Source organism: Macaca mulatta, chromosome 3 (genome assembly GCF_049350105.2).
Source record: "Macaca mulatta isolate MMU2019108-1 chromosome 3, T2T-MMU8v2.0, whole genome shotgun sequence".
NCBI lineage: Eukaryota > Metazoa > Chordata > Mammalia > Primates > Cercopithecidae > Macaca > Macaca mulatta.
The window spans coordinates 92,607,830-92,679,918 of record NC_133408.1 but is presented as its reverse complement, the minus strand read 5'-3'; the positions used below and the strand labels follow the sequence as shown (position 1 = coordinate 92,679,918).

Genomic DNA, 72,089 nt, shown 5'->3' with positions numbered 1-72,089 from the left:
TCCAAAGAGAAGCAGTCGTCAGGCAATTAAAGACCTTTGAGAAGTGGTAAAGTCTTCCTGCTTTAAAACATGGCAGCGTCACTGGACAGGAAACAATGAACAGTGAACGCTTGAACTGACCATGGTGGTTTGGTCTTTCAGTGGGAAAGAGGAGGATCTAGGGACGATAGGCTTACCTGTCCTCTTAGAAACTTCTACATCCATTGGTCTTCCGTCTCATAAGAAAGCCTTGAAGACCAGAAAGTCCTGGGAAGAAAGGAACATTGCACCAACCCAACCTCTTGTGGTTTCTTTTCAGATGCTGAAATGCAAGATCATAGACACAATGGAGAAACTTTAGAGGCCATTTACTGCTCATTGGACAAATAGCTGGACACTGCCATGAGTTACAGGTCTAGCCACTGTGCTTTTATGAACTTCATCCCCATCCCCTTCCCAATCCCTCCTTTTCATTCTTCCCTCCTCCATCCTCACATACAAATGTGTTCAATTGTTCCAACTGTATTGCTGAACCAAGTTAGATTTATTAAATCTGTGTTTGAATTTAAAAACCTAATCTGGAAGAAGAAAAGAATCTCAAACACGTTTGAATTTTTCCTCCTAAAGTATATCGACTGGATTATGCCTAAATTACTGTATTTTAAAGTAATGATTCAAAGAACAGTTAGGCATAGGATAGGCTTTGCAGATGTCAGGCACAGAGTTCTTTGTTTCATACATTTTTTACATAGCTATAATCACCCAAGAGACACAATCTTGTATCCTGTTCTTGTTCATCTGTCATGTGCATTTCTGAGGTTACAACATTGTTTCTATAAACATCATTTAGAAATATCGCATGGCACTCCATCCAGTCAATATACTCTATTTTAATAAACCATGGCCTTTTCTTTCCGTTTTTTAACTATTAATAATGGTGCAATAAGCATCCTTCTGTAAAAGCTTTTCCAATATTTAGGACTATTTCCTTAGTTCAGTTCTTCAAAGTGGAACTGCTGGATAAAGGAGAGTATTTAGGTTTTTGAGATATACTGTGAAACAGCTTTTCCAAAACACTGTTCTACTTTACGTTCCCACATATACTGTCAGCTGGACCAAAGTGAAAAAGATCAATAAACTTGCAATTTTAGGTGGTCACAATGTACATAAGAGACTGACTTTAAATATTTATTATGAAATGTACAGTACATACAGAAAAGTATATAAAAATTTTGTGGTTTAAAGAATAATAATGGCCAGGCACAGTGGTTCATGCCTGCAATCCCAGCACTTTGGGAGGCCCAGGGTGGGCGGATCACCTGAGGTCAGGCATTCAAGACCAGCCTGGCCAACTTGGAGAAACGCCGTCTCTACTAAAAACACAAAAATAAGCCAGGTGTGGTGACACGTGCCTATAATCTCAGCTACTCAGGAGCTGAGGCAGGAGAATCGCTTGAACCCAGAAGGCAGAGGTTGCAGTGAGCCAAGATCATGCCACTGCACTCCAGTCTGGGCGACAGAGCGAGAATTTATCTCAATAATAATAATAATAATAATAATAATAAAATTAACAGCCATGTACCCACTATCCCGTTTAAGAAATAGGCTATTATGACCACATTAGCGGCCCCTCATGTGCCTGCATTAGTGTATCACAGCAGCGACAGACAGATCTCAAAATGCCATTGATGTAAAACACACGTACACATACACTGATGTCCCTCTCACATCACAGTCCATGCAGGCTCAGGAGCTGTCTTTGCCACCTCCAACAGAAATTTAAGACCCTGGCTCTGGCCCCATTGAAACACAAGCTCTGGAACAAATTTAAGACTGTTAAGAGTCTTAACAGTAATTTAAGACTCATCATTTCACCATCTTGGAATTTTTGCTTTTAGTTAAGTAGAATAAATAAGAGAGGACACAGAGAACTTACATCTGCTTTTAACTGCCTTTCTCAAGGAGTGACACATCTCTGCCTTCTTCGGTAAGAGCTGCCACACGGCCTCGACTTAACTCTAAAGGGGGTTGGAAATGTGGCCTTCCTTTATGTCTGAACAACACTGCCCATCACATATTGCCTCTGCCACAGTCAGATACCTTATCCCCGACAGATAAACCCTTCCTGCCTTCTGTGTTAGTCACTCCCTTGCTTTTCTTTAAATAGTGTTGTAAAAATTGCCTAGGAAGCACAAATCTGTGTAAGAGAAGGAAAATATCAACGCTATTCTACAAGGGTTCCCAACAGAAGAGAAGGTGGCAAAATGGGCGTCACAGGCTGGCTTCTGCTTCCCTGAGAATCTATGAGAGCACTTTCTAGGCATGTCTGCAGGCAAGGTCATAGCTGAGTCATGGAAACCACAAATTAACACAACTGGGGCATCAGACAGAACTGTAATTTGAACCACCTACTAGACACCTGTCAGAAAGAGCTTCGGAGGGAGGAGGCTGCTCTGTATTTTCTTCTAACTTCACAGCGCTCCTCTGTCAGCCCTCAAGAGAAGTTCAGAGCTAACCCAAGCATCAAGGGGAGAGCAGCAGCTTTAATAGCACTGAGCCAAGAGAAGAATCAGGACCAGCCTCCCCCAGACATTCTTCCTCGGGTCTCACAGACGGCACTAAGATAGCAGGGATCTTGCGATGATGGCCCTCAACTCACAGAGGCTGCCTTCCAGCTCCGCTGTTGGCCACCAGCCTGGGAGCTCCCTTCATCATCAGCCTGTGGGTTTCCTTCACCTCTCCCCTGCTTTGAATCTCCAGATTCCAGTGCCCCCAGCTCTTTCTTCCTTGGTTTACTCTTTATCAGTTGTTATTCTTTGAACATAGGGAGCTTTTGTTATTTTAAAGTTGTAACTCATAACTCCAATGTCTGGAGTCCTGAGGGCCTTTTCCATTGTCTGTTCTTTCTGCCGGAAACATACCGTCCAGCAGCTTCTTAAGACATGGTGTATGAGAGATACGTTTTTTGAGAAAATATATATGCATTTTTGAGTTTGCAACACATTTTTTACAACCATCATAGAATGGCAGCATGACATTCCATCGAGTGTACTATGGTTTGGCTGTTTCCGCACCCAAATCTCATCTTGGATTGTAATCCCTGTAATCCCCATGTGTTGTAGCAGGGACCCAGTGGGAAGTAAATGAATCATGGGGGTGGTTTCCCCCGTGCTCTTCTCATGATAGTGAGTTCTCACGAGATCTGATGGTTTTATAAGTGTCTGGCATTTCTCCTGCTGGCTCTCACTGTCTCTCCTGCTGTCCTGTGAAGAGGTGCCTTCCACCATGATTGTAAGTCTCCTGAGGCTTCCCCAGGCATGCAGAACTGTGAGTCAATTAAATCTCTTTTCTTTATAAATTACCCAGTCTCAGGTATTTCCTTATAGCAATCTGAAAATGGACTAACACAGAGTGAATACATCCTATTTTACCATACCATGCCCTTTTTAAAGATATTTTATATTGTTTTCCACTTTTCACTACTATTAGTAATGTTGCAATGAGCATCCTTCCACATATGGATGCCCTCCACGGACAAGGTAACCTGGTGGGCACTATGGAGAAAGAGTGAGGACACAGTCTAGTGGGCACAAAACAAGAAAATGACAGCAAAGGGAAGCAAGTATATGTCCACACACACACACACACACACACACACACACACACGCATGCATGCATGCCTAACAGAGAAACATGTGATTATGTTTTCCAAAGAGTCTGGGGTACAAAATGGTCTCCCGCTAAAACTAAAGTTCTCTGAGGTCTTTGTGTGTGACTTAATTACACACGCTAATTTTCCATTTTAATCTATAATTATCTATGATGGTTTTGACATTGAATAATAATATTTTAAGTTACTTACCAGTTATCTCATCTGTGGCACCAATTTTAGTTGCTACTTCTCTGAAACCTCCACATCCATGCATTATACAATCCATCTCTCTGGTTCCAGTCTGGCATCCAAACCTGGACCCCTCCTCCTGGAAGTATGTCTTCCACCATTCCTCCCTTTTGCCTCCAACTCATAATATTCAGAACTGAACACAGCGTCCCTGATCCACCTCAAACCTGTCTTTAACCCTTATTCCAGCCTAGGATATGAAGATTCTATTTCCATTATAAATCTACCAGATATTAGCCAATTTAATGAGGTGGAAGACTTTTATTCTCTGGAGGTTTCTCACAAAAAAATCAGTGAAGACGGCTAAAATATTACCAAGGGACTGCTACCCACTGCCCTTTGACAGGAGTGAGCGAAGACTCTTAGTCATTCTAGAGGGGCTCAGAGCACCCAGAGGGCCCCGAAGCCCCAGCAGTGACTGGCATGGGAAAGAAAAATGGAGGGAAGTACAGGATGACGGGAAAAAAGAGTCAAACGCTTCTCTCTGAATGCAACTTTGTAAAAGGACTGGGCTACAAGGAACCCAGTCTTTTATTCAAATTACTTTGCATTACTTAACTGAACCTCAGTTTCCTCAGTTGTAAAACAGTAATAACAGCTGTCCACCTTGAAGACATGCTATTGTTTAATTCTTACATCTAATAAATATTTCTAGAATATTATCTGTAGAGTTGGTGCTAAGGATATCACAATAACAGGACATAGTTCCTACCTGCAGGGTCCCTGTGGTCTGCTTGTAAGAGAGACCCAAGGAAAGAGCAATCACAGTATAGGAGAATAAGTGTTTCCCAGGTATGCACAAAATGAGATAATGACTTTATAGTGCTTAGCAAATGCTAGAGTGTTGTACAAATTTTGGCTTTATTAGTACTGGGTACTCCTGATCCTATTCAGGGGTCTCTAACTACTCTTGCTGTGTTCCTCCCCACCAAGCCATGAAGCAGAAGGCCAGCCTTGGTACCCACAGCCTCTTCTAATGCTAAAGCCTCTGCTGAAGGGGCAGGACCAAATGAGCCCTGCAACTGATCCCACCTCACTCTCAGGCAGCAGGTGATGGAACTGCGTTGACACTAAGCCCAGGCAACCAGTCGATACGCTGACTTTTGACACATGATATTGTCTAGCAAGAAACTTTGTGTTGAGCCAGTCAGGTTCCTTCTTTTGAGAATTTTAACTGGGAAACACAGTAGGAATCTAGCAGTCAACAACAGGGCTGAAACTGGAAAAATGCAGAGAACCAAGACACGAGGCAGAAATGGGAGGATGAAGGGTCATAGCAGGCAGCTCTTACTAAGAAACTATGAGTGGAGAAAAGTATACCAAGCAGAAGGAAAAACTGAAAACATCTGCAGTGAGAGGGCTGTGGAAAAGATGCACAAAGAAAACTGAGGCTGGCTGGGCGCGGTGGCTCACGCCTGCAATCCCAGCACTTTGGGAGGCTGAGGCAGGTGGATTACCTGAGGTCAGGAGTTCGAGACCAGCCTGGCCAACATGGTGAAACCCCGTTTCTACTAAAAATACAAAAATTCCCTGGGCGTCGTGGTGTATACCTGTAATCCCAGCTACTCAGGAGCCCAAGGCAGGAGACTTACTTGAACCCAGGAGGTGGAGGTTGCAGTGAGCCGAGATCATGCCACTGCACTCCAGCCTGGGCAACACAGAAAGACACCATCTAAAAACAAAAGGGAAAAGAAAGAGAAAACTGATGCTATTATAGACAGCTTAGGCCTTGAGGGCAGCCACAGGGGGTATAGCTGGTCCCGCAGGTGACTCTCCACTTTCCCTGCTCCTTCCTTTTATTTATATTTTCCTATCAAAAAAAAGAATGAAACCTTACAAAGCCAAACTGAAAAGATGCCTTTGAGCACACAAAAATCATATTCACTCTAAAGTCTATTGACTGAATTCTCAGATACATTTCTTCTTTCACTGTTTTTACAATTACCATCTTCTATATGCAAAATCTAGAAGGAAAGATGCAATTAATTTTCATGACATCACGTAGTATTTTACTATTTGTTTGCAGGCCATCAACAAACTTCCCTCATGAGAAAATCCTAACTGTAATCAAGAAAGCAAATATCTTCCAAAAGCTCTTTGGAAAAATGGCTGATTCTAGCACCGGAGCAGAAAATATACAAGATGAGCTTGGAACATCTTATTATGCCAGGAAATAAGCAAGTGCTCAAAAGAAAAGTCTCAATGATGGGGATATATCAAAGGAACACAACATCACTAATTCACATGGAAATGCAAATCAAAACCACAATGAGCTATCATCTCACCCCAGTTAGAATGGCTATGATCAAAAAGACAGAAAATAACATGCTTGAGGCCTTGGAGAAAGGGCAAGCTTGCACAAACAGGTGAAAATGTAAATTAGTATAGCCACTATGGAAAACAGTGTGGAGGTTCCTCAGAAAGCTAAAAATAGAGCCACCATATGATCCAGGAATCTTGCTACTGGCTATCTATCCAAAAGAAAGGAAACCAGTATACCAGAGATATCTGCACTCCCATATTTATTATAGCACTATTCACAATAGCAAAAATGTAGAATCAACCTAAGTATCCATCAACAGATGAATGGATTTAAAAATGTGGCATATAGACACAATAAAGTACTACTCAGCCATGAAAAGGAACGAAATCTTGTCATTTGCAGCAACACGAATGAAACAGGAAGACATTATGTTAAATGAAATAAGTCAGGCACAGAAACACAAATATCACATGTTCTCACTCTGATGGGAGAGCTAAAAAGTGGATCTCAAGAAGACAGTAGACTGGTGGTTACCAGAGTCCAGGAAATGGTGAGGTGGAGGCAGGAAGAGAAGTTGGTTAATGGATACAAAAATACAGTTAGATAAAAGAAATAAGTTCTAGTGTTTGATAGCACAGTAGAATGACTATAATTAACAAGAACTTACTGTATATTTCAAAATAGCAAGAAAGGAAGATTTGGAATGTTCCCAACACAAAGAAATGATAAATTTGAGGTGATGGATATCCCAGTTACCCTGATTTTAGTACACATTGTATGTTCGTATCAAAATGACACATGTACCCTATTAATATGTACAATTATTATGTAGCAATTAAATAGGAACACAAGAGCCACCTGAAAGAGCTCCCAGTGGCCAAAGCTTAAACAATTTTAGCAATAAAACAAAGTCATATTGGATTAAAACCCAATGTATAAAATAAATATCCATGAGTCCACACTAACACAAATAAATAGATTGAATAAATAAATAATTGGGAGGCAAGAGATAAATCTCGCCATAGAGAAGAATTCCAAATAACTTACGTAGATACTCCGTCCTCGAATCAGTGAGGCATAACGCCCTGCTCCTTCTTGGCTGCACACAGTGACTTTCTTCCAAAGAGCTCAGTGTGGAAGGCAGGTGGGAATTACTTTACAGTGGGAAAGCCTGACAAACACTACCAGGTGGCCAGGTGACCTTCACCAGGTGGTGAAGGTCAATATCATGTATTTCTTTTTTGAGATGGAGTCTCACTGTGTCACCCAGGCTGGAGTGAGTGGCACAATCTTGTTCCACTGCAGCCTCCGCCTCCTGGGTTCAAGGAATTCTCCTGAGCAGCCTGCCACCATGCCCAGCTAATTTTAACGGCCTGCCACCATGCCCAGAGACGGAGTCTTTTTTTTTGAGACGGAGTCTCGCTGTGTCCCCCAGGCTGGAATACAGTGGCGCGATCTCGGCTCACTGCAAGCTTCGCCTCCCAGGTTCACGCCATTCTCCTGCCTCAGCCTCCTGAGTAGCTGGGACTACAGGCGCCCACTACCGCGCCCAGCTAATTTTTTGTATTTTTTTAGTAGAGACGGGGTTTCACCGTGGTCTCGATCTCCTGACCTTGTGATCCGCCTGCCTCGGCCTCCCAAAGTGCTGGGATTACAGGCGTGAGCCACCGCGCCCGGCCATACTATGTATTCTTGATATGATGTGATGAAAATATTTGGCACATTACCCCCGGTGTCTTCCTCCTAAAAATACATAACCCCAGTTTAATCATGAGAAAAATATCAGACAAATCCCAAGTCAAGAGACATCCTATAAAAATACTCCACCCATACTACTCAAAAATATTAAGGCCATCAAAAACAAAGAAGTCTGAGAAATTGTCACACCCTAGAGTAGCATAAATAGACATAACATCTAAATTTAATGTGATATCTTGGAATCTTGGAGGGGATTCTGGAACAGAAAAGAGACATTAGATAGACTAAGGAAATCTAAATAAAGTATGGACTTTAGTTAATCATAATGTATCAATATTGGTTCATTAATTGCAACAAATGTACCCTACTAAGGTAACCTGATAATACAGGGGGAACTGGGTGCAGAGAATATGGTAACTCTGTATCATCTTTGCAATTTTTCTGAAACTCTAAAACTGTTCTAAAATTAAAAGTTCATTTTTGAAAGTTAAAGAAGTTAAAGAAAAATTTCAAAAGCATCATTAAGCAATTGGGGCCATCTTTATATGTTTTTGTTTTCGACAGTAATGATTTAGATCCCTGTAATAAAAGACAAGGTCTGGAAAAAAAAATGTCTCCCAAGAGAATTACTAAGTAGGGCATGGGAATAAGGTGCTATCTCACTAAGCAAATACTATGGCCATAGAGGTGGATTGTCTGCTGATTTGTTCTAAAGTGGAGGCTGTCAAAAATTTAAATAGCTCTTGCCCAAAATATAATGGTCTAATTCAACTACCAGGAGCCACCTCTGGACACAGAGAGCGAGACAACAGTGCTCAATGCTTAACTCCTACAGGAACTTCATTCGTCTGTCTGGTGCCAACAGCACCCTTGAGTCACCTGTAAAAGTGGCCAGGTTTATTCTCTATATTTTTCTATATGTTTGAAATATTCCATAATAATGTTAAGAACATTTTTATAATTTTTATTAGCTTTCAATTTTGAAATAATTTCAAACTTGATGAGAAAAGTTGCAAAAATAGCACAAAGAATTCCCACATACCCTTTACACAGCTTCCCCAAATGTTAACTTTCTGTATAGTTATAGTACAGTGATCAAAACCAAGAAATTAACATCGAAGCAATAGTATTAGCTCACCTACAGATTGTATCCAAAAGCTACCAATCGTCCCACTGAGCTCCTTTTTCTGGTTCAGGACCCACGGTGCATGCACAGCTGCCATGTCGCCCTTCTCCTCCAGTCTGGAGCATTTCCTTGGCCTTTCTTTGTTTTTCATGACCTTGACACTTTTGAAGAGTCAGTGTAAAATCATTTAAACCCATTGAGTTTATGACAATCTCCCTAAAACTGTTTTGAACTGAAGGCAGCTCTTCAGCGAGCTGCCAGGCCGTCAGGGAGCAACCTTGATGCAGTTTCTCAAGCTGGACGACTCTGCAGCCTCTGCAACCCTCAGGGTGGCAGGAGGCGCATGGGAAAGTGGCACAACAAAGGCGGGACTGCACTTCACTGGGATTCCGGACAGACAACCAGTATCCTGAGCACCTAACACGGCGCCAAGCTCCTACGTGCCTAGATACCTCCCCCACTCGTAGGAGCATCTGAGGAGGTGGGTGGGTGTGTGCTCCAATCCACTCGCTAGGGCTTGGGGGGACCAGGAGTTCACCGTTGTGTGAGCAAAACCCAGATGCCAGTACTGCACATCCTGGAGTCACCTGGAGGCTACAGTCTCCAGCTTTCCCAAAGTTCGCCATCAGGAACCAGAATATCAGGGCCCGAGAGTGTCCTGTCTTCCATGTTTTTTTCGTGTGTGGTAGTGTAGCATCCTTCCCTCCAGCGTCTCCAAGCCCTGAAGTAACCTTCCTCCAAGGACCACCGCAGTAGAGATGTGCAGTGTTACAGCACCATCTAGTGCTAAAAATAGTACAGTGCAGCCATAGCATCCCTGCCGCTCCAGTCACAGCTCCTGGGGGTGTAATTAACAATTTAGCAACGTGCCAAGATTTAACAAGTTGACTCTAATTTCACGGTGTGACAAGCCAGTGTGGTTTAGCAGGGAAGAGGCATTGGAGTCAGATGAATCCCTTGTCTGCCCTTACCAATGTGCCTTGCTCTGTCTCTGCCGGTCCAAACCTTATTTTCCTCATAGTTAAAATGGGACTAAACACTGTATTCAATATTGTTATAATGTACGTGGATAAGTCCTGGGGTGATAGAAAGTCCCAATAAACATGTATTGCTTCTCATCCTCCTCCCTACCCTCTGTATACAGAGGATTTCCATGACAACCTGGAGCCGTTAAAATGGAAGGGACTCTTCTCCATGAGGTGTGATGTTCATCCAAAGAGCCGGACAATCTGTAAAACCCTGAGGCCCCTCCATGGTTAGGAGCCGGGACTCGGAATCTGAATTGGCTTATTTTGAATACCAGCTCTGACGGTTGCTGGTTTTTCCATCTGTAAAATAGCGATGGTAGTGATGATGCCTATCTCCTAAGGCTGTCGTGAGGATTAAATTAATACCTGCAAAGCACTTAGAAGGTAAGAATTTCGTAAGCGTGAACTATCATTAATAACATTTCTTAGCAATCTGGACCCAAAAAAGGCAGGAGGCGGGGGAAGGCTCGGAGCCACCATTTATTTAATTTATAAAAGAAAATGTTCCACTTTTTGTCCTTTTGAATAGTACTCTACCTCTCATGTTTTCCCCTAAACACATACACACACACACACACACACACACACACACACACTCTTCAAATACTTATTTTGAGTCTGGCTTCTCTTCAACCAAGTCTCAGTTAGCTTCCTGGGCCATCACCAAGGTGAGGCTGGGCCACGAGCAGCCCATCTGAGCTTCACAGACAGCCCAAATACCTCAGCCATTGGTATAGTCCTGGTAAAGTGAGCCCTTTATCATTATGAAATATCCTTCATACTCTAGTAATGCCTGAAAGTTTACTTCGTGTACTAAATACACCAGCTTCCTTTTGGTTAATACTTGCATGATAGTTCTTTTTCCATCCTTTTAATTTCAGTCTTTCTGTATCCTTGTTTAAGGTATGCTGTTTTGAAGTCTCAGATAATTATATTTGTTCTTTATCCAGGGGTGGTAATATTGCCTTTGAAATGGAATATTTAGTCCACATATGCTTGATGTAGAGATTGATGCATGTGGGCGTTTGTTTTCTATTGGTTCCCATCTGTTCTGTGTTGGTTTTTTTTTTTTTTTTTGCTTCCTTGGGATTATTTTATTTCATATTCTCCTTCTGTTATCTTGTTAGTTTTACATTCTCTTATTCTTTTAGAAAATACTGTAGAAACTGAAACATGTACCCCTGATTTATTCATTTCTAATATAAATCAGTGCCTCCACCATCTTCACTTTCAAGACAATTCAAGGACTTCAGAATACTTTAATTCCATTTACTCAGGGGTCCCCAGTCCCCAGGCTGTGAACAAGTACTGGTCAGTAGCCTGTTAGGAACTGGGCCACACAGCAGGAGGTGAGTGGCAAGCCGGCAAGCATTACCACCTGAGCTCCACCTCCTCTCAGATTAACAGTGGTACTAGATTCTCATAGGAGTGCTAATCCTACTGTGAACTGTGCATGTGAGGGATCTAGGTTGTGTGCTTGGGAAAGGTTTTCCACTTACTAAGAATTCTAGACAGTAAAGGGGCCCTAGAGGCCTTGACACAGGAACCCTGAGTAATTATTCTCTGCTCTCTGTAAGAAAAACATTTCTTTCGAATATTCCATAATTTTTAATAAAAGACTTGCATTGTTCACAACACATTCAAGAAGCATTATCATTGATTTTCCTTTGTGAAATGTTTAAATATTGAAACATCCAAAATATTAATGTGTATAAAATACAACAAACTTACTTTGTACCTATCATGCAGTCGGTTTCTATCACTTTCCCAAGTTGCAGTTCCAATGTGCAGTGCTAGCAATACCACCCGCAGAAGTGAACCCAAGGAATGATCTGGTAGATGAGAACACCACATGCCAGAGCCTGGCAGTTTTGCACATCCAGCAACACCATTCCGGATACTGCACGCCTTAGGGTCTGACGTACACCGGACTTCGAAAAACCTGGTATATCACATCACATTATAGTCTTTTAACAGTGAGGCAAGGCCAGACGCAGTGGCTCACAACTGTAATCCCAGCACTTTGGGAAGCCAAGGCAGGTGGATCATGAGGTCAGGAGTTCAGGACCAGCCTGGCCAAAATGGTGAAACCCCATCTGTACTAAAAATACAAAAATTAGCTGGGCGTGTTGGCAGGTGCCTGTAATCCCAGCTACTTGGGAGTATGAGGCAGAGAATTGCTTGAACCCAGGAGGCAGAGGGTGCAGTGAGCCGAAATAGTGCCACTGCACTCCAGCCTGGGTGATAGAGTGAGACTCCGTCTCAAAACAAACAAGCAAACAACAACAACAACAAAACAGTGAGGCAAAAACTTCCACTGGGACTGTATATTTGAAACTCCAAATATGGTCTTTCCTCCCACAAATTTGAAAAGCCTAATTTCAATAGCGATGGTAGAAAGAGCCAGAGAAACCAGTTACAATACTGGTGAGCTGTGGCATCTAATTATGTTAACAAAATATGATGCGAATGTCTCCAATTCTCCAGCCCTACAGATCACTCTTTTCTTTTACCCACCTAACATAATCTGACCCTCTCACTGTAGAAGGTCTAGTCTTTATGGTAATGTATAATAATGTAATAAGTCCTAGCAAGTGTTTATATTCCAGAAACAGGTTGTTACTAGTCACAATCTAGCCTTAAGACCAGTGTTTGGATTACCCCAGCCACCTAGGTACCATCTGGCCCCAGAATGGACACAGTTCCTCCCTGAATCATCCAAAACACAGCTGACATTGGGCTGTAGTTTTTGACAAAGACTTAATGAATGTGAGGCTAACACAAGGGAATTAACAATGTAGAGAAAATAACAGTGGGTCACAAATTCCGTGTTCTTAGAACCTGTGACAACATCCCTTCACAGGAGTTTATAACCAGGATCATTCTCCTTAGGCCCCAGCCTGCTGCTAGGAGGCAGGGACTTGCTCATTTCCTCCAGAGGGGTGTCCCCACAATGCTGCCCACCCTCAATGAGTTCTACAGCTCCAATTCTCTTCTCTCCAGCACCCAAGAGAAATGAAACTGATCAGTCTCATAATTAACTCAGAATTCTCTCCCCACCCTGTACCCGCTTTAGGCTCTGACCCATGGAGCATTTCTGCCAGCTTTGGTAGTTTATCTACTTAGCTTCCAGGTTAAAATCCAGCCCTTTCTTCTGGATGCAATAATTACATCAGTCTTGAAATAAGCCATCCCTAATTATGGACCCAAACAGTGTTCAAATGTGGCCATAGCTCACTCTGCTGAACATCTGCTAATTCTGATTTTTTTCTAATTACCAACAATGCAATGAATATCTGGAAAGCTAAATCTCACACATGCATGACATCCTTTCAAACTTCTGCTGGCACTCATCCAGGACTGAACTAAATACCAGATTCTCCCCAACTTCATCCCTTCTATATGGTGAGAGAAATAAGGAAATAAATGTAAACTGCAACAGTGTTAACGGCAAAGTAATAAACTGTGCTTCCAGGGAAAAGCCTCCCAAAGAACTGGCAATTATGCTGAGATCTGATGAGTCATTAGTGCTAGTGAGGCAGAGAAGGAAGAAACTGTGTGTTTGCAGCAAAAAGAACAGCAATTTAAAAAGTCCGGGGCTGGAAGGTGCTGGAGTTAGAGCAGCCTAGCTCAAACAGGAATTAAGGGGCAGCTCAAACTTACAGGAAGCGAGGGCACAACCTTTCAGGATTTTGTAAGCCATGTTCATTATTAGTCTGATTTGTATTCTAGGAATAACAGGATGACACTGAATGATTCTGTGCACATTTTAAAAATCTGATACTTGCTGGAATGGCTATATTCTATTTTAAATTCCCCTACAGTTTCACCAACACTGAATATCATCTTATGAATTTGGTAGTTTTAACTACTAGATACTTTTTTTCATCTTTATTACCCATTTCCTATTGGAGTGCTTTTTTTTCTTCTTTTACTGGATACAAATTTTTTTTTACTGGACTGAATTTAAGACTTCATTTATTACCTTTTCTATCTTTTTCGCTCTAATTATTTGCCTTTAAATTACTTATGTCAAAACATTATATTCTTAGCAATCTTTAAAGATTCTGCTATAAAAGTGTCCTCTGACTCCAATGTTATATATTCACCTATATATTCTTAGTATTCTCATGATTTGGTTGTTCATATTCAATCATGATGTCTTGACATTTATAAATAGAAATCTAACTTTACTTTTCAAATGGTTAACTAACTAGTCATCCCTGATAATTCACTTTTATCATTATAAGTAAACAAATCAGAAAATAATTTATTGATGTTTTCTTAATCTTCTCTGTTATCTAATCATATACATAATTTTTTTTCCTGGGCCAGTACCACACTCATAATTTTATAATGCATTTCATGTGAGATAAAGTTCTCCTGCCCGTATTTCTTTTATTTAGCTATCCCGTAAGAAACTCACTGCCTTCTCATGATACATTAACTTGGCTTTCACAGGGATTTTTAAACAAACTAATGAGGTTTCAGACAATCTAACTAGGAGATATCCATCTGGGATGGAAACAGGTGTAAATGAATTTTAAGACTTCAGCAACCCTTCCAAACAACTACTAAAATTTATATAATTTTTGCATGTAATAGGTGAAGAGTTTGAACAAATACCCCTTAAAACTGTTTACCATAATTGACTTTTTATTTAAAAAATTACACTGAGCAATTTCCAGCATATCTTTTTTTTATAAAAGTACTGCCTATATCAAACATTTTATATCACGTTAATTCCATTGAAGAGCTGCCTTTTTCTGTTAAGGTACTGATTCCAATTGATGGGATATATGCCCTTAAAATAGAAAGTTTCCATTATTTATTCAAATGTCAAAATTAAGATTATTGAGAAGTTTATTGCTTTATGGCTGGGCAAGATGCTACTAGTACATTTTAGGTAAATAATATTCTTTATTAAAAACTATGAGGTCATTCTGTTTAAAACTTTCAAGATAATTCACAGAAAATAGATATATTTATTCAAATTAAACATTAGAGGGCCAGGCTACTAGCTATAGACATTTACATGTGAAGCAGCTCTTTTTTTTTTTTCTTTTTTTTTTGAGACTGAGTCTCACTCTGTCACCCAGGCTGGAGTGCAGTGACCCAATCTCAGCTCACTGCACCCTCCGCCTCCTGAGTTCAAGCAATCCTCCTGCCTCAGCCTCCCGAGTAGCTGGGATTACAGGCACGTGCCACAACACTCGGCTAATTTTTTTGTATTTTTAGTAGAGACGGGGTTTCGCCATGTTTGCCAGGCTGGTCTCGAACTCCTGACCTCAAGTAATCCACCCGCCTCGGCCTCCCAAAGTGCTGGGATTACAGACGTGAGCCATGGCGCCCGGCCAATGAAGCAGCTCTTTAAAGAAATAAGACATGAAAATAGGTCTGTCCTGGTATATTACACATAATTGAAATGAATAACACCTGGAAGACCAATATTGTTACGCTATGTTCTGTTAGGATCTTAAAAAAAAAATTCAGACATTTAGTAGTCCATTTGTGCTTAAAATATTCATATGCATGAGAAGCCTAAAGAAAAAAAAACACCTCTGTACATGATGATCAAAAGAAAGTTATAAATTTTTTTGAAATTGCACTGTTATTTAAACCACTTTCCTAAAGTCAGACCCTCCTTGTAGCTGGCACAGTTTTTCAGGTCAATTGGCAACCTGGGGAGGCCCCTCTGGTATTAGTGAAGTAAAGAAGGTGGTGATGAAAGACCAAGCTGAAGCCATTAATCCAGGCCTTTGAACTGCACTGGCATCTTCACCTGCATCTTCTCCACTCTCATCTTCAAGCCCATCATCCATAAGACGCTCCTTTCAAGCAAAACAAGAAACATACTCCTGAGTGATGTGAACGAGCATTAGCTCATAATAGAAGACAGTTAAATTCTTTGTAGAACAAAGGAATATGAAGTGGTACATATGTGGTCATTAGAAATCTTTAAGGCCAAAATTGGTAAATTCCTCAGTGTTCTAGTTTAAAGGGGACAACTGCCAATGCAATACAATAAATTCTTACCATGTGTATAATTTTATTTATTGACTATTTTCAAGAAAAAAAAGTTACTTCTTCCCATTTAGTTATAATATATGACTGATTTGGTATTATATTCTAAGCTCTCCCAAATGAAACCATCACAATTTATATGTTAGCTTTCTTTCACGTACCATTTCACAAATACTTATGGAACATCCAATCTTCTTTCATCACACTGGTCCCGTACAGTGCTGGGAAAATCTCAATAACTTAAGTATACAAAAGCTTCAATCACATACCATTTCTTCAAGTTCCAAGTTGTTTGCATTTTGCCCATCATTGTTAACTTCAGCATTATTGTTGGGAGCCTGTTGATGACCTCCTTCTTGCCTAAAAGGAAACCATCCAGCTTGGTGTCTGTTCAGTAAAATAAAGAGAAAATAAAATAAGTCACAGTTGTTTTTATTTGTAACACTATAAAATGTTATTAGTGTCCTATAAGAGAAAAATGATTAGAACTACAATAAATAAAAAGACCAAATCTCCCACTTCAGGACAGGGAACCACCCTTCTCAAAGCAATGACAGCAAAACAAAACCAACTCAAATCTCTAAGTCTATCATGGACTTCACTGGCTCTATGTTAGTTATTAAAACATATCAGGAATCATAAATCTCTTTTGGTATTTTTCAAAATGAAATACAACTTAGATATCTGTTTGCCCCTTGGAGAGAAGGGAGCAGGGGAAAAACAGTCTACTTATGAAAAAAATCTGGCTTATACCTATAGGACTTACTATTGGTAAGTCTAATGAAAGAGGACAACCTTATGCAGGAGTGCATCATACACTTCTTAAGTTCTAAATAACGGATAGAGTATATCTCACTGAATGAACAATTTTTATAAAATACAGTAAACAAAAAATCTGCTTCTAAATAATTCTGATAAACATTCTCACTCAACAAAACCTGCCCTTGCTTTTGGCATCAAAAACATGCCAGATATCTAAAGTCCAGCATTCAAATTCCTTCACTCAACATTCACAACAGACTACCCTACACCAGATTCTGTGCTGAATAGTTTCAGACATTAAACCACAAAAAGTTAATGAACATCACTCACAAATAAACCAGCAGCATGGCTCCCATTACCATGATAAACCGACTAAAAGAAGAATAGAAGTATACAATGCTAAGGAGAATCGCAGCTCGTGAGAACGTGTACATCCAGTCTAGCCAGTCTCGATTGAAGTCTTCTTCATTTAGTACTGGACCTCCCTGTGCATTCATTTGAACATTCTCATTCATGGGTCGATTTTCTTGGGCCACTAGGTTTGGAGCTGGTGGGGGTTCTTCTCCAGGAACATGTGCCAAATTTAGAGGCTGTGAAGTAGTAGGCTGGGTTGGGTTGACATTTGATGTGGCCTGAGCTGAAACTGCAGCTTGACTGAAATAGTCACCAAAATAAATATTAAAAAGAAAAAAAAAAACTTTACCATACCATATTTTTTTAAACTTCTTGGGGAGCTATATGTATTTTTCATAAACCTAATATGGAATATCCCAACTCCTGTACCACATTTCTTAGGTAAGCACAAATTCCAATGGAAAAGTGGAGCCAAGGTTGATGGTAGATGTCACACAGGAAAGGATGTTCTCTTAGCCTGGTAGTGTAAGATGACAGGGGAAAGGCAAAAGATGTGAGAGCAGCCATGTTAACCACTACTCTCTCTTTCAATCAATTACCTTATAAGCTAATGAGATGTCCAAACCTTTTCATGAATGCCCCCTTTTATTATTCTACATGGGATGAATACTCCCAAGCTCACCACCTACCTCTCCCTCAGACCCATGTTTTGAAAGGCTTGTCTAAAAATACATGCTATTATTACATTGTGTGTCTACTGCCAGTGATAAATGATTTGTACTAGTATCCTAAAATCCTAAATACATCTCAGGTAACAACCCTTTCACCTCAATACTGATTTGGAAGAACTCCAACTGGGGACCACTGGTCCTTGTCAAGTTAGAAAGAATTGTGATTCTGAGGTTTGCTTGTAATTTGATTGCTTAAAATTTCCCAGTAAAGAATAAATTTCCCAGAAAAGTGATAATATATCTTGGATTTGCTTTAAATTATCCAACAGAAGGAAGAAAGTTGTAAAATAAGACTAACATGAATTGATAAATGTCAAAGCTGGGTGATAGGTACACACAGATTCCTTTTACTACTCTACCTTGTTATGTTTTTAAATTTTTCTACAATAAGAAGTTAACAATCAAGGGAGCACAGGAAAGTTAAATAAATGGTTTCCAGGCTACAAAATCCTATTTAAGCCAGTATGCTAATATCTTGTATCTGTATAGGGCTTTTTAGTTTAGAAAACACTTCCTACTTCATGAATATTCTGATACACAGGTGAGTTACTTTATTTTAAAGGGGAGAAACTAAGGCTCTGAAGTTAAATGATGTGTATAAGAGTATATGATTTAGCAGCAAGCATAATAAGCTCCCCTTATCTCACATAGTTCTCGTAAGGTTCACAAACGAGAAAAGGTGGGGTACAGCATCCAGCAAAGTACTGAGCACAAAGCAGTCACTCAAATGATAACCATTACCATGGCAACATGTAAGGTACGAGTATCCTGCCTGGAGCCAAGGGCTTATGAAAGAGAGCCTTAGGATACAAGGTTCATAAAGCAGCTTAGCTTTACGGGGAAAAGTCTGAGGATGTAGACTTCACAGTGGGCAAGAGAATCAGAGGATATCTGGGTGGCTGCGGGAATGACTGACTTAATTATGTGTTAAGAAATGTAACCTGGCAAACCGGGCATGGTGGCTCATGCCTGTAATCCTGGCACTTTGGGTGGTCGAGGCGGGCGGATGGATCACTTGAGGCCAGGAGTTCAAGATCAGCCTGGCCAGTGTGGCAAACCCCTGTCTCTACTAAAAATACAAAAGTTACCCAGGTGTGGTGGCATATATCTGTAATCTCAGCTCCTGGGAGGCTGAGGCATGAGAATCGCTTGAACCCGGGAGGCGGAGGTTGCAGTGAGCCAAGATTATGCTACTGCACTCCAGCCTAGGCAACAGAGTGAGACTCTGTCAAAAAAAAAAAAAGGGGGGGTGGGGGGGAGGGAGGAAGGAAGGAAGGAAAGAAGGAAGGAAGGAAGGAAGGAAGGAAGGAAGGAAGGAAGGAAGGAAGGAAGGAAGGAAGGAAGGAAGGAAAAAAAAAAAAAAAAAAAAAAAAGTAACCCAGCAGTAGTATAAGGAAATATAGTGAAAAGACTAAAAGGAGAAACCTATTGAAGTCAAGTGGACTTAGAATGAGAAAAGACCTGGTGAAACATTGGAGGTAGCATATGGGGAAGGACAAAAGCTCTATTAACTCATCTTCATAAAATACTGCTTTCAGGAGTAACAGAAGCCAGAATCAAAGCTGTTTACGGTTAAGAGCTTGGGTAATAAGAAGAGAGCTAGTATCACTGACAAAGAAGTGAGAAAGGAGAAGGCACTTAAAGAACAGAGGAATCGAATTTTAGATGCACTGAATTTGAGGTAAAGGCTCATTCCCCTATGGAAATCTTCCAACAATAAAGCAGAGACACAGGATGAAGCACAGGAGATGAAGAACCAGGATTCATTCACAGAGAGCTAACAACTAACGCCATACAAAAAAGAAATCCAAGAGAACTACCCCACAACTAAATCCCATCCTCTCTACCGACTATGAGTGCTGAGAAGCACGTAGTAACAAACACATGATGAACTGAGAAAGATATGTTAATAAAATGAGCTATTAAAGGACACAGAAAGATAAAAAGATACGGAAGACAAAAGAATCACAGAAACAAGGAGAGGAGAACGGTAAAGAGAAGCTAATCAATGTTAAATGAATGCAGAATGAGTTGGGGAGAATGAAGGCTGAGAAACTGTCCTCAATGCTAGGACTGTTCCATGCTGACCAGAATCAAAACGGACTAAATACTGAGAGTCCAGTAAGCATATTAGCCACATTTGAGCCCTACATAAGCGATGGCCTCCTGACATGATTCTATCTCTTTTTTTATTTGACTAACTCTTCATGTACATTTGCTGCCTTCCAGTGAAACATTCCTAAGTTTTCTCCTCTTGAATTTATAAAATGTTGTATTAAAGAATCTGAATACTGCTAAATGTAATTAGGGAAGATAGGGAGGAGCCAAGGGCAGGGTTAGCTCATGGGAACTGGAGGTGAACCCTTTTTCCTTTAGTCAAAACAACATTAAATACATAAAAAAATGAAATCCCAAATCAACTTACTTAGGATAAAAAGAAAATAAAGCAAGTAACACAGTGAGTAACTTAAAAAATGAACTCAGATTAACTTACTACTGCATATAATACTGATGAGCATACATCTGTTGCCACCACAGCATCTGCAGTGGGCTAAACGCGGGATACACTGGGAATCCAGGTGGAGCAACTTGCCCAGGAAACTGGTTGTCTACATTTCTGCAAGAAATAAATAATGAGCTCTTTTAATGCTCTAGCAGTTAAAAGTATTATTCTAAATTTTCATTCCTGAACCCCAAGTCAACCATTGACAGAATATATTTAAATCTCACTGAAAAGAAAAATACTTATTTTCAACTATTCTTCAAATAAGATAATATGTCTTACATAGGTTGACCCAGGGCCCAACTATAGAGAATAACTAACATTTTAGCCCAGTTTTAAAGGGAAAACAAAGAGAAACACCACAAAATATAGAGCCAATCTGAACATTTATTATCTTTTCACTTCATCACATGAAGCCAAAAATACCTTCATTTTAAGTACATTTTCCTTAAGAAACAAAGCCCTAAGATAAATTTCATGACAAAATATTTTGGGGAATGGTGAAATAGACAAATGATATTTTATATTAGTAATAAAATGTTATTAAAATACAGCAGTTATGAGCTGTAAAATAAAAAATGAACATTACAAAAACCTGTAAAATATTCTGTAAAGAGACAAGATTAGCAGAACATATTTACATATACATTCTTAAAGTAGGCTAAAATTTTCTTTTTTCTTTTTTTTTTTTTTTTTTGAGACAGAATCTTGCTCTTTCACCCAGGCTGGAGTGTAGTGGCATTATCTTAGCTCACTGAAATCTCTGCCTCCTGGATTCAAGCAATTCTCCTGCCTCAGTCTCCCAAGTAGCTGGGACTACAGGAATGCGCCACCACGCCCGGCTAATTTTTTTTGTATTTTTAGTAGAGACAGGGTTTCACTGTGTTGGCCAGGCTGGTCTCGAACTCCTGACCTCAGGTGATCCTCCCGCCTTGGCCTCCCAGAGTGGTAAGATTACAGACATGAGCCACTGCACCTGGCCAAATTCTATTAATTCAGTAAAATTGTAGAAGGTCACATTTAACTTCTCTACAGTTTCCTCACTTCTAAAATGGATCTAATAATAGACTCTTCCTCACAGGATTCTCACCCTGTATTCATGAAATGTTAGCTAGCTTTATTTTTATTCTTTCCCATTCCAACACCGAACACGATGCCAAAGTGTATAATGTGAGGTTTGTAGAAAATCACATATATCAAAACAACTACAGAGATAAACAGGTAAGTAAATGCAGAATTCTTTATGAATTTGCTAAGTCTTCTTCACATTACTTGATTTTTATCTTTAGCTAATACTAGTTTGGTCTATCTGGAGTGAGACAAGAATAATTAAATTCATTAGCTGTAATTTTATATTCTAAAGACTGTTTACACATACAATTGGTAATAATTGATTATAGAAACCTAACTTTAGAAGAGCTTGGGGAGCTAAGCCTGAATAGGCTATACTTAAGGAAACCTGGTGCTAGGTAAGGCATCACCTTCCCCACATATTACCTGAACTTTCCTTATTCTTGATGGAGCTGTGGCAGCCACAGAGGGTCCCATCCTCAAAAGACCCTTCAATCTCCTAATATTATATATATATTATATATACCTTCATATAGGGTCCTGTATAAGGGGGAAAAAACTTCAGCTCTCTTGGACACAGGACAACAGACGACACAGCACCTCCCCACCTAAAAAAAAGCAAATCTCAACCCAGCTATTCCTTTAAAAAGATGTCAGTTAGTGATCAACTCTGGAGAGAAAGCCATACCACTGAGGCAGAGAAGTATTATAAAAACATTCGTTTTATACAATTCAGCATTTACACCAGGGAGCTGATGCATCTCTGTGCAAATCTATAAAACTACCCAAATAATGTATTACAGCAATATGCTGTATCTAGGTGTATATTTTAAATTTTATTAGTATTCCCCATTACGAAAAAATCCATCCCCTTGAAAGTAAATCTCCACCAATCACTATCATTAGTAAGAATGTCAAACAAGTCTGTTACTTCAACTGTAAAATGGGAAGGCCGGACTTTGTCACTGTTTTTAAAGCTCAAGGAAGAAAAAGAAGACACTAACAATTACTTTTTTAAAAAGTCATAGTTTCCCACCTCACCCTCCTGCATGCTGCCCAAAACATATGGAGAATATAAGGTGATTACTGAAAATATGTTGCCAAAATAAACAACCTGCCCAAAGTATTCTTCCCATTTTCCCTAATAAGTTAGAAAACCACCGGACAATATAATTGCCAAATACATCCCAGACCCAAGATGACACATTATAATTTTCAGTTGTGTTCATTACCCTCAGACAAGATGGTATGCTCCAGAAACAAGGAATAAAAGATCTGATGCTAAATTATAAAGTTCTTAATAAAATATATAGGAATAGATACAATGAAACACATTACTTAAGAATTTAATATATTTTAGAGGATGCATCATTAAACAACCAGTTAAAGAGAATTGTTATTTAGTGCTAGGAAAAAAGATTACCAAATTTGTGGGAGAAGGGAGTTTAAAAAGCTTCATCTCATTCTATATATTCAAATAAGAGAGATGAAATAAATTATTAAGAGTATAACCATAGATAGCCTAGAAGAAACTAGAATTATTTACCAACCCTTTGGAGGAAGGATTTTCCTAACTTAAGTAATAGAAGAAAGCAGAAAAAAAAAATCAACCTATTTGACAACAAAATTTAGAGAGAAATGGCTAAGAAATGTAGTTTTACATTTCTTAGAGAGAGAAATGGCTAAGAAATGTAGTTTTACATTTCTTAGAGAGAAAAAAAATCAACCTATTTGACAACAAAATTTAGAGAGAAATGGCTAAGAAATGGCCAATAAATTGTAGTTAATATCTTTTCTATATAAAGAACTGATAGAAACAGAATAATCATTAGGATATCAAATACTAATTAAAGCAAAGATAGCATTTTTAAGTTTATTTGCCAAGGTAGAAAAGATTAAATAAAAATATCCATTATTGGCAAGAGGTACAAGTAAAACCTAACTCTTTGATTGCTAGTGGCAGTATAAATTGGAATAAGCCTTTAAAACACAATTACAAAATTAAAGACCTTTAAAAATCTTTTGCTCTATGGAAAAAAAAAAATCTAGCTCATGGATAAGAAGAATCAATATCATTAAAACGGCCATACTATCCAAAGTAATTTGTAGATTCAATGCAATCCCAATGAAACTACCATTGACATTTTTCACAGAACTAGGAAAAACTATTTTAAAATCCATGTGGAACCAAAAAAGAGCCTGAAGAGCCAAGGCAATCCCAGACAAAAGGAACAAAGATGGAGGCATGATGTTACCCGACTTCCAACTACTGCACGGCTACCAAACCAGCACTGTAACTGGTACAAAAACAGACACACAGACCAATGGAACAAAATAGAGAGCCCAGAAATAAGGCTGCACACCTACAACTGTTTGATCTTTTATAAAGCTGACAAAAATAAGCAATGGGAAAACTATTCAATAAATGGTGCTAGGATAACTGGCTAGCCATATGCAGAAGACTGAAACTGGACCCACCTTCCTTACATCATAGACAAAAATCAACTCAAGGTGGTTTAAAGACTTACATGTAAAACTGAAAACTATAAAAATCCTGTAAGACAACCTAGGCAATGGGCAAAGATTTCATGACAAAGATGCCAAAAGCAATTGCAACAAAAGCAAAAACTGACAAGTGGGATCTAATTAAACTTAAGAGCTTCTGCATTTAAACAAACACCCTACAGAATGGAAGAAAATATTTGCAAACTATACATCACACAAAGGTCTAATATCTAGCATCTATAAAGAACTTAAACAATTTTAAAAGACAAGAAAAACATTTAAAAAGTGGACAAAGGACACAAACACACACTTTTCAAAAGAAGATATACATGTGGCCAACAAGTAAATGGAAAAAAGCTCAACAACACTGATCATTACAGAAATGCAAATCAAAACCATAATGAGATACCATATCACACCAGTCAGAATGACTACGATAAAAAAGTTAAAAAATAACAGATGCTGGCAAGGTTGCAGAGAAAAGGGAACACTTCTACACTGTTGGCGGGAGTGTAAATTAGTTCAACCATTGTGGAAAGCAGAGTGGTGATTCCTCAAAGAGCTAAAAACAGAACTACCATATGACCCAGCAATTCCATTACTGGGTATACACCCAAAGACATATAAATCATTCTACCATAAAGACATATGCACGTGAATGTTCATGCAGCACGATTCACAATAGCAAAGACATAGAATCAACCTAAATGCTCATCAATGACAGACTGGATAAAGAAAAAGTACATATGCACCATGGAACACTACACCACCATAAAAGAGAATGAGATCATGTCTTCTGCGGGAACATGGGTGGAGCTGGAGGCCATTATCCTCAAGAAACTAACACACGAACAGAAAACCAAATACCGCATGTTCTCACTTATTAGTGGGAGCTAAACGATGAGAACACATGGACACAAAAAGGAGAACAACAGACACTTGGGCCTACTGAGAGTGGCGGGTGGGAAGAGGGAGAGAATCAAAAAAAATTACTGGGTACCAGGCTTAGTACCTGGGTGACAAAATAATCTGTAAAACAAACCTCCATGACACAAGTTTACCTATGTAACAAACCTGAACATGTACCCATGAACCTAAAAGTTTTTTAAAAAGCTTTGCTCTTATGCCCAACTGCCCAAATAATTCTGCTTTTGAAAATTAGCTTATATAGAACTATGAAATAAGGAAAAAAACTTCACATCTCTGCCCTTTAATAAAACCTTTATACATACTCCCACTTCCAGCCCGCTGTCCTCTAGTAATAGAGAGAAACTGGAGACAGGGACAATAGTTCATTAATTTTTTTAAAAATAGAGAATGTTATAGCACTTACCACCACATTGAAGTTGCCTTTTTAACTGCACATCTATGTAGGCATTTACTCTCTGACCTATCCACTTTGGCCCATTCCTACTTTAAGACAGAAATCTACCCTAAATACAGCAAGGCCAAAACATAACAAAAACATGAAGGGATATTTCCACAAAACTATTCATCACAACACTATTTATAACAGCAAAGATTGTAAATAACTCAAATATTTGTCAATATGAGGTTGGATGTCACAGTTTACGCACTGAATGAATTAGTATGCAGCTATAAAAAGGAATGACGATCTCTCTCTACTCCTATGGAGTGACTTCTTAGACATTTACATAAAATTTTGTTGAAAAACAATGTTAAGAAGAATATGTATAATATTTGTATAAGAATGAGGATATATTTTTATGTGTGTGTATATATACATGTGTGTGTACACACACAAACACACACACACATTTTCATGAATTTTCCACAAAGAAACCAATGGAAAAAATATATATAATAAAAATAAAATAATTATTATGGAAAGGAAGAGAAAAAGAGGAGTGAAGAAAATGAAAATAAGTCTCTCTGAATGTATCTTGTTTTGACACTGGAACATTAATAATGTTTTATGCAATTAAAAAAAACTAAACTAAAAAGAAAAAAATAGAAAGCTGGAAAAAAAAAACTAAAGAAGTTTCAAGTTTAATAGTACAACCATACAGATAATTATTCTACTGACTTCAAAATAATATTTTAACTATCCCTAGTAGGGTAAATACTAAATACAAAAAGAACAATAAAAGTTTTAAATCACACTCAGTGATCTTACAAAAATGGAAATAGTATTGCTATTTTAAAACTATTTGAAAAACATACGCATATATACATACAGATAAAGCAAATAAGTAATTATGCTAATTCATTAGGGACTAGGATGTTTTAGCACAGAAGATATATAAATACACATACCCAAGATGATTTGTGAAAACTCTTTAACTTTCGGCCGGGGGCGGTGGCTCAAGCCTGTAATCCCAGCACTTTGGGAGGCCGAGATGGGCGGATCACGAGGTCAGGAGATCCAGACCATCCTGGCTAACACAGTGAAACCCCGTCTCTACTAAAAAATACAAAAAACTAGCCGGGCGAGGTGGCGGGCGCCTGTAGTCCCAGCTACTCGGGAGGCTGAGGCAGGAGAATGGCGTAAACCCGGGAGGCGGAGCTTGCAGTGAGCCGAGATCAGGCCACTGCACTCCAGCCTGGGCGACAGAGCGAGACTCCGTCTCCAAAAAAAAAAAAAAAAGAAAAAAGAAAACTCTTTAACTTTTAACCTAAATTTGAAATATCGGTATGAACTCAAGATTTTTTTTTTCCTTTTTTCTAAAACATACATAGCACCACCCACCCATGGGAGAATTCCTTTTTAAAAAAAAAGAACAAAAAAGATGAACCTTAATTGAATTTAATCAGGCCCTAGATCTAACTACCAGTTTACAGGCAATATAGGATAAAGAAAAATGCTAAATGACACCATGAGAACTTAGTCAGCTATATTTAGACCACTGTGGAAAATAACACAGAACAACTACAGAAAGAGTATGAAGTAAGAAAAGGAAGGAAAGGGAATTAGATTAGAAAAGCTTTAAGAAACATCAACCTGCCAGGCGCAGTGGCTCATGCCTGTAATCCCAGAACTTTGGGAGCCTGAGGCAGGTGGATCGCTTGAGGTCAGGAGTTTGAGACCAGCCTGGCCAACATGGTGAAATCCCATTTCTACTAAAAATACAAAAATTAGCCAGCGTGGAGATGTGTGCCTGTAGTCCCAGCTACTCAGGAGGCTGAGATAGGAGAATCACTTGAACCCAGGAGGCAGAGGTTCCAGTGAGCCAAGATCGCACGCCTGCACTCTAACCTGGGGGACACAGCGAGGCTCTGTCTCAACAACAACAACAAAAAGGAAACATCAACCAAATACACCATGCCACTCTCTTCAAATATTGATTCAATCTGAACACAAACTGAATACTAGATGATATTGAAGATTTATTTTGTTGAGTTTTCTAATGGTATTGTGATTAAGATTTTTTTAAAGCCCATAGCTACCATATCTGTTACAAATACACACTGTTTAAAGATATAATTATAAGGTCTAGGTTTTGTTTTAAACTCCAGCCCAAGGATAAAAAAGGAAACAGAAGAGGAACTAGATGAACAATGGTGGTTTGTTGATTGTTGAAGTTAGGTATTAGGTACACTGGGGTTCATTACAGTATCTTCTGTACTTTCTGAATGTTTAAAAAGTATAATAAAGTCTTTAAAAATAAAAAAGCAGTATATAAAAATACTGACTGTTTAACTTAAATATCCATCAGCAAGGACTGGTTCATTAAAGTATAGTAATCTGTATAATAGAATGCTGTGCAATTAATAAAGAATGAGACAGCTGGGCTACCCTGTGGTCACAGCTACTCAGGAGGCTGAGGCAGGAGGACTGCTTGAGCCCGGGAGTTCATGGAAGTCTGGGCAACACAGTGAGACCCCATCTCTAACAAAATTAAAATAAAAACTAAAAAATATATATTATATAAACAAAGAATGGTACAGCTCTTGTGTATTAATGTGGTGCAGTTGTTAATATACTTAGTGAAAAAACAAGATATTGGCTAGTGTGTACAGTAAGTCCTCACTTTCATTGTCAGTAGGTTCTGAGAAACTGTGACTTTAAACAAAACGATGTATAACAGGTCCTTGAATAATGTCATTTTGTTATAACATTAATGAAAAAAAAGTTGGTTTTGCTAATATTGTTTCACTTAAAGTTGCAGTTTCCAAGACCCTATCATGATGTTAAGTGAGGACTTCTTATATAGAAAGTATGCTATTATGTGTTAAAATAAACACACGTACACATGCACGCACATACACATATACTTGTGTAAGCACATTTTATCTCTAGAATAATACAGGGGAAACAGCTAATAATGGTTGCCTCTAAGGAGGGCAAGTGGTATAAGACATAGAAATGAAACTCTTACATACTTTTGTTTCGTTTTGTTTTGAAGATGGTACTACTCATCACATATATTACCTCTTAGAAAATAATTTTAAAAATAAATTACCTACTATTTAAAAAATAATCTACTGTCTCTCTGACCAGTCTCTGTGTTCCTAAGAACAGGGAATGGGCTTTATACATTATTACTATATCTCTAGCATCTACCACAATAAATATGTATTGAACAACTTCATATGAGCATTACGAAAATATTGAAAATAAAATACTGATTATAAGCAACTATTTAATCTAGTAATTTGTAAATTCAACTTAATTATTCAACATTAAATGAAAACATGTAAGGTTACCAACACAGTAAAAATTTCAACTATATTAAATAAAAACATTTACAAAGTAAAGGATACTGAGCTGGGCATAGTGGTTCAAGCCTATAATCCTAGCTACTTGGGAGGCTGAGATGGGAGGACTGCTTGAAGCCAGGAGTTTGAGACCAGCCTAAGCAACATAACAAGACCCTATCTCTAAAAAAAAAAAATTCAATTAGCTGGGCATGGTGGCACATGTCTGTAGTCCCAGCTACTCAGGAAGCTGACGCGGGAGGATCACTTGAGCCCAGAAGCTCAAGGCTGCAGTGAGCTATGATGGCACCACCACACTCCAGCCTAGGTGACAGAGCGAAACCCCATCTATTTAAGAAAAGAAAAAGAAAGAAACAAAGAAAGGATACTGGAAGAAAACACAAAATGTTAAATTAATTGTCTTCTTTTTTTGGCAAAAAGCAAAATAAAATAGCAGAAACATGGGGAAAATAACTATTTGGAATGTGTAATATGCCTGTCCCCATAGAAAATGTCATATTCTTTATGCAAGGAAAAGTAAGATGATAACCTGGTTTCTCCCTCTGCCCCTAGGAAAGTCACAGTGAGGAAATAGCTGAAATAAACAAGCTGGAGGAAATCACGCTGGTGCCAGAAGTTCTGACAGCTTTTTTTTTTTCTTTTCAGATAGGCTATACTAGTTAGCACTGTAGGATAATAACTAAACACAAAAAAAGGAGCAAGGCAAATTCACTGAAACCCATAAAACTGGTGGAGTACTATAGAAATTATAAAGAATAAACAAGAAGTAGAAAGACTGTTATTCGCAATTATATACTCGAAAGCTATACCAAAAGACACTCTTTGTAGGTTTTAAAAAGTTAAAATTACAGAGGAGAGGAGATTAAAGGAACTGGAAACTTCAGGAACAAACTTTCATAGGAAACTCGTCAAATTATCCTTGCTTCCCCCACCACTCCATACAAGCGACCAAGCAGCAACCTCATGGAATCCCACTGTGTTCCCAGAAGCCTCCTTTTCAAGACTCTGCACTTGCTTTGTTCTCCCTATTAACACCCTTAAAGACAGCTCAAACGTTATCACCTCTGAAGCCCTTCCAACTCCTCCAAGCAGAGATAGTCCCTCCCTCCTCCAGGCTCCCCCAGCATTTTTTTCAAGGCCATGACAGCCCATCAGCAGATGGTAATTCATTTGCCTATCTGACCTACTTCCAGTGAGAAAGTACAGAATTCATTTTCCTCTCCTGAGTGCCTAGCACAAAGCAGATTCTAAAGTAAATATTTACTGAATGAAGTCACAGGGTCTTCATGCAAATAGATTTGCTCACACAGTCACTAATACTTAAAATCTGACTGGTAGATCTGACAAGAAAAAAGTTTTGAATTGTGGTTGGAGGTGGGACACCACCATTACGAATAAAGTTAAAATACAAATGATAACCTAGGAAAAAATAGTGAAACAAATGATAGACAAAATTGTCACTTCGGCAATGCTGTTAAGAATATAGGCCTCCAAGTTAAAAATGGATTTGAATTCTAGTTCTGCTACTGTGAACTTAGGCAAGCTGCATAACCTTTAAGTCTCATTCTCCTCATCCATAAGCAGCAGATAACAGTGCTGAGACCAGAGTTTGTATAAAATATGGTGAAGTAAGGCACATATAGGTGCTTAATACAATGCCTAACTTCTGCTAATGCTCAATAAGTATTAGTTATTAATATCCTTTTGGATAAAGTGTGGTAAATGAATTTTTAAAGATACCACCACACCAACAAATAAGAAACTCACAAAACATAAAGAATGCCTCTTTATCATGTCTCAAATTAAAACATGGACATTCCAACTTATCACTTTAGCAAGTACGTATCTGTACAAGTAAAGATACTCAGGATCTTTAACATTACTGAGAAAGTAAACTAGTACAACTTTACTGCAATTTTGCAAAAGTCTTTAAGGGCCTCAAAAAGTCTTAAGAACACTTTGAACACTTAAGAAGACTTAAAGGTTATGCAGCTTGCCTAAGTTCACAGTAGCAGAACACTCAGGAATTCCCCTTCTCACAATTTATCCTAAAATAATAACTGCTAATATGTAAGCACACATATTTAAGAATGCTGATTATGGTAATATTTCGTGGGAAAAAAGACTGACCCAAATGTTTATGGTAAAAGATTGCCCCAATTCTTCAGTCTTCTATAACAGGATTATACATGCATACTATCTGCCACACAGTGGCAAAACTGGTTTACGCTGGCTCATCTAGCTCATAACAGCACACCGCTGAGCCATGATGGGAGTATTTACACCATAGAAATCAGCAAATGCTACAAATCTAGTGCTTTATTTCCCTCACCCCCCAAAGCCAGCTGGTAAGCATTTACCAGCACAGCACCGGATGTAATTTTGCAATACTTCCCCCTCTAAACGCAGCTGAGCTGTTGAGAGTGGTCACGTGATTGCTTTGGCCAATGTAGTATTAGTAAATGTGACAGGCAGAAGACTTCAAATGTGCTCAGACATTAGCTTGCCCTCTTGTTTTCCTGTCATTTGCCATGAGAAGAATGTGTGCTAGGAAATGACTGATCTACAGAGAATGAGAAACTTGAAACAGATCTGAACTCAATCTACAACCCAAGGAAGAGCTGTACCAGTGACTAAAAGATCTGTGAGCAAGAAAAATAAAATGTATTGTAAGCCACTGAGATTCTGAGGTTATCATGCAGCAAAACTAATACATTCTCCATCAATATATGTGTGAACAAATTAGTAAATCTACATAAAGAAAAATCATACAGACTTTAAATGTTGTAGATTTACGGCCAGGTGCAGTGGCTCATGCCTGTAATCCCAGCACTTTGGGAGGCCGAGATGGGCAGATCACGAGGTCAGGAGATCAAGACCATCCTGGCTAACACGGTGAAACCCCATCTCTACTAAAAACACAAAAAATTAATCGGGCGTGGTGGCGGGTGCCTGTAGTCCCAGCTACTCAGGAGGCTGAGGCAGGAGAATGGCATGAACCCGGGAGGCGGAGCTTGCAGTGAGCTGAGATCTTGTCACTGCACTCCAGCCTGGGTGACAGAGCGAGACTCCATCCCAGAAAAAAAAAAAAAAAAAAAAGTTGTGGATTTATATTTGACCTGGAAATATGTCCAAGCTATATTACTTTTTTTTTAAGTTTACAAAACAAAATAAACAGTATGATGTTTCTATTTTAAAAGTATACGTAGAAAAGTGTTTAGAAGGATAGTTACTAAAATGTTAGTAATGGTTGTCAACAAAAAGTGTCAAATGGTGTGAAATATTTGAAGAGATTTATTCTGAGCCAAATAGGAGTGACTGATGGTCTGTGACATAGCCCTCAGGAGATCCTGAGAACACGTGCCCAAGGTGGTCAGGGGATACCCTAGTTTTATACATTTTAGGGTGACATGACACATCAAATACATGTGAAATATACATTGGTTTGGTCCAGAAAGGCAGGATAACTCAAAGCAGGGGCTTCTAGGTTATAGGTAGATTTTTTAAAAATATTATTGGCAATTGGGTGAAAAAATTATTATCAATAGAAAGGAATGTCTGAGTTATGATAAGGGGTTGTAGAGACCAAAGTTTTATCATATAGATGAAGCTCCAGGTAGCAGTCTTCAGAGAGAATCGATTGTAAATGTTTCTTATTAGACTTAAGGTCTGTGTTGATGTTAAATGTTGGTCAGCTTTTCCTGAATTCCAAAAAGGAAGAGGGTATAATGAGGGATGTCCAACCCTCCCTTCCCATCATGGCCTGAACCAGTTTTTCAGGTTCACTCTGGAGTGCCTGGGCTAAGAGGAGAGATCCACTCAGATGGCTGGGGGACTTGAGAATTTTATTTTGGGTCTATACGGTTATTTCTGAGTGTTAGGCTGTAAGAAATTTTTACTTTTAAAATTTCAGACAATAGGGATTCTAAGAGGGGCTTCAAGATGGCTAACTAGAGGCATCTGATACTCACTTCCTCCACAAAAAAGAACAAAAATACTGAGTAGATAATTACACTTCCAGTAGATCACCAGAAAGCTGGAATTCAATAGAGAAGTGACAGGAAACACCTAAGGCAAGGAAGGAGAGAGAAGCAAGGCAGCCTGCTGCACTGGATGGGCTGGGAGGCTGGAAAGGCTCCCCAGGGCAGGGAAAGGTTAAGTGGGGACCCCCAGCAGTCTACATTCCCACTGCAGACTCCTGTAATCCTAGCCACAAGAGAGACCCTTAACACACACGGCCCCGAGACTAACAGGAGACCACGCAAAGGCGCTGCTCAAGAGGAGTTCACAATGGGTCCCACACACCTCCTAAGTCCTAAATAGCTACAGCAAGGTATCATTTTCAGAGTCCAACCCCCATCGGGCTGCATCCTGCCCTGGGGCCCAAGAACCCCTGAATCTCACATCCCTGGAGCCTCACTGAGATCCCCTGTGCACTCCCAGGTGGTGCTGCTAACTGATGTATCTTCGGCCAAAGTGCAAGACATTGTCAGCAACCCCATACCCGTGAATGGTGCTACTGAGCATTTACATGTACCCTGAGGACAGGCTACAAGCTTGCAGCTGCCATCTGAGACCAAAGTGTACCCCCCACCAATTTATGACTGTTGTCACTGAAAGCAAGCCAGCCCTCCCAGTAACAGGCTACAGTACATCTCCTGAGCACTGTGCTGGAAGTCTGGGGATCATGCCATCCTCGCCTACCAGAACCAGCAGCTGCACAAACCAACAGGGGGCCTGAAGTCAAGCCAGCTTGGCCCAGTTCCACCCACCTCCAGTGACTAAGCGTGCCATCCAGGGGCCTGTGGATTACCCCATCCGCAACTGTTGGCACCTGAGTACTCCTCCCAGAGGCCTGAGGACCCAACCTGTCACTATTACCACAGCAGACACCCATGTGCATGCACTATCTGTGGGCTTGGGAACTGGCCCATCCAACCCATTGCAATCATCACCAACACTACTATAGACCGCTTGGGAGCCAGAGGTTTGTCCCACCACTACTACTGCCATAATCCATGGCATATCCACTGCCTAGGGGCCTGACGACATGCCAAACTGCCCAGCTCACCACTGTCACTGATGGCATCCAAACAAACTGGCTGGAGGCCCCCCAAGAATTGGCCCACCTGGACCATCTCACACTGGTGTCAGCGTATGCCACACTGGGGCCTAAGGACAGGCATACTCAGCCTACCACTGCCATCGCTAGGACCTAAAGATTGGCCCACCTGACACCCCTGTCCCCAGCAAAACTTCACCACAGCCTCCACTAAAAACTGCACCCTGAGACACTGAGGAAATCAGACACTACTGACACTGTTCCTGACAAAATTCATACAGAGACTATACTATGGTATATATACAGAATCAAAGCCAAAGTGGCCTACCAAACAACAGCATAGACACATCTTTAGGAAAATGTGCCCCCCCTACAAAAGCAAATTCAAAAAACTGAAGAAGGGACTGTTATACCACATGCACAAATATCAACATAAGGATAGAAGAAACATGAAAAAGCAAGGAGATATGACACTTCCAAAAGAACGTAATTCTCCAGCAATTGATTCCAGTGAAAATAAAATTGTGAAATCCAGAAAATGAATTCAGAATAATGATATTAAAGAAGCACAATACAAGAGAATTCAGATAAACACTTAAAAATCTGAAAAACAATTCAGGATATAAATGAGAAATTTACCAAAGACACTGATATCATTAAAAAGTACCTGAGGAGTGAAAATCACCTGGTGACCACTGAACAGGCCCAGAGATAAAAACTTCTTATCTGAGCAATTTAGAAGGGAGCAAAGACTACCTGGTGACCATTAAACAGGCCATCCAGAGGCAAGACTCCTTATCTGGGGAATTTAGAGGTAATCAAACCTCCCTAGTATCTAAAGTCAGCATCTGATTCCAGGCTTCTTTCAATTTTTATAAGTAACTAAAATTTCTATACATCTCTGGAATGCCATGCTGAAACTAATTTTACAACCCTAAGCTACTGTCTTAAAGTCTATAAATGCTCCTAAGGAAAATCCACCACGGTGCGCTCAGTCCTCTCACTGAGGCACCCCGCTGCACCATTTTGCAGCATCCTTCCTTTCTAATAAAGTTTCCTTTTTCAAACCTGTACTGTTGTCAGTAAATTCTTTTAACCAACCTGTGAGTTGACCACTTCCTGGTGCCAGGGCTCTGACACCTCACCCAACAATCCTCAAATAGATACAATTCAAAAAGGTCTTCTCCACAGCACATTATAGTAAAACTGTCAAAGTCAAAGAGAGAATTCTGAAAATAGCAAGAGAAAAGCATCCAGTCACTTAATGCTTAGAACCCCCAGCAGACTACCAGCAGATTTCTCAGCAGTAACCTTACAGGCCAGGAGAGAATAAGCAGATATATTTGAAGTGAAGAAAGAAAGAGAGAAAAAGAAAGGAAAAAAGGAAAGAAAGGCAGGAAGGAAAGAAAGGAAGGAAAGAAAGAAAAGGAAGCAGAGGGAGGGAGGAAGAGAGGGAAGAGAAGGAGGGAGGGGAAGGGAAAGCAGAGAAGGGAGAAAAGGAAGGAAAAGAAGGAACCTCTCTGCCAAGGATACTATTCCCAGCAAAGTTATCATTCATAAATGAAGGAGAAATAAAGTCTTTCCCAGACAAGTAAAAGCTGAAGGAACCCATCACCACTACGCCGGCCCTCCAAGAAATAATCAAGGGAGCCCTATACCTGGAAGGAAATACATCAAAATATAAAACCCACTGGTAGAGCAAATACACAAATAAAAAAGAGAAACAATTTAAATGTCATCACTACAGAAAACCACCAACTACAATGAAAAACAATATTAGAGAAAGAAAGGAATAAATGCTACACAAAAACCAGAAATCAATTACTAAAATGACAGGAATAAGCCCTGTCATATCAATAATAATTCTGAATATAAATGAATTAAACTTTCCACTTAAAAGATACAGAGGGGCTGAAGAATTTTTTAAAATGATCCAACCATATGCTGCCTACAAGAAATTCATCTCATCTGTAAAGACACAGACTGAAAGTAAGGGATGCAAAAAGATATTCTAAGTGAACAAAAATCAAAAGCAAACAAGAACATCTATCTTTATAACAGATAAAACAGACTTTAATTTAAAAACAGTAACAACAAAGAAGGTCATTATATAATGATAAAGGGATCAATTCAACAAAAAGATGTAACAATTCTAAACATATATGAACCCAACAACAGAGCACTCAGCTCTATCAAGAAAACATGATCAGACCTAAAGGGAGGGACAGAATCCAATACAATAAGTGCTAAGGACATCAACACCTGACTCTCAGCATTACACAGATCATCTAGACAGAAAATTAACAAAGAAACACTGGATTCAAACTGCACTTTAGACCAAATGGGTATAACAGACATTTACAGAACATTTCATCCAACAGGTACAGAATACACTCTTCTCATCAGCCCATGGACCATTCTCTAGAACAGACCGTATGTTAGGCCACAAAACAAGTCTCAACAAATTTTTAAAAATCAAAATCATATCAAGTATCTCTTATGACCACAATGGAATAACACTAGAAATCAGTAACAAGAGAAACTTTGGAAACTGTACGAAATACATTAAAATTAAACAATATGCTCCTAAATGACCATTGGGCCAAGGAAGAAATTAAGGAGGAGATAAAAAATGTTTGTGGTGTGTAGTGGCATGTGCCTGTAATCCCAGCTACTCAGGAAGCTGAGGCAGAAGGATTGTTTCAGCCCAGGAGTTCTGCAGTGAGCTAGGATCACACCACCACACTCCAGCCTGGTCAACAAAGTGAGACCATCTCTAAAACAACAAAAAGTTCTTGAAACAAATGAAAGTCTAAAAACAATATACCAAAACCTATGGAATACGACAAAGAGAGATGTTTATAGTAACAAATGCTCACACCAAAAAAGTAGAAAGATTTCAAATAAACAATCCAACAATACACCTCAAAGAACTAGAAAAGCAAGAACAACCTAACCCAAAATTAGTAGAGGGAAAGAAATAATAAAAATCAGGATAGACTGAAAAAAAATACAAAAGATCAACAAAATAAAAACTTGGTTTTTTTAAAAGATAAAATCAATAAACCACTATCTAGGTAACCAAGAAAACAAAAAGACCCATATAAATAAAGTCAGATACGAAAAATGAAACATTACAATTGATACCACAGAAATACAAAAGAGAAATAATCAAGCTATTATGCACAACTGCACACTAATACACTAGAAAATCTAGAGAAAATGGATAAATTCTTAAGACACACACAGCCTGCCAAGACTGAATCAGGAAGAAACAGAAAAACCTGAACAGACCAATAATGAGTAATGAGATTGAATCAGTAATAATAAAAAGAAAATCTCCCAACAAAGAAAAGCCCAGGATTGGATGGCTTCACTGCCAAATTTGAGCAAAACTATTTTTTTGTTTGTTTGTTTTTTGTTTTAAGACAGAGTCATGCTCTGTTGCCCAGGCTGGAGTGCAGTGGCGCAATCTTGGCTGACTGCAACCTCTACCTCCTGGGTCCAAGTGATTCTCATGCTTCAGCTACCTGAACAGCTGGGATTACAGGCATACACCACCATGCCCAGCTAATTTTTGTGGTTATTATGTATTTATTTATTTATTTATTTGAGACAGAGTCTCATTCTGTTGCCCAGGCTGAAGTGCAGTGACACAATCTCAGCTCACTGCAATCTCCACCTCCTGGGTTCAAACGATTCTCCTGCCTCAGCCTCCCGAGTAGCTGGGATTATAGGCATGCACCATGACGCCCAGCTAATTTTTGCATTAGTAGAGACAGGGTTTCACAATGTTGGCAAGGCTGGTCTCAAAACTTCTGGCCTCAAGCGATCCACCCACCTCAGCCTCCCAATGTGCTGAGATTACAGGCATAAGCCACTGTGCCCAGCCTTGACCAATCTTATAAAGAAGAACACCAATTCTCCTCAAACCATTCCATAACACTGAAGAGGAGGGAATTCTACAAGGCATTACCCTGATACCAAAACCAGAGAAGAACACAACAAAAACAACAAAAAACTACAGGTCAGCCATGAACACAGACACAAAAATTCTCAACAAAATACAGCAAACCAAATCCAACAGCACATCAAAAAGGGAATACATCATAATCAAATGGGATTTACCCCAGGGATGCAAGAATGATTCAATATATGCAAATCAACAAACATGATACATCACATTAACAGAATGAAGGACTAAAACCATATGATCATCTCAACATCCCTTCATAATAAAAGCTCTCAACAAACCTAGGCATAGACAGAACATCTCAACATAAAAAAGGCCATATATAACAAACCCACAGCTAACATCATACTGAATAAGTAAATCTGAAAGCCTTTTCTCTAAGAGCTGGAAAAAGACAAAGATCCCCACTTTCACCAGTCTTTTTCAACACAGTACTGGGAGTCCTAGCCAGAGCCATCAGGCCAGAGAAAGTAAGAAAACGCAGCCCAATTGGAAAAGAGGAAGTCAAACCATCCCTCTTTGTAGATAAAGACTCCACCAATAAACTCTTAGATTTGTAAAGTTACAGGACACAAAATCAAAATACAAAAATCAGTAACATTTCTACACACCAAAAACAAACTAGTTAAGAAAGAAATCGAGCCGGGTGTGGTGGTTCACGCCTGTAAATCCTGGCACTTTGGGAGGCCAAGGCAGGCAGACCACCTGAAGTCAGGAGATCGAGACCAGCCTGGTCATAATGGTGAAACTCCATCTCTACTAAAAATACAAAAAATTAGCCCAGCACGATGGCAGACACCTGTAATCCCACTTACTTGGGAGGCTGAGGCAGAAGAATTGCTTGAACCAGAGAGAGAGAGGTTGCAGTGAGCTGAGATTGTGCCACTGCACTCCAGACTGGGCAACAAGAGCAAAACTTCATCTCGAAAAAATAAAAATAAAAAAAGAAAGAAAGAAAAAAAATCGAAAAGACAATCCCACTTACAATAGCTACAAAAAAAAAATAATAATAATAATAAAATACTTAGGAATAAATTTAACCAAGTAGATTAAAGACATCTATAAGGAAAACTATAAAACACTAATGAAAGAAATTGAAGAGGATATAAGCAAATGGAAAGACACCCTATGCTCATGAATCAGAAGAGCTCCTATCACTAAAATTACCATATTGCTCAAAGCAATCTATAAATTCAATGAAAATACCAATGTCATTTTTCACAGAATTAGAAAAAAAATCCTAAAATTCATAAAGAACAAAAAAGGAGCCTGAACAGTGAAAGTAATCCTGAACAAAAGAACAAAGCTGGAGGCACCACACTATTCGGCTTGAAAATATATTACAAGGCTATAGTAACCAAAATAGCATGGTATTGGTATAAAAATAGACACAGAAGACCAAAGGAACATAACAGAGAAGCCAGAAATAAATCCATGTAGTTCCTTTTTTCTTTTTTCTAAATGTTTCTCAAAAAGCCAACCAATTTTCAACAAAGGTGTCAAGAACATACAGTGGGGAAAGAACACCCTCCCTTTGATAAATGGTGCTGGAAAAATTGGCTAGCCATATGCGAAAGAATAAAACTGAACTCCTTTCTCTCACCATATAAAAAATTCAACTCAAGACAGGTTAAAGACTTAAACTTAAGACCTGAAATATGAAACTACTGAAAGAAAACAGGGGAAACACTTCAGGATATAGGTCTCATCAAAGATTTTATGGCTAAGACATCTAGAACACAGATGACAGAAACAAAACTAGACAAATGAAACTATATTAAACTAAAAAGCATAAAAGCATAGCAAAGGAAGCAATCAACAGAGTGAAGAGGCAACTGCTGAATGGGTGAAAATACCTGCAAACTATTCAGCTGACAAGGAACTAATATGTAGAATATATAAAGAACTCATACAACTTTTCTTACAGTTAATAAAACAAATAATCCCATTAAAAAGTAGGCAAAGGACATGAATAGCTATTTCTCAAGGAAGACATACAATGGTCAACAGGTATCTGAAAAAAAATGCTCAACATGACTCAGTAGGGAAACGCAAATCAAAACCACAATGAAATTTAATTTTACCCCTGTTAGAATGGCTATTATTAAAAAGACAAAAAACAATAGATGCTGGCTAGGATGGGGAGAAAAAGGACCTCATACACTGTTGGTGGGAATGTAAATTAGTACAGCCACTATGGAAAAACAGTATGGAGATTTATCAAAAAACTAAACACAGTTTGGGTGTGGTAGCTCATACCTGTAATTCCAGTACTTTGGGAGGCCGAAGTGGGAGAACTGCTTGAGCCCAGGAGTATGATCATACTGCTGCACTACAGCCTGGGCAACAGAGCAAGACTTTCTCTCAAAAAAAAAAAAAAAAAAAAAAAATACTACACATAAAACTGCCATATGATCCAGCAATCCCACTACTGGCTGGCTATTTATCCAAAGGAAAAGTATGTCAAAGATACCTGCACTCCCATGTTTACTACAGCACTGTTTAGAATAGCAAAGATGGAATCAATCTAAGTGTTCGTTAATGGGCAAATGGATAAATAAAATGTGCTACATATACACAATAGAATACTATTTCACCATAAAAGAGAATGAAATCCTGTCATTTGCAGCAACACAAATGGCACTGGAGGTCATTATGTTATGTGAAATAACCTAGGCCAGAAAAACAAATATTTCATATTCTCACTCATATATGGAAGCTAAATAAATTCATCTCATGGAGGTAGAGAGTAGACTGATAGACACAAGGGGCTAGGAAGGGTGCTGGGAGTGGTGGGGGTGAGGTGATGAAGGGAAGATGAGAAGTTGGTTAATGGGTATAAATATAGCAGAGTAGGCTGACTACAGTTAGCAACAATGTTGTAAATTTCAAAACAGCTAGAAGGGCAGATTTGAAATGTTACCAACACACAGAAATGATAAATACTCCAGATGATGGATACCATAAATGCCCTGACTTAATCATTACACATTCTATGCATGTGTAATGATCATCACATGAACTCCATAAATATGTGCGAATAACAATTTTAAAAATAAATTCTAACAAAACAGACAATATAGATGGGTACAATAAGTAACTTTTCAGATTTGTTATAAAACAAGGCTGTTAATATTTCAGCAGGAAAAACTGAATGTACAAAACTGGGTGTTTTATAAACCAGCCAGTAATTGTTAGAGTAAATAAACAGCACAACAGACTGAGTCTAAAAACCGTCAAGACTTATAAATGGAACTTTGTAAATGAACAGACAGTGTGGTAGGTGATGTATTGCTTTGTCCTTCTCATGTTTTCTCAAGAGCTAGGTAGGCAAACAATCAACTACATCAGGATTTCCCAAAGTGAGGTTCCCAGGATATTGTTAGATTGGCAGACTTCTGAACGCCATCTCAAAACTAGTGATTCAAAACCTCAGGAAGCAGGGACCAGAAATGAGCAATTTTCAGTTTTAATACACTCACTAAATATTGAGAATACCAACCTACATGGTGGTAAACAACACATGCAGACTAGCTAAATATAAGCTATACTGAAGTTTGAAAATAAAGAGCAGAGCTTTTTTATTTTGATAGCGAATTCTTCAAGGTCACTCAATTACTGCTCTTGCACATTTTAAGGCTAAGACTATGTTAAATAAAATTTACTTAAAGACAAGTATAAAGTCTTCATTAGTACAAAATGACAACTATGAGAATAAGTTAAATCATGTTCATTGTTGAACTGAATAACCTAATTACTGAACTGTCACATCAATTGCTTCATAAATCACAAAATACTCTCTCCAAATATAAAGCCTTATTTTCTGGCACCTAACACAAGCATTCATTCGACTGTTTTAGTGTACCATACACAGATATGCTTATAAATTTGTCTGCTGAATGTATAACATTCACTTATGAGGATGAAAGAATTTATAAGTAATTGCTAATACATCACTACGTGCCAGTTACTGTTTTAATCACTTTATATACACTAACTCTTTTAAACCACATAGAAATCCTGTAAGAGTTCCATTATCCCTCAAATAATGAGAAAACTGAAGCACAGTAGAGAAGAGACTTGTCCAAACTAGTCACTAAATTCAGACCCAGATTCACAAGATTCAAACCCAGACAGGCTGGCTTGAGAATCTGTACAATCATTAAGCGATACTGCCTTCATTATTTAAAATAAAATATTATTCATCTAGTAATAGATTCCCTAAGTGAACCTCAAATATCTTTGTTGTTCAGTACTTTAACATTCACTTTTGGCAAAATAAACACTATTTCAGATTTTTCTAATCTGCTTAATATATTTCGAAGAGCTGAATGCTTTTGTCTTTTATGTTTATTAATTTTCTCAATAGCCTAGTTTAGAGAAATTATTAATCTTTTACCAATGTATCTATGGTCTTATTCTGAAGACCTGTAATCTTATAAGCTTGATTTGTTTATTACAAAATATATTCACTACAAGTATGAGAAAGAGTTAAAAATTTTATCCAGAGATAACCACTATTAACGTGGCACTATATACTCTTCCAGGCTTATTTATAATCCCACCTTCCACCACTACCACCAAATAAAGTAAGTAAAATCACTCTATAAAAACTGAGAGGAACTTACTCTGTAAAAAAGAAAGGAAATGAATTACTGTCATAAGATAGGAAGTATTTTAAGCTACTGTTCCATAATATAAACCCTGAGAACACTGCTTTTTACAAATAAATCTTGGTTTATATTAATAGTAATTACTTTCTGAAAACAAAAATAGTTTCACAGGTACTTTATGAAAGTCTACAACCAGCCTCATCTAAACACTTATTTTGAAAGAAAAGGCTTCACATTCAAGAAATCTTAGACAAATTAGTTCTCTTCTATTTGCTATATATTCAGCTTTGTTTTTCTATATTAATAACTGAATTAAGTTAAAAGTTCTAACTAAAAAGTACCTGAGTGTTTATGCTATCCTGTTTATTAGCACAGCAGTCAATAGCTACTCCTTGGCTACATCACCTACATTACAATTCTGAGGTCCTAGCCATATTCTCATTTCCTGCTCCATCATCATGGATCCAGACCAGTGACACACACTGCAGCCCCGTGGATTGATATGCAACACAGAAATTATCACTACCTGTTACTCAAGCTTCCTTTAGCTCAAAAATGACAAACAATAATACCCCAGTAAAACAGTCTGCTTTCGACACAACCCTGGTCCAAACCATGTTCTCCAAGATCCTACTCTCTGATCTGCTTTACCTGTGGCTGCATTTCCTCTAGAAGTGCCTAACCCAAAGGGCCTGCTGTAATTGCTAAATATAGGGTGACTGTGGCAAGCTTCTTAAGAAAACTGCTTTATAAAACTATCAATACAACAAAGATCCTGGAAAACATGCAGCGGTTAGCATATCCCTGTAATACATCATGGTTTTACTCTAGCACAGCTGTTACCAAGTTGATCAGAAACACTTGTGGAACTTTTAAAAACTTTTAAAAACAGATTGCTGGGATCTGTACTCTTCCAAATATACCTTCACTCAACCACATTCCCCTGAAGACTAAATTGAGTAGATCTATAATGAGACCGAGTAAAAAAAAAAATTAGTTACATAGATCCTTGCTATTCAAAGTGTGGTCTAAACATCAGAAGCATCAGCATCATCTGGGAGCTTGTCAGAAATGCAGATTCTCAGGCCCCATCATACCTATTGAATATAAACCTGAAGCTCAGCAAGGTCTCCCAGTGATTAGGACAAACATTCAAGATTGAAAGCGCTGCCCTACATGATTCTGATGTGCAGTCAGGTTTCAAAAGCAGTGCTCTTCTTAACCCTCTAGTTCTCAAAATATAAAATCAAGTATATGAATAAATTTAAAATGTACTTTAATTGCTGCAAAGAGGCTATGGTAAAAATCAAAAGGAATTCATTTTTAGGGGGCCCCAATCACTTTCCACAGCTACCACAATTTCACTTACCCTTGCATTACATATGGAAACTGGTGACTCTGTGTTTGGTCAGTTTGTGCTTGTGGAAGGGTACGCTGCCTCAATCCTTCCGAGGAAGAACCCGCAGCTAAAGACAACATTTCTTGACTAGATGATGGAGTTGTTGATCCTGAATGATCTGAACTCTACAAACAAAAATGTGTAATCTTTAAAAGGAGATTTAGTTCTTTTACAATCATAAAATTACAGGCACATTACTAAAAATGCATTCATGAAATCCCTCCACAAAACAACGAAATTTCAGAAATTTACTGTTTTAAATCTTGTGTCCAGTCAAAACTTATCAAAACTGCTTAATTAAATTAAAATATTCCATTTTTTTCAACTAGAAATGGCTGAGGAGCAGAATAATACACAAAATCAGCATATTAAATTCTGAAGATTAAGTTAATGCATTAAAAAGCTCTTTTCACATGATTAAATTAATGCAAAGCTCCTTTCATGATGCCTAACACATATAAAGTGTTCAATAAATGGTACTAATTACTGAGTCATTTAAATAGTTACTATGTGCCAAGTACTGTACAACATCCTATTGGTAACACATTGGTTTAAAGTAATGAGAAACAGGCTAGAAATCAAAAGATCTAAAATCTAGTGTTATCTCTGACATTAACAAGAAGTATAACCTTAAAGGTTCACTTAACCTCTCAGAGTCTCCACTTTCCTACAGAAAATGAGATTGGACTAAATTTTCAAGATTCCTTTCAGTTCTAAAATTCTATCAGTTTATAGAAATCACCAACAAATATTACTTTTTTACAAAATGAACTATGAGGATCAAAATGTTAATCGGGATTTTTTTATTCTCATGCTCAAATTTTTTTATTCTCGTGCTCATGGATTCAGTAACCATAAACAATATAACTCCCTGAAGACCATCCCAATTTGTTTAAAAATAGTTTGTCAAGTGTTTCATGTACATTTAAAACACAATTACATTTTACATAAATTACAGTTCTTCCACTTTAAAAAGCTAGGTACAGTATTACTTTAACATCCTTCCTTTAACAAGTTTATTAAGTTGTATTTTACCCGTACTGCCTTCCTATTGACAGGATGTCTTTTTGCATGACTCCCATGCTAAGTCCTGCCATGTGAAAGGTCCAAAGCAGTCTTTTGCAAAACAGCCCACACCAGTCTTTTGCAAGACTAACAAAAACTTACTTTAAAATGTTACTTCACACACATTAGATATCAAATATCTTACTAAGGAGTCTGGATTCTTAGGAACATAAACTGGGAAAGGCTGCTTTTTCGGTAAGATTTCTCATTAAATGGGCCATCATAATATGGTGTTCATTAATACAATTATTAGAAGAAAAGCCTAGTCATTTGGCAGCACAACCTAATTTCTCTAGAACTAATGATTTCTGACCTTATTAGGTAATTATTTTATGATTAGATCTTTAAAACATTTTCAAGTCCCTTGAAATTTCTGAACCATGAAAAATTAAGGTGAATTCAACTTAACATTCCTTTGATACTTTTCAGGCTTTCATAACACTCTGAAAAAAACAAATATACACACTAAAGATACAAAATCATGGCTGAGCAACCCACTGGACAAGTCAAAGTCAGAGGGTTGTTTCTGAACAAAAATTGGAGCAATGCAACTGCGTCCGACAGCTACAAAAAAAAAACTCTATGCCAATGCCAATGTCTGTGCCTTTCCATGCCAAGGCAGGAAACATATAAAGACCCTTGGGTGTTTTGACAAGGCATATTATATTTAGTTTAATGTAAGCTAAATTCCCATGGCTGGTACTAGGAAATACTTACCATTAAGAGAATACTAATTAAATACAGCAACTGGAGAAGCTAGTTTCTTAAAGCAGCAGTTAACTAGTATCTATTGAGAGAGCTTTCAACTAGTTCCCACCCCTGTCATTTGTGCTCTCTTTCGAGCTTTGGCTGGATTCTTGACAAGGAAAGCATACTTAGCAGTATACAAGTTCCCTGCCTGCTCAAGAAGTTGAAAGCAAGCTTCCACTCATCCAGTCCTCTTACCTGCAAAGGTGTCATAGAAAGCCTTTATGGGAAATCAAAAATAACATAAGAGGACTGGAGACAATGTCTTTGAAATTTATAGAAAATGTCTAAATTGAGAAAGTCAACTATTACAAAACATTTCCAAAACAATTTCAGGCAGATGGAAAAATAAGGATGGAGGAATGAATACCCAAGTCTGAAAAAAATTAGCACATTAAGTATTACCTCCCCAAGCAGGTGGAAGGTACACCCAAATCCAGTCATTTTTAAAAAACAAAATCCTTGACCAAGTCATCTACTTCAAGAAGATTTAGGGTACTTAAATTTTAAACAATTTAATCTACCTTGAATCAAATATACTATTTTAAATACCTGGCATATTCTGAAACATCATTGGCCTAAGAATTTATATTATATAACCATAACATAATTCCGTTTTCTAAGTATTCCAATAATTAAACCTTTGAAGATGAAACCTATTACTGACCTGCCATACAGCAAATTATAACTCATGGTGAATAGACTTCAAGGGATAACACTGCATATTAGACCTTTCAAAATCGTAAACTTTACAAAATGTCTAACTTTAGTTCAAAACGCAATCTCAAAATCCACAAGCTCCAATTGTTGTTTTTCATTTAGTTTTTAGAGGCAAAAAATAAGAAGAAGATGAAGAAGAAGAAAAGTTCAATGTTTACTCCTCCCAAAACAACTCACAGAATTGCTGCTGGATGCCAATGCTTCACGACTTTCTCTATTGGTGCTGGATTTTGGAGAACTGGGAGGAGTCCGAGAAGTACATACTAGATGAACCATATGATACTCATCTTGCTAAAATTAAAGAAGATTACATTTAAAGGGTAGTACTACAAAATGTACAGTTCAAAAAGTCAGTAGCTAAACTGAAATACTTAAAACTTAGATCCCTTTACCGCCTAGCCATTCTATTACTGATAAACTGTTATCATTTGAAGGTAAATCTGTCATTTTATTTGGGATCCTTTTGAATTCAGTATCTTCTCCATACTTGGAAAATGATCTAAATACTCTAATTGCTGTATTAAAAAATTATTTTGCATACAAAGCAGTCTTAAAGCAAACAATGTTGTGAAAGTTGTATCAGCACAATCTATCATTTCAGCATGAAAACATCTAGCACCTTAAACTTTTTACAGTTTATATATTTCCATCACTTGAGGCTTAGCAACCATAAAAGAAACTCAAATAACTTCATCATAATCATGTTTGCCTTAATTTTAGCAAGGTGATTTTCTTACTCTTTTTGGAGTCAAAAACTATTTTCATCTATAACACCTATACGCAGATATAAAGCATACATTTAAACTATATTCTGTAAATATCCCATGTTTTTCCATAAACCTACAAATATGACTGAAGAAAAATGTTACAAATAACGATTACGGTTGGCATTTTAGCTTAGTGAGATCATGAGCATATTTATTTATACTTAGACATAAAGCTAGCAAATAAGATGGGGAAAGGAAAGAAGGAACAAAGGAGGACAGAGAACAATGAGGGATGAGTCAGCAAGTTTTTAAAAAAGAAAAGAACAGAATGACAAAGAAAAAGGAGCAGAAAGAAAGATACCCAAATGATGAGAAAGGGAAACAAAGTTACTAGAAACTAAGAATGTATCACTTGCCTACCACGAACCTATAATTGTGCTTAATTTGGAGGCAAATCCAAGAAAGGGTATAACAGGCCCTTCCTTAAAGAGGCTCATGACATTATTAAGAGAGTAGACTTGTGCACTACAGCACAATTACAGAAACAGAGAACAGTCTTTTTTGCATGAAACTGAGAAGTCCAACCTTAATTACTTTAGGAGTTTGGAGGAAGAAGTTACTAAGGGTTAGAATGCTAAAGAAAGGCTTCAGAGACAGCACGACAGAAGGTATGCCTGGCAAAGGAGGTTGAAGACACTCCTAATTTTCAATGCCCCCCTTAGCTTCTTAATACAGAATATTAACAAGCATACAAGTATAAGATGTTGATTCTTAGAAACATAGTTCCAAAAGGTCATTATTAATCACAATTAATTCACAGAATTTATTTATCTCGGGAATGTTTCCATAAAACATTTTGTGACTAAATAGGTAAAGCTAATGGCAGCATTTAAACTGAAAAAAGTAAAGGGGTACATTGACTTTAACAAAAACAGTTGAAAGAACTATTTAAAATATAAACATATTACTCAACATGTTTTATATAGGGGCACAAGAGTTCTTTGACTGAAGCAGTTTTTATTTTAAGTTGTCTGGCCTGAAACCATTTCTGGCAGCAAAAATGTTTTAAAAAGTCTTCATGTGCAGATTTAAGCTATCCTTGGGGTAAAATAATTAATATATCTGTATTTCAAAGAGCAGATGGCAGAAAGGACTATATTGAAATATATTTTATTTCTGAGTACCAGCATAAAAACAAGAAAAAAAAAAAAAAAAAAAAGGACAGCCAGAACACAGAGGTTTTCAGGGCTATTCTAAATGATACTATACTGGTGGAGTCATTATATATTTGCCAAAACTCATAGAATGTGCAACACAAGAGTGCACCCTAAACATAAACTACAGGCTTTGGGTAATAATGTATGTCTTTAAAAAAAAAAAGAAGAAAGAAAGAAAAAAGACAAAAAACCTGCTGCAAAATCCGCTATTTTTGAGGGAGTGGGTATTGCACCATGTTAGCAATTTGAAACTACATAATTCCAATAACAGCAAGAAGTCACACTGGCAAAGCTAAAATGTCAACTGTCTAAGCAGAAGGAATATACTAATTTTTTTTTAAAGTTTCCCACAGGTGATCATAAACATACAGGAGAAGATACAGATCTTCTAAATTAGATAAGCAATATCTACAACAACAGTTTAAGTCAAAGAGCTAAGGCAAAACATAGAAGAAATTCAATTTTGCTATACTCACCAACAAAAAGCAACATTTCAAATGCTGAAAAGCTCTATAAGTATAAATTCCACAAACGAACATGAGCTAAAAGCTACTACTAAAATAACTAGCCTTCAAGCTGACTTTATTGAAAATATTGAAATATAAAAATGTATTGAAATATATTTTAGCTCTGAGCACCCACAAAGTTTGCTAACTGATGGACCAGTTAACTTCCTCCTGAAATTAAACTCCCAACTCAAGCAATTTGTATAAAAATATCATGCAGCTGGCAAAAAGGAGATTTAGAGGAAAGATTGTTATCAATGAAAATCCGTCACCACTACTGAACATTCTACTTCTGCACTACTGACATCAATAGCATTTTCTTACAAAAAATGACAAATACCTGAACACAAATACATAATCCTACTTTAGATTTAACTATCAGATGAATATACAGAACCGTTACCTAAACTAGCAAGAAACTATCATGTTACTTTCTAATTTATCTTTACTTGTTATGCTACCCAAAGGGATTGATTTTAAGTATCTAAAAACTGAACTGGTTGAATACAATTTCAGAACATATCTCCTCTCACATTCTGAATGTATCTGGTATCAAATAGTGATAGAAAAGCTTACTTTTCTGAGAATGTCTTTCAGCTGCAGATGATCGGGAAGCAGTCTGCCCGAATACACCAATCTCTGATCCTTCGTCAACTAAGAAATGGGACAAAGAAAAGAATTCAACTTTTCTAATTATGCAAATTGAAGGCTGGGAATAACATGCCTAATTATGGGTAAAATAAAACTCCCTTTAGGCACAAGTAAGCAGAAAACTGACACAATTTAAGAACTTTTGTTTTTCCAAATTCTACTTAAGAAAAAACATTTAAGAGTTCAGCAAATGGTAATTTATCTATTGCAGCTATAATAAAGTACAGATAATACTATCCTGGCGGGGTAGGGGGTAGGTAAATTGGAAGTCTGTCTTTTCAACTATAATGCAATGCATATATGACTATCATTAAAAAATCTTCAAGACTATATAAATGAGAAAGGGGTTGGCCTTATATTAATAGTCAACAGTAGGATAAAATTTCGAGGTCACCAGAATCATTTTGCCTTATTTTGTCAATTTTTCATCTAAGATAATATATGACTTATTTTCTTCCTTACTAATATTGTGCAGAACAATTTATTGGTTTTAATTCAAGAGCCATTTAGATTTAGTTATAAATTTACTTACTATTCTAATTATTATTCCTACCACTCTCACAAATACCTTTGTTAAGCTTTTCAAAAACACAAGACTAAAGAAAAATCAACACAAGTGCATGGAGAGTCAGTTGCCATCTCTATATGCAACCAAAATATGAAATTATGTAAAATTAAAGCATCTGTATATACTCCACATAAGGCCTATTTAATAACTGCAAAACAGGTGAATGTTCTTTGCATTTTATCAAAACAAATACTAGCCATATCAGTAATTCTTAAATATGCCAAATCCAAGCCACAACTATAACAATTTTTAAGATTATGTATTCAACATAGCTACTACAAAAGGGTCTTCTTATATTAAAACTAGCCATAATAGAAATTATCATACTAAGATCTGTGGTTCAGGCATCCTTACACACCAAAGGTATAGCTATCCTTCCAAGATACTTAACCATTACACATATTCCAGTTTCTCCTGGAAGCATTTTGGAGCGTACCATTCCTCAAATGCACATGTACAAACTCCTGTATATAAACAATCAAATACAATGCACAGGTTTTAAAATCATAAGTCTTACAACCTTTATATATATATAAAGGTTTATTATTTATATATAAAGGTTTCTGTTTATATAGAGAGAGACAGAGAGAGAGAGAGGAGCACTGTGGTATTGTAAAATATATTTGGTTTTCATGCTGTTTTCTGCCAAATAGCTCCTAAAATCATTGGAATCTTCAGAAAGATGAGTATCTTTAGTGTGCTAATAAGACAACTGGTGGCTGGGGGACCCCACACTGCCTCAGGATGGGGGCTGGTTGCCAGGGGAACAACCAAGTGATTAGAAGTTTGCAACTTTCAGTCCCACCCCCACCCCCAACCTCCAGAAAGGGAGAGTGGCTTAAGGTTGAGTTGATAAACCAACGGCCAATGATTTAATCAATCATGCCTACCTAACGAAGCTTCCATAAAAACCCAAAAGGAGAGTTCTGAGAGCTCCAGCATAGGAGAATGAGTCGAAGTTCCTCAAGAGTGGATGGGCCCAGAAAGGGCATGAAAGCTCTGAGCCCTTTCTCCCAGACCTTGTGCTATGCATCTCTCTTCCATTTGTATCCTTTGTAATAATATCCTTTATAAGTGAGCAAATGTAAGTAACATGTTTCCTTGAGTTCCGTGAGCTGCACTAACAAATTAATTGAACCCCAGGAGGGGGTCATGGGAACCCCTATTTATAAACAGCTGGTCAAAAACACAGGCCACAACCTGTGCTTGGGACCACATATGAAGGGGGCAGTCTTGTGGGATTGAGCCCTCAACCTGTGGAATCTATCTCCAGGTAGATAGTGTCAGAAGTAAACTGAATTAAAGGACATTCAGCTGGTGTCCTCCGGAGAATTTTCTGCAGAACTCCTTATTGTTGGAGAGAAATCCCCACACATTTTGGTGACCAGACATTACAGAAGAATTCTGTATTGAGTGTTGTGAGAGCATAAGAGAAACTGAGTTTGTTTTTTCCTATATCCTTATAGGCACTGAATGGCCAACTATATGACCATAAGTTGAATGCTAAATATACACTCAATGATTTAATTCCTGCCCAAAATGAATTATGCAATGCTTTATAAATCTTTATAATGTACTTATTACAATTGGAACCTAAAGAAGTTTCTTCAATAAGTATTACAGTCATCATAAACTATCACTTTTTTACCAGACCAAAAATTTAATAGATAGATACTTTTATGTCATATCATCACTCTGCATAAAGGACATCGGTGTCTTTTTGTGAATTTTTTTCCTTTATAAAAATTCTCAAACATACATACAGTTGAGGGAATAAAATGAACCCCCAGGTACCATCTTCAAGAACTCTCAAGTACCCAGCTTCAACAATTACCAAATTCTGCTATTCTTGTCTCATCCATCCCTCATTGCTTTTTTTTTCTTCAAAGAGAATACTGCATTTTAATCTTTTAAAAAAAAAAAAAAGAGAGAGAGAGAGAGAGACAGGGCCTCACTCTGTTTTCCAGGCTGAAGTGCAGTGGCTATTCACAGGTACGATCATGGTACACACTACAGCCCCGAACTCCTGGGCTCAAGTAATCCTCCCACCTCAGCTTCTGGAATAGCTGGGACTCCAGATATATGCCACTGTACCCAGCTGAGTACTGTATTTTAAAGCAATACGACACATCATTTCTTTTCACCTGTACAAATTCAGTAAGTTTTATAATAACCATAATGTTACTACATTCAACAATTCCTTAATATGTAATATCCAGTGCAGTTCAACTCTTCCCACTTGCCGAAAAATGTTTTTTAAAGATGATTTGAATCGGAATCCAAATAAGGTTCACACACAAAATTTGGCTGTTATGCCTCTTTTAATCTTTTAACAGTTTCTATTTTAAAAAAATTTTTCCCAGGCTATTTACGTGTTGAAGAAATTGTTCGTCTCATAGAACTTTCCAGTCTGATTAGGCAAACTGTATCCTCCTGGTATTGCTCAGCATGTTCCTGTAGTTCCTGTACAATGTAGTTAGATCTAGAGGGCTGATCAGATTCCAATTCCTTTTTGTATGACAAGAGGACTTTTGACAAGGGGGACCTCAAATTGCACCATTTTTTACCAGTAGGAGTCCCTACAAGGTGGCTCCTGCATTTTAACATGACCTCTGTCATCTCTAATAGTAGCTTCCTTGCTCTCAGGCACAAAATGCCCCAGAAGTTCATCTTACACATTCCATGCCCCAGACCTGGAATCAGCCATTGCTCCAGGATTCATGATTCATTTTAATGGGAAATGGTATCTAAAGACCAAAATCTAGGAGCTACAAATACTGATTTTTACTTGTCATTACTTCTTCAGTAAGCAGAGCTAGAAAATAATGTATTTTTATAAAGAGAAACTTAAATCCTGAGTTCACTATGACATTTCCAATTAAATAGTATTCACTCATTTTATTTGTATCTTCTCACCCTGAAAATCTTTCTTGCTAATGACATTAATAAATACATGCCATTAGCAAATGTACTTATTTGTTTTATCCTACTATATGTAATCTCAAAATAACAATAACAAGATTGTTACTAACAATATTGAACAAAGTTTAAGATTTCTTACTGATCTTCTCTGTCCTTAGGATATAGGTCACTAGGCAAAATACAGTGTTTCAAAGTTACTTGAAATAATAATTCTTGTAACTGTGTCACCATCCTGACGTTTTTTAATTCTTGTGTTTTCATTTAGAGATTTCTCTATTTTTTTATAATTATATATAACAAAAAATGGCGATAAGGTAAAAACTATAAACAAGGTGCATTCAAAGAGGCTTTAGTTCTGTCCTTGTCCCCTCTGTGATTTTGGATTGCCCTTACAACGCTTAACAACAAAGCTGAATACACACATACTCCTATTTTCCTCCTTTTCTTACATAAAAAGTAGTACAATACACTTACTCTATTGCATCTTGTTTTCTCACTCAATAAGCCAGGGAGATTACTGCTTAGCAGCATAAAAATATTTCCCCATTCTTTTTAACAAACGCACAATGCTCCATTATATGAAAGGACTATAGTTTGTTAATGGATATTTGAGCGTTTCTAGGCTTTCGTTATTATGCACAGTGTCCTCCCTTCATATTATTCTATGTATCTCTATATCTTCCCACAGCATCCTGCAACAAGGAGATCATTAATGACATTGATAAAGGTAATCTTGGTGGTGTAGCAGAATAAAAACCTAACTGGAATTGATTCAAGAGAAAAGGAGAGACACATAAAGACAGCAAATATATACAACTTATAAACAGTTTTGCACTTAAAGGAAGAAACAGGACAACAGCTAGAAGGGAAATGGGATCAAGAGAGGGTCTTGCTTTTGGTTTGTTTTATTCTTTTGTGCTTTTGTTTATTCAAGAGAGAAATAACGTGTTTGTATGCCAATAGGAGTAATTCAGTAGAAAGGAAAAAACTGATGATGCAAGAGAGAAAAACAGTTTCAAGAGCAATGTCCTTCAGTAGCTAATAAGGGATGGGGGTCTTGTGCAGAGGAGTTGGACTTACAGCACAATATGACAGATGTAGGTAAAGAGATGATAAGAAACTTATACAATATCCCATCACCAGCACTCTGTGCCTCGATTTCCTTGTCTGTAATATAAGGGCAATAATAGTTTGTATCTCACAGGGCTTAATTTTCGTAACAATGGAAATGCACATAAACTAGAACAGAACACAATGCCTACTGAGTATTCAATTAACATTAGGTGCTAATTTCTAGTACCTGCTCCTCCCACATCATGCAGTTTCATGAGGCTCTAATGAGATTATAGAAAAGTACCGAAAAGTTGAATGACTAACAGCAGGCTGTGTATGTTCATTATGCATAAGAACATGATTTGGATGCTGCTAAAACAGGTTGGGTTAAAGTTGCAATGACTGTCACTTCATGTGATTTAAAAAAAAAAACAAAGTCCCAATTCACATTAGAACTTTGAAGTCTCAGTTTTTTTGTTGTTTTGTTTTTGTTTTTGTTTTTTTGTTTTGAGACAGAGTCTCGCTCTGTCACCCAAGCTGGAGCGCAGTGGCACGATCTTGGCTCACTGCAACCTCCACCTCCCAGGTTCAAACAATTCTCCTGACTCAGCTTTCCGAGGAGCTGGGATTACAGGCATGTACCACCACACCCTGCTAATTTTTGTATTTTTAGTAGAGACAGGGTTTCACCATGTTGGCCAGGCTGGTCTCAAACTCCTGGCCTCAAGTAATCCGCCCACCTCAGTATTCTAAAGTGCTGGGATTACAGGCGTGAGCCACCATGCCCAGCCTAAAGTCTCAGTTTAAAATGACATCTATAAACAACAAAAGGAAATCTTTTAATTAATTTTACCTTCTCTACGAGAAAAAATACTTTCATATTAGTCAAAAGAAGTCCATGTCCAAAACATAAGTTATCCAACTTACGCTTTTTTATTTTTAGTGAAAGAATGTAGTATTTACCAACTACTTCAAGATGTTAATATATTATCTGCTTTCTACATGGATAATCTCCATTTTCCTATTAAACTGTAATAGTAATGGAATTTGTCAGATATTTTATCACAAGCATCACTTCTAAGCAAGATAGGGAAAAAATATTCTGGAAAACTCAGTATTTGGGACTACTGAACAAAATATACATAAATGGCGCACACTGACAGTCCTACTTAAAATGTTTACTCCCATAATTTGTTAGTAGACAGGTTTAAAACAAATTTTTCACAGAAACAATAGGTCATTTTCAGTCAGAGACTTCAAAAGCCAAAGCTTGGAAAACTTTGCAATGCAATACAAGTTAAATAAATTTAGGAAAACCATTTAGTTAAAAGTAGAGGTACTGAAATCTCATGATAGCTATAAAGTGATTATCCAGATTATTGATAATATTAATTTTTTATCAAGATAAAAACTCAAAAGATTTTGAGAATTCCTAGTCCTGGAACTATGGGTCGCACACATACAAATAATTATTAAATTTAAAAGCTAGGCACATATTGTATTTAACCCAAAATATAGCTAACTAAAGTAGTATGACTAGTATCCCAGAAAGAGACTGGTAATCCCTTATCTCCAAGTCCTTCTTTTTTAAAACCACCTACACCTACTAAACAGAAAGGTTAGGCAATAGCTAAGCAAGTCCGTCAGCAGTAGGAGGAAAAGATGCAATAGCACCCAGCAAAAGTTTCTGACTTTTGCAAGGAGAAAGAAAGACACCACAGTCTTTATCATTTGCTTCTCTAGAAAAGGAATCAAGGTTTAGAAAAACCATTAGTAGGCATATGTACATTTCATTCATATCACTGGTTTTTGCCCTGCCAGAGTCTTTGCTAAATTTCTCATCCAATTCTAAACGTTAGGGTTCTTCAGACAAGTCGCAAATTTGTCTCTCTGTCCAAGGCCTCACCCTCTCAGACCCAGATTCATATACCCAACTGTTAAGAGATTTGACATCTTCATATATTTTAATAGGCAACTCAAATTCTACAATGCACTTCAATTCCCAATTCCCCAAATCTTTCCTCTTATTTCTTCCCTGTCCTGTAACAACCTGTGACCAACTGTTTAAGCCAAAAACCTGGGCATCATCCTCAACTTTTCTTTCTCTTGCCTTGCCTCCCATATCTAACCACTGTCAAATCCTATAGACTCTATCTCCGTAAGTCCCTCTCAGATCAGTCTACTTCTTTCCACCTACACTGCCATTACCCTAATCTAAACCATCATTTCTTGCCTGGTCATCTGCAATAACCTTTTAATTGGTTTTCTTGCTTCCAGTCTACAGTCAGCAGCTCTAGTGATCTTTTAACAACTTAAATCAGCCAGGCATGGTGGTTCACATCTGTAATCCCAGCACTTTGGGAGGCTGAGGCAGAAGGACTGCTGGAGCCCAGGAGTTCAAGACCAGCCTGAGCAACATAGTAAGACTCCATCTCCTCAAAAAAATTTTTTAAATGTAGCCAGGTGTAGTAGGGCATGCTTGTAGTTCCAGCTGCTTGGGAGGATGAGGTGAGAGGATCACTTGAGCCCAGTAGTTCAAGGCTACAGTGAGCTATGATCACTCCCACTGCACTCCAGCCTGGGTGACAGAGGAAGACCCTGTCTCAAAAAAACAAAACAAAACAAAACAAAACAAAACAAAAAAACTTAGATCAATCCTGTCACTCTCTGATGGAGTCCCACTACAATGGATTTAATTCAAATTCCTTTCCATGGCCAGATCTGGCTTCTGTCTCTCTCCAAACTCCCCAGTAGTATTCTTTCCTCCTTATGAGCCAAATTGACATTCACTTAGATCCCAAGCTCTTTTCCAATTCAGACACCCTGCCTGCTGTATTCTCCCCTAGCTCTTACATACCTGACTCTTAATCACCTTTTAGATTTTAGTTTTAAAATCACTCCCTCAGCGAGGTCTTCCTTGACTTATAAATCTACAGTATAGTATTCCCTCTCACACATCCTGTTTATATCCTTCGTAACACAAACCACAACCTCTAATTATGCCAACATGTTTTTTTTTTTCCCTTAAATAAAAGTGCCAAGAACAAAGGGTCCATAGCCATCTTGCTGTCACTGTGTTCCCATAGCCCACTACTGTGCCTCACAGAGTACATGCTAAGTGTAGATTTATGAGGTGTCATGAGTCCAAAACTGCTTACACAGACTTGGAGAAACCACCTAATCTGAAGTTTGTTAAATAAGTTATTTTACATGTAATCAGGAAAAACAGAAATGAAATATTCAGTCTATGAATTACAACACTAACTTAAAACACTTGCTGGTGCTAAATTCATCTGATTCATTTCTACAAATGATACTGATATTAGCAAATTATGATAAAGAAGCAATCATATATTAGTATTGTAGTATTTTTTTCTTTAAATTAGTAGTCAACTTTGAAAAAATGGTTTTATCTTTCCACAGCAAGGTCACATCAATTTTCAGAAATGTAGAACATAAAAATATAACAAAATTACATAGTATCCCCCAAAATACATAAAGCAAAAACAAATATGGGCAAGGATGCAGAGAAACTAGACCCTTCATATGTTGCTGGTAGGAATGTAAAAGGGTGCAGCCACTGTGGAAAAAAGTTTGGCAGTGTCTCAGAGAGTTAAACATACAGTTGCCCTATGACACAATATATGCCCAGTTCCATTGCTAGGTACGTACCAAAAATGATGGAAAACATATGTGCACATAAAAACTTGTACAAGAATGTTCATAGCATCATTATTCATAATAGTCAAAAAAAAGTAGAAACAACCCAAATGTCTATCAGCTGACAAATGGATAAACAAAATATGGTGTATATAAATATATGCACACACGGAATATTATTCAGCCACAAAAAGGAATGAAATACTGACACATGCTATAATGTAGATGAGCCTTGTAAACATTATGCCAAGTTAAAGATAGCAGGCACAAAAATCCATATAACTATGATTCTATTTATATGAAATGTCTAGACTATGCAAATTCATAGAAACAGAGTAGAAAAAAAAAAGAAACAGAAAGTAGATAAGCAGATGGAAGAAAAAAGAATGGGGAGTGACTGCCAATAGGTATGGAGTTTCTGGGGTGATGAAAATATTCTAGAATTAGATAGTGATTATGACAGCACAACTTTGTGAAGTACTAAAAACCATTGGGTCATATACTTTAAAAGGGCAAATTTTGCAGTATGTGAATTATATCTGCATTAAGAAAAACTGTTACTTTCAACTGAATATTCAAATGCCTTCAAATAATCTGAAGTTTTTGGTTTTTTGTAGCCCAGGCTGGAGTACAGTGGCATGGTATCAGCTCACTGCAACCTCTGCCTCCTGAGGCTCAAGTGATCCTCTTACCCCAGCCTCCTGAGTAGCTGGGACTTCAGGCATGTGCTATCACACCTGGCTAATTTTTGCGTGTGTATGTATATATACATATGTGTGTATGTATATATGTGTATATATACGTGTGTGTGTGTGTGTGTGTGTATATATATATATATATATTTTTTTTTTTTTTTTGGTAAAGACAGGGTTTTGCCATGCTGCCCTAGTTGGTCTAAAACTCCCCGGCTCCAGTGATCCACTAGTCTCAGCCTCCCAAAGTACTAGGATTACAGGTATGAGTCACCATGACCAACCACAATGAAGTTTTAAAAGGAAAGATATTCTTAACAAAATACTAGCTAACCAAATCCAATAATATATCAAAAAGATAATCTACCATGATCAAGTAGGTTTCATACCAGGGATGCAGGCATGGTTTAACAAACCCAAATTAATAAATCTGATACACCACATAAACTGAATTAAAAATAAGATGATCACATGATCATCTTAATAGATGCAGAAAAATCATTTGACAAAATCCAGCATCGATTTATGATTAAAACTCTCAGCAAAATCAGCATACAAGGGACATACCTCAATATAATAAAAGCTATCCATGACAAACCCACAGCCAACATAATCCTGAATGGGGAAAAGTTGAAAACACTCCCTCTGAGAACTGGAACAAGACAAGGATGTCCATTCTCACCACTCCTTTTCAACATAGTACTCGAAATCCTAGCCAGACGAATCAGACAAGAGAAAGAAATAAAGGGCATCCAAATTGGTAAACAGGAAGTCAAACTGTCGCTGTTTGATGATTATATGATCATTTACCTAGAAAATCCAAAAGACTCCTCCAGAAAGAAAGTTCCTAGAACTCATAAAAGAATTCAGCAAAATTTCCAGATACAAAATTAATGTACACAAATCAGTAGCACTTTTATATACCAACAGCAACCAAGCAGAGAATCAAAATAAGAACTCAACCCCTTTTACAATAGCTGCAAAAAAAATAAAATACTTAGGAATATACCTAACCACGGAGGCAAAAGACCTCTATAAGGAAAACTACAAAGCACTGCTGAAATAAATCACAGACAACACAAACAAATAGAAACACATCCCATGCTCATGGATGAGTAGAATCAATATTGTAAAAATGACCCTACTACCAAAAGCAATCTACAAATTCAACGTAATTCCCATCAAAATACCACTATCATTCTTCACAGATTTAGAAAAAAAAATTCTAAAATTCATATGGAACCAAAAAAGAGCCCACAGAGTCAAAGGAAGACTAAGCAAAAAGAACAAATCTGGAGGCATCACATTACCTGGTTTCAAACCATACTGTAAGGCCATAGTCACCAAAACAGCATGGTACTGATATAAACACAGGCACATAGACCAATGGAAGGAATAGAGAACCCAAAAATAAACCCAAATACTTACAGCCAACTGACCTTTGACAAAGCAAACAAAAACAAGAAATGGGGAAAGGACATCCTTTTACACAAATGGTGCTGAGATAATTGGCTAGACACATGTGGAAGAATGAAACTGGATCCTCATATTTCACCTTATACAAAAATCAACTCAAGATGGATTAAGGACTTAAATCTAAGACCTGAAGCTATAAAAATTATAGATGATAATATTGGAAAAACCCTTCTAGATACTGTCTTAGGCAAGGATTTCATGACCAAGAACCCAAAAGCAAATGCAATAAAAGCAAAGATCAATTGTTGGGACTTAATTAAACTAAAGAACTTCTGCAAGGCAAAAGGAACAGTCAGCAGAGTAAACAGACAACCCACAGAGTGGGAAAAAATCTTCATAATCTAATCATCTGACAAAGGACTAATATCCAGTACCTACAAGGAACTCAAACAAATCAGCAAGAAAAAAAACAAAAAATCCCATCAAAAAGTGGGCTAAGGACATGACAGTTCTCAAAAGAAGATATACAAATGGCCAATAAACATATGAAAAGATGCTCAACATTACTAATGATCAAGGAAATGCAAATCAAAACTAAAATGCAATACCACCTTACTCCTGCATGAATGGCCATAATCAAAAAAATCAAAAAATTGTAGATGTTGGTGTGGCTGCGGTGAGCAGGGAACACTTGTACACTGCTGGTGGGAATATAAACTAGTACAACCACTATGGAAAATAGTGTGGAGATTCCTTAAAGAACTAAAACTACCATTTGATCCAGCAATCCCACTACTGGGTATCTACCCAGATGAAAAGAAGTCATTATATGAAAAAAAATACTTGCGGCCAGGTGTAGTGGCTCACGCCTGTAATCCCAGCATTTTGGGAGGCCAAAGTGGGTGGATCATGAGGTCAGGAGATCAAGACCATCCTGGCTAACACGGTGAAACCCTGTCTCTACTAAAAATACAAAAACAAAATTAGCTGGGCTTGGTGGTGGGCACCTGTAGTCCCAGCTACTCGGGAGGCCTGAGGCAGGAGAATGGCGTGAACCCAGGAGGCAGAGCTTGCAATGAGCCGAGATCATGCCACTGCACTCCAGCCTGGGCGATGCAGCAAGACTCCATCTAAAAAAAAATAAAATAAAAAGATACTTGCACACACGTTTATAGCAGCACAATTTGCAACTGCAAAAACGTGGAATCAACCCAAATGCCTATCAATCAACAAATAGATAAAGAAACTGTGAGATATCTGTATCTATCTATATATCTATATCTATCTATCTATCTCTATGATGGAATACTACTCAGCCATAAACAAGAATGAATTAATGGCATTTGCAGCAACCTGGATGAGACTGGAGACTATTATTCTAAGTGAAGTACTCAGAAATGGAAAACCAAACATTGTATGTTCTCACTCATAAGTAGGAGCTAAAGCTATGAGGATACAAAGGCATTAGAATGACACGATGGACTTTAGGACTCAGGGAGAAAGGGTGGGAAGGGGGTGAGGGATAAAAGACCACAAATAGGGTGCAGTGTTTACTGCCCGGGTGATGGGTGCACCAAAATCTCACAAATCACCACTAAAGAACTTATTCATGTAACCAAACACCACCTGTTACCCAATAACCTATGGAAATAAAAATAAAATAAAATAAAAGTAAAGTAAAAGGAAAGGAAAGGTATTCTTTAATTTTACAGTAATTGAAAACAGAAAAACTGGCCAGGCATGGTTTCTCACACCTATAATCCCAGCACTTTGGGAGGCCAAGGCAGATGAATTGCTAGAGCCCAGGAGTTCAAGACCAGCCTGGGCAACATAGTGAGACCCTGTCTAAAATATACTAAAGTTAGTTGGGCATGGTTGTGCATGCCTGTAGTCCCAGCTACTTAGTAGGCTGGGGTAGGAGGATCACTTTAGCCCAAGAGGCAGAGAGGTGAGCCAAGGTCATTCCACTGTCCTCCAACCTGGCAGCAGAGGGAGAGACTGTCTCAAAAAAAAAAAAAAAAAAAAAAACAAAGAAAAGAAAACAGAAAGATTAACTTACTAATTTTTTCATGTGCCTAAACTAGGTAAAAAGTAACACTTGGAATTTTTTTTTTTTTTTTTTGAGAATCTTGCTCTGTCACCCAGGCTGGAGTACAGTAGCATGATCTCGGCTCACAGCAACCTCCATCTCCCAGGCTTAAGCAATTCTCGTGCCTCAGCCTCCTGAGTAGCTGCGATTACACTACACCCAGCAAATTTTTTTGTATTTTTAGTAGAGACAGGGTTTCACCATGTTGACCAGGCTGGTCTCGAACTCCTGACCTCAGGTGATCTGCCTGCCTCAGCCTCCCAAAGTGCTGGGATAACTGGTATGAGCCCCTGTGCCTGGCCGGATATTTTTTATGCCATTAAAAAAAAACTGCCTCTTCAGTTTAAATACCAATGAATTTAATTTAAATATCAGGGCTGGGAGCGGTGGCTCATGCCTGTAATCCCAGCACTTTGGGAGGCCCAGGCAGGCAGATCACTTGAGGTCAGGAGTTCGAGACCAGTCTGGCCAACATGGTGGAAATCTCATCTCCACTAAAAATATGTGGCAGCAGCAGGTGTGGTGGCAGGTGTGGAAGGCTGAGGCTGGAGAATCACTTGAACCTGGGAGGCGGAGGTTGCAGTGAGCCAAGATTGCACCACTGCACTCCAGCCTGGACAACAGAGCGAGACTCTGTCTCAAAATAAATAAATAAATAAATAAATAAATAAATAAATAATTTAAATATCAGGAAAATCATGTGTTAGACCTAATAACAAATGACAATAATCAACTGAATTTTCAACTAGTTATTTTGGTATTGTAAGCTACAGCATTAGGAAAAGCACAGATTTTGAGATGTCAATTCAATTTGACTTGTAAAAAGTAATATAATATTATTTACCCAGCCCTGCTAAAAACATTATCTTTTGGCTTGATTAAAAACCCATTTCTGGGCTGGGGCGGTGGCTCACGCCTGTAATTTCAGCACTTTGGGAGGCCAAGGGGGGCGAATCACAAGGTCAGGAGTTCAAGACGAGCCTGGCTAACATGCTGAAACCCCCATCTCCACTGAAAATACAAAAAATTAGCTGGGCATGGTGGCAGGCGCCTGTAATCCCAGCTACTCAGGAGGCTGAGGCAGGACAATCGCTTGAATACAGAAGGCAGAGGTTGCAGTAAGCTGAGATCGTCCCACTGCACTCCAGCCCGGAAGACAGTGTGAGACTCTGTCTCAAAAAAAACCAAAACAAACCCGTTTCTATATTAGTTAGGGTAATGATAGTTGCTACGACAAATCCCAAGATCTCAGTAGCTTAACACAATAAAACTTCGTTTCTCAATTTAAAAAACATTGCATGGTACCCTTTTAAAATAAGAATTCAGAAGGCTCAGCATTGACAAATCTAAAAGTACTAGTTAAATTGTCAATTTAAAGATTCTACTGATAAGATACTGGCTCCACAGAGTAATATATAAATATAATTGGCCTCTCCATTAACACCACCACTATTCTTCCTGGTACTCACCCCACATCCGATAGTCAGCAAATTCTATCAGGTTCACTACTTTCACCACCAATACTTCACCCTAGATGAAGCCTAGTCACATATGGCAGTGCAGAATCAGCCAAATTAATAAGACAAAGAACAAGCTGGAAACATCCTGATATATCTGGCCCAGAAACAGAAATAACCCACTCCAAATAACCAGCTGCTTAACAACTGGCCAAAAAAACCTCTGCTACCCACTTAACAGACATTGCTAAAAACCAAGGTGAGGAAAGTTCACTTGCTGGTATAACAGGTGAAAATAAGTCCTAACCTGGACTTTTTTGTTGTTTCTAAAAGGTTCGTGTATATGCCATTATTGAAAGTGTCTGACCCTTTAATGTTTAACTAAATATCAGAAAGAGATCAAATATCATACATCTCTAACACATTTAAATTATCTCCTGCAGTCTGATAAATGAGTTTAAAGCCAACAATTCTATATTTCAAGAACGTCACTTAGTATCAAATGATTAAATTTTTTATGTCAAGGATTAAATGGGTCTTTCAATTGTGTATGGCTTAAAAATCATGTTCCTAGTATATCCAACTTCAGCATAATCAAACTTCATATGCTAATTTAAAAATATTAATTAAAAATTTTTTAAATACCTATCATCTTAATAGTTCAGTAAATCAATCTTCAACTTACAGGTTAGTTCAATGAACTATAATCTAGTCCTTTAAAAGCAGTAACTATTAAGTACTTACATAGAGTTCAGTCACAAATATCAAATAGCTTTAAAGAGCTGGGTCCCAGGAAGTGCACAAAATATCATTTCTGTGGGAAATGAATTCTGTAAAATTGTACTAGAACACATCTCCTTCCCATTTCCCACTAAAAGCATCCAATCTAAAACCCCTGAAAATTCAGAAACACTATAAATAGAGGCACAGTCACCCAAACTGCCTCTACCCCTTATCTCCTCGCAGTAACAGTAAGCAAAACTGTACATACAGAATATTACAGAGTAATGTTCTCTGGAACTCCAAAGAGACATTCCCAGTTTAACTGCTTCCACTCATGGGTGGAGATATATGATATTCACACAGCAAGTGATGTACACCTCTGATGTACAATAGAGCATGTCAAAGTATATGACTATGGTTCACACAAACTGGTAGACTGTGAAGATAGGACAAAGATACGTGCACTGCAGTCTTCAGATATTATGCATCCAATCTTTCCTATAATTTCTCAGAATAAAGAGAAATAACCACACATTAAGCTAAGTGTTAGCACAACAGTAAGGCTGTTATCCATTTATCTGCAGCCTTTAGACAACAAACCTGCCAAACATATACATCTCTTTTTATAGCTCAACTGGTTCTTTTTAGTTTACAAGTATATACCTGAGATGGCCGAGTCCCTAATGCCTTTCTTCATTTTATTATATACAACCATCATATATAATGTGTACAGTAAGTCCAACCTGAGTTCAATTCTAATTCTACTCCTTAGAGTCTGACCTAAGCAAAAAAAAAAAATCACCAAGCCTCGGTTTCTTCATCTATAAAGTAGAGCTAATTATAAACCTTACATCATAAGAAGTCTATGTAATAAAGCATATCAAATGCTTATTATAATGCCTGGCACACATGGCAAACACTTAGTAAATGGTAAAGTCAGAGCAGTTAAATAAAAGCATTCTAGACAATCAAAGCAGAATTTATTATGTTAAAAAAAGTAACTTAAGCTAAAAGTTCTACAAAAATCCTATCTGGAAAGTATTGATAAATGATTAAACATTACCTTGATAATAATGTTATTATATTTTCCAAAAAGACATAAGGCTACAAATAACATTAAGCAGTAAAATTTTAGTGAGCAGTCATTCAAAACTTTTAGTCTGGTTTTCATCAACTTTAACATTCAATTTGATAGTACCCTTTGTTCAAAAGAGGTTTTAAAATCTTGAACTATATTTCCCGGTGACATGAAACCCTCTTAAATGCATTAAAATCTTCTAAGACAATAGTTTTATAAAACAAAAATTGTTTTGTTTATCGATTGTTTTGTTTATGGATTAAATCAACAATTCCAAAGTGGTTAAACAAGTAGACTTTTTAAAATGACCTAAGTAAGGTAATAGGAAATTACAAAACTAAGAAAGATAAAATTTCAAATGATATAAGCTATTTCTACCTATAATAAAAGTAAGACTTCTGATTGCAGGCAATTTGGTTATGGAGTGTTATAATCTCACAATAGAATCTATATATACAATTGGTTCTATTCTTGCTTCTTTAATTCTAATAGAATCTGAGAGTAAAGGAACAGTTTGAAAAAACAGCACAAACCTGCCTAGCTGATCAGGAGAGGTAGATAAGAAAATGACTGCTTAGTTTAACAGCATGAATGGCAAAGACAGAGGAAAACTATCCAGAACTGAGGGACACAATCAAGAGGTATTTTGACCCCAAGACTGAAAAATGGAGAGCCAAGTCATGCAAGCCCCAAAAAGGTTTGCCTTCAAAATTGAATTCAGAGTGAATTAGGTCCACCTTGGTGACTGCTTGTTCACAAGAACAGATACAGTAAGAGAACGAGAAAGGTACCTAACGGGACTTAGAGATTGATATTTTTAAAATTTTCTCTAGGATGATCCATCTATTATCAACCATTTTGATATTTACATCTCTAACAACTAAGTCTAAACTCAGATTAAAGTCTGAAACTCAAGTAAAAGTGGTCTTCTTGCCAAGTATCTTTATCACCAAACAGCAATTACCTAAATTTTAGAATTATTTCACAGTGCAGGCCAATTTCAGGATCTGAAAAGCTAGTCATGAAGTGATGTCAAATGTCATATTACAATACAACTCACAATTATCTATATATTCTATTAATATAAACTAGTGCACTGCCCATTTCCTAAACCAAGTCCTAAAGCAATTATCAATATCATTCAAAGTTAACTCCAAAAGAGCTGAAAACTCCACATCCGAGGTTTTTAATTATGACTTTGTATGGCAACTGCCTAAATTCCTAACTAGAAAACACCTTTCCCTTCATAGATCATTAAGGATCTATAATCTTTTTACCTAATACTGTATTACTAAGTAACATACTAATATAAAACAAAGTCATCAGTGCAAACATTAACTCCAGAAGAATACTTAAGGCCAGGAGTGGTGGCTCATGCCTGTAATCCCAGCACTTTGTGAGGCCGAGGTAGGTGGATCATCTGAGGTCAGGAGTTTGATACCAGCCTGACCAACATGGTGAAACCCCATCTCTACTAAAAATACAAAATTAGCCGGGCGTGGTGTCACATGCCTGTAATCCCAGCGACTGGGGAGGCTGAGGCAGGAGAATTGCTTGAACGCGGGAGGCAGAACTTGCAGCGAGCCGAGATGGCGCCATTGCACTCCAGCCTGGGCAACAAAAGCGAAACTCCGTCTCAAAAAAAAAAAAAAAAAGAATAGTTTAAAAAACGAAGCTATCAGAGTATGATTCTTGTCTGCTTAAAACTGTAAGCAACTCTTGAAGAAAATGTAAATGTCCCTGTGAATCTTTTCTTGAAACAGCTACACATTCCCCTAACCCCTACTCCAGACACAACCATTCCCTTCCTGTGCTCCTATGCAGCACACAGAACACCCCTCCTGTATAACACTAGTCACATGCTATTATGATTATTTACTTACATGTCACTGGATCTGAGCTTCATAAAAGCAAAGGACTCTTACCATCATCTTCACACTTAGCATAAATATTCAAATGCTAGGCCAATAAAATCCTAGTTAAATAAATAAATGAAGACCAAAAAAAAAATGTGCTTTGAGGGGGAGGGGTACATTTGTTCTAAGTTTACTAGGGGAGGAAGAAGCGCATTTAACATATCCATATGGAGACTGTGATTAGTCAAATCAGTATCCGACCATGAAACTAGGATCCTAGGATTTTACGACTTCACAGAGTTCAGCCAGAATTCCATTAACAGCATATAGACATATGACTTATCCTTGCAGGATCCTAAAAGGACAATCTCAAATTTTCATTCTTTCCCCTCTAGCAGCACCAATTTATTTTCCTAGAAGCCACTGCCCACAGGCACAAAGGCCCTCCACCTACCCCTCACCCATCAGATCCAATTAGAGCAATGTTAATGACAGCCATCAACTTTTTACTTACTGGCACACTCCTGTTCCTACAAAACACTGCAGCTCTACTCCGCTAAGTCCACACACTGATAACGAAAGTAGGCATATTTGCAAGGAAGATGCACAAGAAATTATCTCTGTTAAACATAACAGCACTTGAAAACTAAAACACAGAATCAATGTTTAGTCATGGCAGGTGGTCAGAAAAACCTAAACTTCCTTTATAATATTACTTAACAGCAAACTGTTCTGAATTCTAAAAAATGACCTTACAAAGTAAACTTTTAGGACTCCAACTCCTATGTTGAGGACTACCTATGGCTTTGCGATACCATTAAACTGCTGCTCAATAACTGTGATGCTTCAAGTCAATTCTCTTGTGATAAGAATGTAAACTTACTACATCTAGTAACTATACAAAGTTTTCAGTGAAATTCTATGACGATAAGCACACATAACCCGCGCTGCTCCAGAGCTCCACCCACTCTCAACCTAGAAATGAAAGTTAGCCATTACAATTCACTTAAAGAAAACTTGTCAAAGGAGAAAAAAAGGTTTGCCATGTTAATCATTAATAGGCTGCATAGTATTTGGTTTAGCCTCCAAAAGTGCCTCCAGTGTGGCTATAAGAGGCAGGCAGGTTGTGAAGGAGAAGAGAAGTTCTGCAACAGATCTCATCCTCAGACAGCTAACTAATGCACAGCGGCACTGACATCCTCCACTAGTGATCAGTGCTGCACAGACACACCTCCTACCAAAAGCAGACCTCTTCAGGGGTAGGTAAGGCAGACAGACGTTCCACTCCCGTCTCAGGTACTTTTTTAAAAAACAAAGTTTTAGAAAAGTGATAAATTGGTCTATAAACTGCAGACTAAGTCTCCTTTGGTTTAATAGTACAATGTAAATAAAGATCTTGCCTAAGTACATACCAGAGCATATATTTGTTATGAACAGTATTGTGGAAGTCTATGACTTTCAATTGACTATCCTAAAAACCTATTTTCCACTTCAAAAATGTGTAAAACTAATCATATGCAACAGGAAATCTTTTGTAATCAAGGTATTTTCAAACAAATTGTTACTCCCTGTGTAAATCTTAACTTTCAAACAAAAGATGTGAATAAACAGGGGCTCTAACTAGTTTGTTTCAAGTACTTAAATTCCTCAGGGTTTTTTTTCTCCTCCTGCTAAAAATATTTGTATCACAAAGTACTGATAAACACAGCTAACGCCAACTAAGAGTTGTTTTTCTAAACCTCCTGTTTTTGCAGTAACCGCCCCATTTCTGTGGTTCTTCTGCAAGCCTAAAAGCCTAACTAAACTTAATACAACACTGAAACGGTCATAATTCATTAATATAATATAGATCAAGTGTCTTCCTTAACTTAGGTGCATAAAACAAGTGTTAAGCATAGAAAGCATAGTCGCCTTTCAACGGATCCATGCTTAAACGTGCCTGATTCCAAAAGTATTTCCCACCCTAAAATCCAATCCTTTTCATTAAACAAAAGTTTTAATAAACACTACTTATTCAAGAATTAAAAAATGTATACAATGGAGAATGTGAAAGCCTCACTTTCATATACAGTACCCTACATGACAGTACACTCACTTCTTTTCTAAACTATTCCAAGACTCCTTGATTACCAACTACGTCCTTTCAAAACTGACTTTGGGGACAGATGGAGCTGTACTGTATTTTATTTATTATCTTTGCAATATCCAGACATGATTCAGAATGGAACACAGAACAGAAAAGTCATATGAGAAGAATGCACCAAATGGTGGTGGGGTGGAGGGCAGTTCTCTTTAAAATTAATGTCCATGTATCCTCTACAGGAGAAAAATGTTGAAAGGGGTGGTGGTGAAAATGAATATACTTATAATTCTTTGGTCCTTGAAATATATATAGTAAACTTGAAAGTATAATTTTTATAGGGGTCATATACTTATTTCTTTTTTTTTTTTTTTTTTTTTGAGACAGAGTCTCGCTTAGTCGCCCAGGCTGGAGTGCAATGGCGCGATCTCGGCTCACTGCAAGCTCCGCCTCCCGGGTTCACGCCATTCTCCTGCCTCAGCCTCCCGAGTAGCTGGGACTACAGGCGCCCGCCGCCTCGCCCGGCTAATTTTTTGCATTTTTTTTTTTTTTTTTAGTAGAGACGGGGTTTCACCGTGTTAGCCAGGATGGTCTCGATCTCCTGACCTCGTGATCCGCCCGCCTCGGCCTCCCAAAGTGCTGGGATTACAGGCGTGAGCCACCGCGCCCGGCCACTTATTTCTAAGAAAAAAAAAATCTTCAATTTCTGTTTAAATTTCTGGGTCAAGTGTTGAAAGTAAAAAGGAATGTTAGTCTAAGAAGCAATAAAAGCTCTGATACGGGTTGTAGTGCTTTTATCTTTTTTTTTTTTTTTAAGAAAGGATCTATCTCTCACTCCCATATTAGGTTGATGACTCTAAGTCCAAAGAAAGAGAGGTCCCTTTTCCAGGTGTGCCAAGTCTTTTTTTTTTTTTTTTTTTTTTTTTTGAGACAGAGTCTCACTCTGTCACTCAGGCTGGAGTGCAGTGGCCTGATCTTGGCTCACTGCAACCTCTGCCTCCCGGGTTCAAGCGATTCTCCTGCCTCAGCCTCCTGAAAAGCTGGGATGACAGGTGCAAGCCACCACACCCGGCTAATTTTTTAATTTTTAGTAGAGATGGGGTTTCACCATGTTGGTAAGTCTGGTCTCGTGATCCTGACCTCGTGATCCGCCAGCCTCGGCCTCCCAAAGTGCTGGCATTACAGGCGTGAGCCACCGCGCCCGGCCTTGCCTGCCAATTCTTAAGTCCCTTGACATTTCTGCTTTCTCTTACTAATTAACTGAATCTAATCAGGAAAATATTAATGATGGTTCGAACACTCAGGAGACACAACCTCAGAACTCAAAATATCTCGCGGTCTACCAAAAGAGACCTATTTGATTCAAGACTGGAGGGGAGGAGCAGGAAAAGGAGGGTACACGGCACGAAAAGCTGCTGGTCAGAGCAGCTGCCCCCAGCTTTTACACACTTACTGGTTTGCTAGGGTAAACGTTAGATAGATGCGTTTTTAGTTTCCCCACGGTCCAGTTCAAGAAGCAGCTAATAGTCTGGTCACTGTATTTCTGATTCGGTGCTTTAATGATGAGGGTCACAGGAATCTCCATCCCACTTTGGTCCATGGTGCCCCCAAAGTCAGACAAAGTCAAGAGGAGCAGCAGTTAACCCCAAAAGAGCCGAGGTGGTCACCGCCGGCGCGACTGGGATGCGGCCAGAAGTGAGTTCTTAATATTCCGTGTCCAAGTTAGTTACAAGTGCACTGGGCGATACGAAGGCCATTGCCGGTACCAAGGATGGACTGAGGTGGTGGCGACGGCGACGGTGGGGTCTGGGTGCTGGGCCGTGGATGCACCTCTCCCCGCCAGGTCCGGGCTCCGCCGGGCTCCAGACTGTGAAGGCAGTCGCGAGGAGAGAGGAAGCTATAAGAAGGAAGGGTGGGAGGGATGAGGGCACGACGGCCGGCCAGGTGTCACTGCCCCGCCCCACCGCGACCCCCAAGCTGAAACGCAACAAGGCCCCTACGCCACGGCCCCGCGGTGCGGGTTGGGGAAGGGGCTGGGCCGCTCAGGGCGGTCAGCCGGGAATGGGGTACCTGAGAGAAGGCCGCGGGGCCCGCCACCGCCGCCCTCCGCGCCCAGACAGGGCCGCCAGCCACACCGTCCGGCGGGGCGTTCTCCGCGGCAGCCGCTCCCTTCCTGCTGCGCGGCGGCGGGCACGGCCCAGCCCCGGGTCTCGCGAGGAGGCGCGGGTGGCAGGGAGAGAAGTTGACCCAAGGGCGCGGCCCGGCTTTCCGCCTGACCCTTCAGTCTGGACAGCTCAGGGTGGCGCAAGGCAGGGCAGGGCCGCGGACGGCCCAGGCGACTGCAGGTGGCAGGAGGGCGGGGACAAGAGCCGTTGGGCCGGCCTCAGGCGCGCTGGTTTTGTTGTTATTGTGAGGATAGTCTGGGGCCCCTTTAAGCCGGAACAGGCAGGGAGGAAGTGCGTCACCGGCGGCACGCCCCTGCACATGGCCCTCCTCCGTCGCCGCCCGCCCTGCCAACCGTCCCGGTGTCGCCCGCTGGCCGCGCTCGGGCTGCCCGGGATTCTAGCTGCCAGGCTTCGCGTCGCCGAGCGGCAGGTCAGGCTCCTCGGAGCCTCTCCCTCCTGGCCCTTTGCTTGGACTCGGCCCCACCTGCCCTGAGGCCTACCCACTAACTCGGCTGGCGCTAGCCTACCCTGTCTTGACCGCACCCTGAAGATTTAGGAAGTCTTTCTCCATCCCAAGAGTCGTCTCTGCAAAAGCTAATGTCCTTCCTGGTGCTGAACCACACTTCTGCTCAAAATCTGTTGAGCGCCGTCTGTCTGCAAAGCAAGGTGCCAGGAGCTTTGGCGGAGAAGCCGTGGGGTACATGCATAAAGAGTACAGGCTTTTGGTAAAACCCGAAGTTCTCCTCTACTTTCTGGGGGACCCTGGCCGTCCTTGCTGGGCCTCCCTTGACTTCTCTAATGGGGACGGTAATGCCTACCTGACCGCAAGCTGAGTAACTGAGCTATGAGAGCAAACTGTGGTGCAATTCTAGCGTGTGCCAGCCTCTCAAGCGTCAGTTTCCGTCTCGTTCCTCTTAATCTTCACTAAAATCCACAAGTATTCATTGAGCACCTAATGCGTGTTCAGTATGGTGGGAGATGAGGGATGACTGTATTATTTTTCTATTTTTATACGTTAGACATAGGAACAAAAAGTTGAGTCTAT

General features: G+C 38.4%; 1 protein-coding gene and 1 long non-coding RNA gene across 4 annotated transcripts in view; both read right to left on the bottom strand.

The window, feature by feature from the left end:
* LOC144339871 (uncharacterized) overlaps positions 1–318 on the bottom strand; it is a 982-nt gene extending 664 nt beyond the window's left edge. The window contains exons 1-2 of the long non-coding RNA XR_013415405.1: positions 177–318; positions 1–81 (exon numbers count right to left, since the gene is read on the bottom strand). The exon at positions 1–81 is cut by the window's left edge and continues 664 nt beyond it. This is a non-coding gene — a long non-coding RNA (uncharacterized LOC144339871). The remainder of the gene's footprint in view (positions 82–176) is intronic.
* A 14,315-nt stretch (positions 319–14,633) lies between these two features.
* HERPUD2 (HERPUD family member 2) lies at positions 14,634–71,337 on the bottom strand. Of its 3 annotated transcripts, XM_015133722.3 has the most exons (9): positions 70,950–71,337; positions 70,333–70,776; positions 49,211–49,288; positions 46,382–46,495; positions 43,643–43,797; positions 20,361–20,483; positions 17,112–17,435; positions 16,289–16,406; positions 14,634–15,826 (listed from the first exon to the last, which is right to left on the bottom strand). In XM_015133722.3, exons 2-9 carry the CDS (start codon positions 70,477–70,479, stop codon positions 15,665–15,667), a joined length of 1,221 nt encoding a protein of 406 aa, XP_014989208.1. In that variant the 5' UTR covers positions 70,480–70,776; positions 70,950–71,337; the 3' UTR covers positions 14,634–15,664. The 3 variants fall into 3 exon arrangements, with proteins under 3 accessions (XP_014989208.1, XP_077853066.1, XP_077853067.1); XM_077996940.1 differs by having other exon boundaries at positions 70,333–71,337; XM_077996941.1 differs by lacking the exon at positions 49,211–49,288.
* Positions 71,338–72,089: the final 752 nt, after the last annotated feature.

Excerpts from the sequence above, each read along its gene's own strand:
- HERPUD2 (XM_077996940.1), bottom strand. The coding sequence starts at position 70,479 with ATGGACCAAAGTGGGATGGAGATTCCTGTGACCCTCATCATTAAAGCA. Across the intron at positions 20,484-43,642 it reads TTTCCATATGTAATGCAAGG|AAATGTAGACAACCAGTTTC; the intron begins GTAAGTGAAATT and ends TATTTCTTGCAG. Across the intron at positions 16,407-17,111 it reads GCCATGCTGCTGGTTTATTT|ACACCAAGCTGGATGGTTTC; the intron begins GTGAGTGATGTT and ends TTTACTGAACAG.